Below are 72,089 nucleotides of genomic sequence, written 5' to 3'. Positions count from 1 at the left end.
TTCTTGTTCTCGCTACCCGCGGGCGGCCAGAGCCAGCCAGAGGTCATGCGTTCTTCAAATGTTGCCCTGACAACCTCGCGGCACACTTCGCTCTGCCTTCGTTTTTCTCTGGCCGACTGGATGTTGCCCTCGCAGAGCTTTGGTCGCTTTCTAGCTAGCAGAAGAGGAAAAGAAACAATTGTCGCTCGCGGCCATCACAGTGTTGACTGAACGGATTGCAAAACGTTCGCTTGAGCGCAACCTGTCCGGAAAATCTTGTCTCGCTAGTGTAGGATGCCGAGCAGCATGCGTACGGGAAAATAGTTTTTCCGACAAGCCGACGCGACGTGAAGGCGTCCAGAGAAGGACAAGAGAATCAGGTGAAAAATGGCAGTCTCGCTGCCGAAGGTCGTAGCGTCGCTTTTGAGAAGCTTTCGAGACTATGAGGCGATGACGGGTGACTTCTCGGGCCTGGGCGGCTAAGTCAATAGCATCGCGAGCATAAACAGTGCTGGGTGATTGTACTGCGGAAGGTAGCAAAGTGTCAAAGGGCAACGTGGAGTCGCGGCCATAGAACAGGTAAAATGGTGAAAATCCGGCAGCGTCGTGACGGGACGAGTTGTATGCGAAAGTGATGTATGGTAAAGCGACGTCCCAGTCGCGGTGATCGTCGGAAACGCACATGGCCAGCATTTCAGTTAGCGTGTGGTTGAGTCGCTCGGTGAGGCCGTTCGTTTGAGGGTGGTACGCGGTAGCAATCTGGTTTTCTGTAGAACAGGAGCGGAGCAGATCATCGACCACCTTCGACAGAAAGTAGCGGCCGCGACCCGTCAGCAACTGGCTAGGGGTGCCGTGGTGCAGGATGATATCGTATGGTAAGAAGTCGGCGACATCTGTAGCGCAGCTGGTTGGTAGCGCTCGCGCGATGGCATATCTCGTGGCTTAATCGGTTGCTACAGCAATCCATTTGTTTCCTTTGATGGAAATTGGAAACGGGCCAAGGAGGCCTAGGCCCACACAAAAGAAGGGCTCTGTAGGGATATCAATTGGTTGCCCCAAACCAGCGGGAGGCATAGCAGGCGTCTTCCGACGCTGACACAGGTCGCAAGAAGTGACCTAACGGCGCACTGAGCGATAAATGCCGGGCCAGAAGAAGCGGCGCCACAGGTGGTACGAGTGACGCCCAGATGTCCAGCAGTAGGTGCGTCGTGAAGTTGCTGGTGCACGGCGAGTCGAAGGTGCTTTGGAACGACTAGGAGGAGCTCCGGGCCGTCCGGACGAACGCTACGACGGTGTAAAGTTCCATCGCGCAAGGTGAACATCCGGACGGACGGGTCATTGGGCGAGGAACTTAGGAGTTCCATAAGTGTTCGAAGAACAGCATCGTTGCGCTGCTCGTCACCAATATGGAGGAAGCCGGAGAGGGATAGAACACTCATGTCCGAGTCTGCATCGGTATCGTCCGGTTGATCCACGGAATTACCGGACAGGCAGTCAGCGTCTTTATGCAGTCGCCCTGACTTATACATAATAGAAAACGTATATTCTCGTAGACGCAATGCCCAACGTGCAAGTCGTCCAGTTACGACACAGAAGCTCCGACTGAAAAGGTACGGCCGAAATTTCGCGACCGCCCATATGAGCGCGAGACATTCTCTCTCTGTAATGGAGTAATTTCGCTCGGGCATGCAAAGAAAGCGGTTAGTGTAAGCGATGACACAGTCGTGGCCCTGTTGACGCTGAGCGAGGACAGCGCCGATGACATGACCACTCGCGTCAGTTCGTACTTCAGTGGGCGCAGAAGGGTCAAAGTGTGACAGAATTGGGGAAGTTGTAAACCGCTCAATCAGGGTAGAGAAGGCTTTATCCTGCAGTGGTCCCCAAGAGAAAGAGACGTCTTTCTTAAGAAAGTCAGTGAGAGGGTGAGCGATGTAGGCAAAATTTTCACAAATCGCCGAAAATAGGAGCATAAGCTTGAAAAACTACGGACATCGTTTGTTCAACAAGGTAGAGGAAAATTTCGCACGGTGTGAACTTTCTGTGGATCAGGTTGGATTCCGGTGGCGTTAACGAGATGGTAGAGTATGTTTTTCAAGGCGACCGAAATGGCACTTGGAGGAGTTTAGCTGAAGGCCAGCCCTGGGAAACACGGAGAGTATGGATGTGAGGCGCCGCAGATGGCTCTCAAAATTCGGCGAAAACACAATAACATCGTCGGCATATAGACCACTTCAAGCCGCGCAAGAGAGAATCCATCATGTGCTCGAATGTAGCTGGCGCATTGCATAATCCAAAGGGCATGACTTTAAATTGGTACAGACCATCCGGTGTGACGAAGGCGGTTTTCTCGTGGTCCATCTCATCGACGCTAATCTGCCAATAGCCGGAGCGGAGGTCAATTAATGAAAAGTATTGGGATCCGTGAATGCAGTCAAGAGCGTCATCAATGCGAGGCAGGGGATAAACATCCTTCTTTGTTATCCTGTCGAGGTGACGGTAGTCAACGCAGAAGCGCCACGAGTAGTCTTTTTTCTTTACTAAGACAACCGGTGATGCCCACGGGCTACTGGAAGGTTCAATGATGTCCTTGTCCATTATCCTGTCTACCTTTTTCTGTATGATGGCCCTTTCTGTTGCGGAGACACGACATGGCCGCTTACGAATGGGGCTGGCGTCACCGGTGTTGATGCGGTGCGCGACAACAGATGTCTGACCAAATGGATGGTCGTCCAAATCAAACATGTCCCGATAAGAGGACAGGAGGTGACGAAGAGCTGATGTTTGCTCGGAAGGAAGGTCAGGGGCGATCATCTTAGAAACATCGTCCGCAGGCGTCGAGTACGGAGGAGTGGGTGACAAAGGTCCGTTGGTACTGAGGAAGGATTCAGAGGTCGAAGAAGAAACCTCAAATTCTTCCAAAGGAGTGATATGCGCTATCGCGATACCGTGTGGGAGCACATGCGAAGAAAATCTAAAATTGAGGATGGGCACGCGAGTGCAGCTATCGCGGATTCGGATTAAGGTGCTCGGCAGGCCAATATTGCGCGACAAAACCACGTCAGTAAGCGGCGACACGACGTACTCGCATTCAGGTACGGGAGGACAGGGCGTCAGGAGGACATTTGTAGCCGCCTGTGGAGACAGCCTTGCAAATTCAGCAGAACATAAGCGGTGTGAAGCACAAGTAGTTACGTCGGCAGGAAGCGGCAGATCCAACTGTACAACACCTGCGGAGCAGTCAATTTGGGTAGAGTGTTTCGAAAGGAAGTTGAGGCCGAGAATTAGGTCGTGCGGACAGTGTTCAAGGACGATAAATAGAACAACGGTATAATGGCCCCCAATGGTTACATGTGCTGTGCACATTCCAAGGACAGGTGAAGTACTTTTTTTTTTTATTGCGACAGCGTGCCTTCTGGCATAAAGAAATATTTAAACATGTAGATACACTCCGGATTCGCGGAGCAACTCCAGCAATGTCCGGTGGTGGGGCCCCAAGATCCAACTTTCTACATCTGGCGGTCGACCTGGGGGTGGTCGACATCGAAGCAGGTGTTTCTGGCGGAGGGCATGTAGAGAAGGGCAAGTCCAGAGGAGGTGCCCAGTGTCCACCTCGCAGACAGGAGCGGGACAGAAGGGTAAGGAATCGCTGATGGAGGCACGGTACTGTGCCGACCACGACCAGGTTATCACAGGGGTGAGGGCGACACGGAGGCGTAACCTTAGTAACAAGACCTCTTCCCAGCGCGCTAGGCCGCCATGGAGGTCGGTGCCACACGGTGGGAGAAGTGCTTGCGTGGCGCGCCGAAGGTGTTCTTTTTCTGCGAAGAGCCTTGTCTCCGGAGAGGTGGGGGCCTGTTGAAGTGGACGCGAAGGTTTGTTATGGCTCGCTGCATCCACTAAGGCTTGTGTGCGATGCGCATTGCGAGGTATCCATTGTACGCGTACTGTAATGGATAATTTCTCCCCTGTGTCCTGAATGTCCTGTGCCAAAACGTCGGAATTCAGAACACGCCGCAGACAACGGATGGCAGCGGAGGAATCGGTGAAGATAACAATGTGTCTACTAGACGGCGGAAGCAGCGGACAGAGGATGGATATTGCGTCTCGGATTGCCAAGAGCTCCGCCTGCGTCGATGGCCAGGCAGGGGAGCAAGCATACGAGCAGGTTGCGATTTCTGACAATACTTCAGGACAAGCGATAGCCGTGGTGACGTGATCGTCACTCACACTAGCGTCGACATACGCTACATGTCTGCACGAAGAGCTTGCACTCGTAGCTGATGAACTATTTGCTATTATACTCGACTCTCTAAGGTGGCCAATGGAGCGTGTGTGTATGCGATTCAGAGGCCGATTGTCCGTAACTTGCTGATAAAGCCATGGTGGTCGTGGCGAGCAGGAATCGCAGGGCATCACTGAACCGTCAGCCATATACTTCTCAAGAGCTGCAGTTTCAGGGATAGTATGGCACTTTGCGGAACGAGCTTGACGACGCTGGTGGACCAGTTGTCTTGCGTATTTAATTGCGCTTCGCCCTGGAGTGCGTGATTGGGCGTAATTTGTGGGAGGCCCGTAATAACCCGCATTGCTGCTCGATTGATAGATTCCAAGCGGTCCCACTCTGCTCGTGTCATGTGGTGAAACTGGGCTTGGTATATCAATCTTGGCTGTAGCACAGTACATATGAGGAGGCGGGCAAGGGTGGTTGTGGCACCACCTGACTTTTGAGAAATCCTACGGATGAGGTGCAGCATTTGGGATGTCCTCTGATGTGCTGTGCGAATCCAGGGGCTGGCGGAGCCGGAATCGTACAAATCCAGGCCGAGGACTCGGAGTGAGTTGACGATTGGAATTCTGTTTCCGTGCAAGAGAAGGACGATAGGGGTGGTGTTAAACGCACGGCGGCCGCGCGCATTCGCGACCGGAAGCAGAGCCGTCTTTTGAGGCGACAACGTGAGTCCCAGAAAAGAGCACCATTGATCTGTAATTGTAAGAGCGAGCTGCAACCTTGTGGCCTGAATTTGGAGAGACGGGTGGACAGTCCAGACTGTGATGTCATCCGCATAAATGAGTGCGTGCAGGTCAGCAATGTCGCCCAATCGCCATGCCAAGGGTAGGAGGCTAATTTTGAAAATTATGGGGGCCAGCACTGACCCTTGCGGTACACCGCGATGTGGCCGAAAGGATCCCACATTCTCCTTGTTGATGCGTATGCGAATTCACGAGATGTAAGAAAGGTGTGAATAAACTTGCATATTTGGGCGGGTAAGTGAATCCAGCGTAGCACTTCAACGAGGGCAGCGTGGCTGACGTGGTCGTATGCTTTGTGCACATCCATGCCGAGCACGGACCTCACTCGGGTCGATCGGCCACCAATCAAAACCATAGAGGACAAGTGACCTAGGCCGTCTTCTGCTCCAAGGTGGGGGCGGAAGCCAACTTGCGACGGATGATACCTGTGATGCACGTCTAGCCACCACTGGAGACGGTTAGCCACCATGCGTTCCAACGATTTCCATAATGTACACATAAGAGAAATTGGTCGAAGATTTGATATGTTGTCATGAGGTTTGCCGGGCTTTGGAATGGCGATTATAGCTGCTTGCAGCCAGTGCTCCGGTACTTCTCCTGACAGCCATGCAGCGTTTAACGAGCTAAGAACATCTTTCAAGGTGGCTCCTTCTAGGTTTTTACACGCCTCATAGGTGACGCCGTCAGGACCCGGGGCAGTCTTCAATTTGGCTTGGTCTATTGCAGCGAGAAATTCAGCCACCGTGAATGGAAACTGCATCCCAGCGATAGCGTGAGCTGATGGGAGTGCCCCTGCACTCGGCGTAAGCGTAAATGGGGTGGATACCACAGGTGGCTGCGTATCATAACTGGGAAATAATGTCTGCGCTATGTCAAATGCAATGGCGTCTGCGGTTTTGCCAGACGCGAAGCACGCGCTGGAACCCGGGTCAGGAGAGCGTCCACCAACTTCCATTGCTCGGAAAGTTCTCCAAATTGAGGCGGCGCTGGTGGTTGGACCTAGCGAAGAACACCAGGCCAACCAGCGTTGACGTGAGAGGCGGCGTTCGTGGCGTCTAGCTGCAGCTGTCAGCTGACGGTGGCGGAGTTGCGCCTCCGCGGAATCTGGGTGTCGGCTGGCATGAACCTCTGCTTGGCGACGCTGTGCCCAAAGCTGTAGGAGTCGAAGATCTGGCGCCGGACGAGATTCCTCGACCCATGACGTTAAAGTGGCTGTTTTGACCGCCGATTGTAACATTGGGATGGGGTCACATAGAGGTGCAAGAGCGTCCCTTTATAACGAAGCACGAAACGTGTCCCATTCGATCACCCTACATTGGCAACGGAGGCGGTCGGTTTTCTGAGGGGCTAAGCCGAGCCGAATGGGATGGTGATCACTCCCCCAGCAGTCCGGTTCCCGATGCCAGGTAACTGTCTGATGACCCAACCACCAGGCCAGGTCCGGTGAATATGGTGGCATTCGTGGGTGGGTGCAACGTCGTGTAGGCATGGATACGTCATTGATCAGACTAAAGTTGTTCTGTGTGAGAGTATCAAGAATGAGACGTCCACGTTCACTAGACCCATAATAATAATAATAATAATAATAATACTTTATTGACACAGAATAAAGTATTATTACTTTATTCATAGTACCCATAGTACTATGAATAGTACCCCCACTCACGGTGAGGAGCATTGAAATCACCGACGATGAGAATAGGACAGCCAGGATGATGCCGACGAAGCCAGGCGATCCACCCTAGACGAAGACGGGGTGCCTGTCTTAGCACGCACATAACACGACACAAGCACAAAAGCACACTGAGAGAGTTGCACCTTTACAGCCACGACCTCTTGCCACGCAGTGTACCATGTCACCATAGGTATAGCTGTCTGAACGAGGGAGGTACGAACATATATAGCTGCTTTGCCTGGTTTATCACCTGACAGGCACGCACGGCGATCTGGGATGGAAGGTGTTGCGTAGCTAGTAAACTCCAAGATTCGAGGAAGAGAGTTTTGCTCCTGCAGGAGGAACGCCCAAGCTCGAAGTGAGCCCAAGCGTATGCGTTCTCGGAGCTCGCCAAACTTGTTAGCGAGACCCCGACAGTTCCATTGAATTACATATGAAGGCGGGTTGGGGGCCATTGTGGCAGCCATCATAATAAGTGCTCCGCAAGAGTGGCAGTTAGGGCCTGTAACTGTTGCACAACATAACGCAGAAGCGATGCCGGGTCGGAGGCGAGTTTAGGCGCAGGTTCACGCACAGACGCAATACCTGACGCCGGCACTGGTGAATGACATTTATGAGGCGTTTGTGCCGCCGATGACCTATTTGTTGTCGACGAAGTGTTCGCAGTGACAAGGCGGTTGCGGCGAGAGTTGAGTTTGGATAGTTCCGTTTGCAATTTTTCGATGTTACGATCGATGTCACCCAATTCCTTTTGAAGTTCCTCCTTGGCCGCTGTAGACGCACGATGCCTGTGACGAGTCCGGCTAGTAACATCGCTGTGTGTTGCCTGAGGAGTAGATACCCCCTTAGATGATGAATGGTCGTCTTCCTCGATGGCTTCATCCTCTTCTGTTAGCAAAGCGAAGCGGTTGGGAGACACCAACAGGTCCTGGGTATGTGGAGTAGGGCGAAAAGTGCGAACGCCGCGTTTACTTTTCTGAGCCTTACGTTTCGTTGGGCAAGCGCGATCCGTTATTGAATGGTCATTGGATTTGCATAGACCACATCGGAATGCTTGGGAGGTGATTGGCTCATTTGTCTGCACCGGAGCCGGGTTAGGGCACGATGCACGCATGTGGCCTTGTTGTAGGCACTGCTAACAGTATACTACGCTTGGGCGGTATCAACGAGGTCGAAGAACGCACCCATTGTAGATAAACCATTTGGGTGGGGTAGCGGGTCCTGAAACTGTTACCAGGCATGTGCGACCACGTCCTAGGTAGCGGGCTAGCAGCACATGATGGGTGTCACAAGTCAACGTATCACGTAGACTCGCACAGTGCACGGTACGACGGGTGTCAGAACCTTTTGGAGCCTTCGGCGGAGAGCAGCGCTTATAACTGAAAGCTGCGCTACTGTATCAAGGAGAGATCTAACAGGAACGCCATCAACTTCAATGTCCAGTAGGTTTCCACATGTAGGCAGGGTCAACAGAGGATTTATGGGCCGGGCCGGAGTTGCGGCTTCACCTCCGGGAGCTGCACCGCCTAGTTTCCCGAAGCGAAGCGACCGGTTGCAGAACGGGATGAAGAGCGGTGAACGAGAGGCGAACGGGATCTACGACCTTGCGGAGACGGGGAGCGGCTGGATCTTGGTAGAGCTCTATCGGCGTTGATGTTCCTAGTCGTCGTGTAGGGTGAGAAAGTACGATTGTCTGGTACTTGGTGGTAGTGACTCGGAGACGACCACCGAGGAGGCGACGACCAGTGGTTGCGGCAATGAAGGGCGATGTGTCCAATACCGGAACAATTAAAACAGATGGGTTTATCATCCGCTGTGCGCCAGTCAGCTGGGTTGCGACGGAGTGGCGGAAAGCTTTGCGTCTGGGAGCGAGCGCCCGGAGAAATCTGGTAGGTGTTTGTATGGCGGAGCGAGCAGAGAGATGGAATGCCCGAACTTGCTATTTCCTCCCGAATGACCGCTTGAATAAGGAAGATAGCGGGCACGGTTGCCCGACAGTCGGGACTAACTGGAGCTGGAGCCATGACCTCAAGCTGACGGCGAACGATGCACGTGATATGTTCTTGTCCTGTGGGCTGAAAGAACCGCGGAGGGTCTTCGCAAGAAGATGTCGCGGTGGTATTGGGCAATCGGTCGAAAGTTTGAGCGACGCGGCGGCCCTTCGCTTGTTCGAAGCGCCGGCACTCCTTTATAGTTGCATCCACAGTGGCACAATCCTTTCACATCAGACGATTGAAGTCATCGCCTGCAATACCTTTCAGTGTGTGACCAATCCTGTCTGACTCGGTCATGTTGTCATCAGCCTTGAGACAGAGGGCCAGCACATCCTGTATTTACATGACATAGGATTCTGTGAACGTCTGAGCACGGCACGTAAGTTCTTTTATTGCTGCCGGCTGACGACCGCCAGGTCTGCCAAAATGGTGTCGGATTTTTTCATTGCAGATATCCCAGCTCGTTAGGTCAGCTTCGTGTGTGCCGTACCATTGCTTCGCAGTTCCTCTTCGATAAAATATCGTGTTTGCTAGCATCATCGTCGGATCCTACCTGTTTTTGTCGCACACTCGCTCGTACATCGTAAGCCAGTCCTCAACGTCGGCGTTGTCCGTGCTACAAAACGTCCCTGGGTCCCGCGGATGAGTGAGGATGACCGTTGGCACGGGCTGCTGAGGCGTTGTCGCTGGTGTCGTTTGATTTGCCATTGTGGCAGCAGGTAGATGACGTCCGCTGCGAAATTCCGTGATTGTACCCCGCACCTTCCACCAAAATGTTGCAGGAAGAAAGCAGGCCCACGAGTGTAAAATAATGTATATTTACAACTGAGGTATATGGCGTTCAGGCAACTGCCAGACTTCGTCTTCCTCTAGTCCAATCAACCTCCTCCTTCCTTTCACGGTAACAATATCATTACCATAGCAATTATAATGACACTCAAGGCGCATTACTGACATCGCCGTCATGTTCCGTATGAAGTCCAAGGGTGATAACATCTTTACTGCGCGCCGCTTGCTGTATGTGCGAGTGAAAGCGTAGGGGGGGAGGGAGGGGGCGATGGGGTGAGCTGACGATGGTGGGGCAGTTTATTGCGCAAACGGACAAAAGCGGGGAGGAAGTGCGCCGTCTTCCGTAGGAAAATCCGCCTTCCGTTTTCCTAGGAAGCGCCGCCTTCTTAGGAAAATCCCGCCACCAATATCCGTGGTCTTTTAACATTTGGTGTGGAATATACGACAGCACAGTCACTGGCCCAGTGTTTTTAACAACACTCTGACCAGCAAGAGGTATGTAACTAAGTTTCCCGAAGGGCCGGTTGAAGACTTCTGCTGCAACATGCCACTAGCCCGCCTTGACGCAATGTGCTATCAGCAAGATGGGGCACCAGCCCACAGCTGCAGTCAAGCACGAGCATGGCTTGATGTCACCCTCCCAGGGAAATAAATACGCAGAAATGGGCCTGTCCTGTGGCCGGCAAGGTCACCCAACCTCATCCCTCTTTACTTTTCTTGTGGGGCTATATTCAGGATCACGTATACACGACGGAAACGACGACTCCAGAAGCCTTACAGGAGAAGATAACTGAAGTCTTCCACAGCATTTCAACGGCAGTGCTCAAGGCGACGACAGCAAGCCTTCTCAGAAGATCCCAGTGTAGTATCGATGCAGATGGTGATCTCTTCGAGCACTTGCTGTGAAGGAGCATGAAAAATAAACGCAAATTTAGTGAAATACTGCATTTTGCCATTTAGGATACTGTTATTGTACCAGTTTAAGCCTTCCGAAAACTGAGTTTTTTTCATTTAGGGATGTTCAATTTACCTACAGCTATCGCGAAATGACGGAACTGTTAATTTGCTTCCGGAAGCACAAGCGATAACCGCTCCATCTGCTTATCGCTATAACGAACTTTCGCGAGGGGAGCACATCGCTGGCGTAAACGGCACAGCCAATGCCTATGTCGCTGCCATGTGGCATTTTAGGCGGCTGCGCGCCTATGGCTGTTTGTGCGCGCTGCCGCTTAAAAGATGGATAGAAATAGATACACAGACAGAAACTGTTTGCTCCGACGTTTTGCGAACCACTATGCAACTTTTTAATTGGAATTTATAGCTTCGTTACTTCAGAATTCAATTAATTAATCTTGACTAAATATCTGATTAAGGAAAACACATAAAATAGCGTGACACATTACATGCAAAAGTGAGCAACATGCAACATGGTCGCGTTGTCTTGAGTGCATCGCCATATTTTTAAACTATGGAAAAAGTTAGCAGAACCACAGTGTATACCAGTGGCTATACAGTTGCTTAGATACGTAGATTTACTGCAGGCTCCTACGCATATTTCAATATCTTGGTGCGAGATTCTGGGGATACATGCAGTGAACTTTGTTTCCAGCGACATTATCTTTCCCTTTATCAAGCTTTATCTTCGCATTTGTGCATTCTATTGTATCTTCACATTTCTAGTGTATATTTTGCAGAACTCCTGATTTTTACATGCTATAGCTGATGCGACAATAATTTCGGTGCAGTTACAATAGACGACTAGTGACAGCTGCTCCTGCGCAATACATTGGAGCGAAGGACAGCGTCATTGTGATTTTTTCTCTAGCCGTTGCATATGTACAAAAATATAAACAAGGTTCTTGAATCACAAAGCTTCATTAAAGTATTTGTCCTCAGCTTGTTCATTTCACGGTCTTTGCATTTATCGTATCAGTGGCATAAACTGCTTGGCTGGTTTCGAACTGATATAATTCGAACTATATATATAGTGTCAGCGTGGTTCGACGAAGGAGCTTCTCTCAGCCGTGGACGGTACAGGACACCAAGGTCAGATGGTAGGGCCTTCTGATGACGCGTCGCAATACAGGCGCATATTCGTTTGGTGAAACGCCAAGACACTCCAGTGCGCTAACGCGCAAAGTAATCTCATCACAGAGATGTCGAAGCTTGTGGACATCTGCTGAACTACGAATAGGTGCTGCTGCGAGTAGCTGGTCCAGATGGTCATCGACCAGCATATCATGACGGCGGAACTGGTCAGACAGCACCTTCATGGCGGCATCATAGTTGGACTCGGAGAGTCGGATACTCTGAATTGCCGTCTTAGCTGACCCGGATAGGTACGTCAGCCGATACTTAAATTTGTCTATCTTGGACACCGAGTCATTGCCGTTAATGGTTGTCTGGTACCCATCGCAAAAGCTTTGCCAGTCGCGCCGCTCTCCAGAAACGATCGGGATGCGCAGCTTTGGCAGGGCAACACGAGAGAACGACGCCGCGGGCGACACCCCGGGCGACGCGCAAGGGGCCGCTGCATGCGTTGGCGAGGCAAGTTGCACTATAGAGCTCGCTGTGGATTCGAGGGGGCCGGTCAGGACAGGTGGCCGCGGTTCGTTAGCGAGAGGCATGCCTGTCTTGGTAAAGCTGACCTTTTGTTCATACTCAAAAGCTGTGGTCAGGCCCGCTTCCAAGTGGGCATCAGTGAGTGTACCTTGGTTGGCGCGGTCGAACTTGACGAGCTCCGGCTGTTTCGTTAAAAGGAGCTCCAGGTGCTGGTGCAGCACCTGCGCGTAGCGGTGGCCTGATCTGTCAGCACGGCGTCGATTGTAGCAGTGGCCTTGGTGATGGCCCTCAGGAAGAAGCAGCGCTTGATACTGGGTTGCTCTTTACCGGAACTCGAGGGCCCGACGAAAGGGTTGGTTTCCGCACCACAATAAATTGTAGGAAACGATGACAGGTATTAGACCCGGACCCGGACTCCTTCGTCATCTGGCAGCAAATGCACAAGTAGCGCCCGTGGCCGCCACTCGAGCACGGCGCACCTTCTTCTGCTTTATTTGCAACAAACCCTTCATAGCCGTTTCTGAATTCAGCGCAAGAGTTTTCGTCCAGTCGGCAACAGTCTTACGGTGCTCCGTACCTGCTGTGCACTAGTCAGGTCAACTTGACGGCTTGAAAAAGCCGTGTACAGTGGCCTGATATCACGAAATGAATAATTTGAAGCGTGGACGACGCTAAGTGCAGTCACTAAAACGCGTCGTATTAGCAAGAGCAGGATTTACGTCGCTCGAATTACGCTACCTTGTGCGCTCGCCCGGCGGCGCACAGTTCCATCACTTAATTCATTGTGTTTGGATGAAGCTACGAGGCTTGTGTGCTATTAGCGGTCTAAGTGCAGATCATATGCATTGTACTCAAAGACTGAACGAGCTTCACATCAAGTCCGTGGTGCTAGCTGCTTACGGCTGATGACTCAATAATTATTTAATTGATGTGTGACTTTCACATGTATGTTCAGCGGCAGCGCACGTACTCGGAACTTTTCAGTCTTCACCTTCACATAAGTGATAGTTCCGCCTTCACATATGTTACTTATCCGCAAGAAAAGTGGCAAAATACTTATGGAGAAAACGGTCAGGCAAGCAGACAATATTTTTAATTATATTCATTGCATGCTTAGCCAAAGCATTCAAGCTATTTGATTAAAAAGGATTCAGGGCGATGATCTACGGCGAATATCTCGAGAACCTCCAGCTTACTCACGACGTTGTCCTGTTCACCAACACTGGGGACACATTACAACAATTGATTGAGGACCTTAACCGAGAAACTGTGGGAGTAGGAATAATATGCAGAAGGAAAGGGTAATGTATAGCCGGTCAAGTGAACAAGATTTCATGATAGGCAGTCAGCCTCTAGAGACGCTACAGGAGTTAGATTCCCTAGGTCAAATAATCACAGCGAACCCCAACCTTGAGACGGGAATTTACAGAACAACAAAAGTGGCTCTGTGTGCATGCGGCCACCATTAGGAAATTGTGACTGGGAGGTCACCGCTTCCCGTGTCTTCCTCTTTCTGCAACTTTTCACGAACTGTATTTCGTGGCACAATCAACTATACCTAGGAAAGCTACGTCAAGCCACAAGGGTGCCTGAAATGGAAGGCCACTTGACGCCTTGACACTCCTTAATTCGCAAACGTGCAACTTGCTTGCCTCAAGGGTTGATCGCCACACTACCCAAATCAACTTTAATTCAGCATACATCGACAAGCTTCAACATACCATCTATGGAATTGCTAGCACAAGGAGTATTCGCAGCTTCTGCGCTCTGTACACGAGGCGACACCGATGCTGCCTCCACGACTTGAAGTTGGAGACGTCGTCCTGTTTCACGACGATGGTTTGCCGCCTATCCTGTGGAAGCTGGCCCAGGTGACGGAGCTGTCTCCTGGCCGCGACTGCATCGCTCATACATGCTCCCTGAAGTTGGCGTCCAGCTCCGTGATAAGGCGTCCCGTGCAAAAGTTTACTTTCTTGAAGCCAGCAGCTTTTACTGATTGGTTGGCTGCCCTAGCGTGTTGCAAACAAAGAAGAAGGTGCGCCGCTCATGAGCGGCGGCCACGAGCGTTGCTCGCGCAGTTGCTGCCAGATGACGAACGAGTCAGACGTCCGAGTCTGGGCCTAATCCCTGTCATTGTTTGCTAGTGGGTTTTGTTTTTTTTTTAAATGAGAGAACTAAACTATAGAAAGAACATCGCACAAGCCCATTAAAAGACGTGGATGACGTCAATTGGCCCGGTACTGATGCTAGTATGTGGTTTAGAATAAACAGCTTCAGCCAGTCACAAGACGACGAATGCCGTCGTTTGCTGTCGCTTTTCTTTTCTCTGTCGTCTAGCGTTCCCACGGCCTCTTCCCTGTTACTGCTTTTGTGCACGCAAAACGAAAACTTAGTGGTGTCTTTATGAGCTTTATGCTGCGCATTTTTTACCAAAAACGAATTGTTTCCAAAGATACTCTTTAGTCTGCTTATATAAATATAGATCTGTCTATCTCTCTCTCCCTTCATTGTGTGTGTGTGTGTGCGTGTGCGTGCATGCGTGTGTGTGTGCGTGGAAATTGGTGACCTGATGGGCTGTCATGTCATTCGAAATGCAGAGACGAGCGCGCCAGTTTAGAGGTTAATGCTTTTACGACTGCATCGATATGAAAGCGCTGCTGTCAGTCACGACAGCAAAGCGATGGACAATTACGTGTGGTCAAATTGTTCAACTGCCCACACGACAGGAAGACTCTCCAGCTCCGACAAATACTGGCGCCACTTGACGTACGTCCCAGGTACAAGAAAACACGCGTTGTTCCCCAATAGGATCTTGTTCCAACACAATTGCACCGAGTTCATCCTGAGTGGCATCTGTGTTCCCGACAATGGCTGCGTTTCTATCAAAATTAGCTATGCTTGGTTTTGGCAGCAATGCTTTTTTAAGGCGACAAACGTGGCTTCACGGTTGGTTCTGCAGTAGCAAGCAGCATTCTATTTCAGCAGGAATGTCAATGGTGAGCTTCGTTTAGCAGAGTCTTTGATAAAGCGCCGGAAGTATGACAAAAAGACGAATAAAGCTTTGAGGCTTATTTGCTGCGGAGTGCGCTTCGTAATTAAAAGAGCCGTTAGCTACTGGTAAGCGCACTAGTTCGGTCAGATAGCGTGTTTGTCGACATATCCCAAATAAGAGGCCTACTTGTTGCCGAGAAAGCATTCCTTGAGTGTGAGGAGAAGTGCGGTGCTGACAAAGCCTCTGAGACCCTTCAACAGCATTGTTATTGGTCGTTGAACCTAGCAGAATAACAATAACATCATCGAAGTATGGAAAAGCCATGGTCCATTTAAGATGTCCTAGGACCCTGTTCATTAGTTGCCGAAGTGTAGCGCGGACATTGCGGAGCCCGAATGGCATACAGGTAAATTAATAAAAAGAAAATATATATATATATATATATATATATATATATATATATATATATATATATATATATATATATATATATATATATATATATATATATATATATATACACACGCACACACACACAAGAAATATACGTCCTTTGTGCTGATCGGGTTCCTCTTAGTGTATTCTGGTGCCAAAGGCGCTAGCCAATGCCCATATATAATATAGGGAGGGGGTGCGTTCTTCAGACGGTGAGACACAACGTGGAGGCATGACAAAAAGGCACATGTCGTAGCTGTGGTGCTGGTGAGGTTTCAGCAATAGCAACAAAAACGAATGGGGCCACTTTTTTTCACAGGACGACAATCGGCGATGACCCAGGACTGCACTACGTGGTTGGATGCCGTGTTGTAGAAATTCCAGTGCTGGAGAATCTTGCCTTCCATTGGTGCGACATGGTTGGGCTGGTGACGAACAGGCGCATGAATTTTGTGTTGAAGTATCGCTCTACCTACTTTGTCTACCCTAGCTCAGCCTGCGAAACAGCAACGCACTGAGAGTATTGCAGCAGCAGTGCCTTACTGACTCCAATTCAGTCGAGGATAGTTTATTATTTATTTACAAAATACTGCAAAGCCATGCAGGAGTGGCAAAATTACAAAAAATAATCGTACATACATTCAGAAGAAAACTAACAAAACGCTGCCATCTCTGTTGCGAAGATGTCAGATCTAAAATTGATCAGATCAATTGAGTCAGTGCTGCTAAAGAATTATAATTGTAGTGTGTTCCATTCTTCTATAGTACGGGGGATAAGGACATTTCAAGGCATTAGTTTTTGTTTGATAGGGAGCTACGGATTCAGAGCGGTGATGTTGGGTTTGTGTTGTGGTTAATGGTCGGGCCTATGGAGCAGGATGGATCGGAAATTTCTTATTTTAGAGTAGAAAAAGAAATTGAATCCTTAGAATTTAAAAATTATGGGGTTTTACGTGCCAAAACCACTTTCTGATTATGAGGCACGCCGTAGTGGAGGACTCCGGAAATATCGACTACCTGGGGTTCTTTAACGTGCACCTAAATCTAAGCACACGGGTGTTTTCGCATTTCGCCCCCATCGAAATGCGGCCGCCGTGGCCGGGATTCGATCCCGCGACCTCGTGCTCAGCAGCCCAACACCATAGCCACTGAGCATCCACGGCGGGTTGCTTAGAATTTTCCGCCGTAGTTGCAATGTATGTATACCATGAGCGTGCATGATAGTTTTCGGGGAGTCAGTATACGGTACTTGGAAAAATTAAATGAACCTGTTTTCCCCTGAATGATTTCCAGTCCATTATTATTCTATTATGTGGATCCCATACGGTGCGTGCGTATTCTATTGTCGGCCTGATGAGTTATCTGTATGCAGGAAGTTTAGTTTCTTGGGACGCTTGTTTTAGTGTATGACGAAGAATACAGTGTTTACGAAATGATGCAGCACATACGTTTCAGACATGAGAATTCCAATTTAGGTTTTTAGTAAGACGTCTCTCGCTATCCAGGGATTTGATTTTTTTAATTTCTAAAGTTCTTTGGTAAGAAATTTTGAGATAGTAAGTGCATATCTGTTTAAATTGATTCCAAAGTATAAAACACCTGAGCCTTGAAATCGGCTGAATATTAGTTTAAGGCGATCCAGGACACTCTCATCCCTTGCACGAGAATAATATTTTACAGAAACTATTTCAGAGGGAGCAATGCAAGGTATGTCTAGGCTACATGACAAGAATACCATTGCATGATCGGAAATACCGGGATTCACAGAGACAGTATATTCTTCAATTGTGCTAGGAAGAAAAACAAAATCTAGGATTGAAGAGGGTGAACCACAAACTCATGTAGGCTCGGTTACTACTTGCTGCGCAGCCAGGTTAAGCATAATATCAAGCAAGGATCCAACATCTGAACATTGATCTGTATTTTAAAATGGATAATGGCAATCAACAGACGGTAAATTCAAATCGCCAACAATGATTATTTCTTTGCATGAAAATGACCCTAAATGGTCACGTAGATCTTTCACAAATCGTGGTGGAGCATCCGGTGCTCTATAAATCGCGGACAATAACAAAGCGCGCCCTGAACAGAACAATTTCGAAATAACACTTTCGTGATTATCTATCTCACGTAGCGGTGATGTTCGAATGCCACATTTCATCAAGACAGCAACGCCGCCTGCTCTAGTAGGACGGTTACGGCGAAAAACCTGATATGAGGGTGGACAAACATCAACGTCATCAATGCCGTCGTGAAGCCAAGTCTCCGTGATAACAACATGGGGAATGTATTCTAAGATGGGTCTAGTTCGTTTGATTTAATTACCACGCTACGCGCATTTATGCTAATAATTTTAAGTTCAATATTACAATTAGCACAAAATTTGCATAATTAGCCATTTATAATTACCATAAAAGAAAGGAACCTTTATTCTGGTTTGGGTGTCTTCGTCGCACGCTATGAGACCCCCTTTACTCGCAGGTTGTCGTTAATGAGTGAAACATTCTTTCCTTGTTGTTTTTCATCCTTAGCACTTGCCCATAACAGTTTTCTTTTCTGCAGTGTCTCACGCGAGGAATAATTCTGTATGGATATTTTCGTCCCTCTAAGCTTGTGTGCATTCTTAAACACTGCTTGCTTCTTATTATAGTCTTGAAAATGAAATATAATTGGTCCAGGATTGCCACGTCTGCCTAAGCGATGAATTCTACCAATAGATATGCATGATAACTGTAGTTTTGACGCAAATAACTCGTTTCGAACTTTTCGCTTTGAATCCGAGTCTTCCCGCAGTGGCGGCACAAAATTAAATGCTTCCCACGACAATTCTCGAGACTCGGAGGGAGAGCTCGCGTCATTTATTGGAGACGCGACTAGAACTACTTCAGGTGCTGACATATCCGATGCTTCAATCATACGTATCCTGCTGTCGACCACGGCTGGTTGAAGGTTCGAGTTGACAATGAAAATGTCAGTCATGTCACTGAGAGAAAGGACGATGCCTCGCTGGGACACTATCTCATCTTAAGGAGCGTAGTGGATGAATCCGTCCAATTAGAAACCTGCCATGGTGTTGGCGTTCTCAAAAAAAGCAGGCATCTACGGTAGTGAACAGAAACTTCTGATACTTTGCATTTGGGCCCTGTGTGCTACATTATTCAGGATGTTGGTGCTGCGTTATGACAGGCCGCTAGCCTAAGGCAATAGTCTCTTTAACAAACACTGACGCCGTAGTTTATTCCCACCGCGTAGACCGTCAGCCATGTACGTGATTTGCATATTCCAAGTATTTTCTATCACAAGAAAATTGTACTATCCACCACTAGGCAAACTACGTTCGCAATGGTGGAAAGGAAGTTTTTATATGTAGGGAAGTTAGCCGAGGAAATTGTTTGTCGTGTTACTGCAGGTTTATTATGTAACACTAGATCAGAGGGAAAGAGAAAAGAGAGGACGCAGACCCATCGACTGGCACAAGAACTCGGAAGCGGGCAACAGTGAGCGCAATGAAACAAACAAAGTAGAAAGTCGAGCTCTATGACACCGCCCATAACGAAAATGTTATCCATCTTTCTTCTTTTCGCTCCACGACAGAGATAGATAACATTATTTTTTAGATGGAGTTATAAAGCCTTATTTTCCATTTTGTTCACTTCATGGTGCGAACTGCTGCCTGTTTCCAAGTTTTTGTGCGGGTATATTGATCCGTGTTCTTTCTTCTCCCTCGTTCTTTGGTCTGTTGTCATATATTAAACCTGTAGTAGCATGGCAAACATTTTGTTTGGCAAATCTTCCTATCCATCAGTAAACTTTTTCTTGCAAGTGCGAACGTATTTTCCCGCGTGGTTACTTTGCTATGCATTCTTGGAATGCGCAAATTATGTACATGGTGGGTGGGCTATGCGGGGCGAATAAAGTACGATTTCAGTGCGTGTTCGAGAGACTATTGCCTTAAGCTAGCAGTCTGGCATAACGCAGCACCTCAATTCTGAACAGTTTACTTCACAGGACCCAAACGCAAAATATCATATCTTTTCTTGCGCTGATGTTGTGGCAACAAGGGGCTCCAAGACACGTGCACAGCACGGTTACTGTTGTAGTGCTTACTGTTGTACGCGTTCTTTGATACTTCTGACAGCCATATACAGATGGCAGCCCGGAAGTGGTAAAGGGGGTGGCTATAACGGCCAGGACACGACTAGCGTGGAACTGGTGTTTGTAGCCAGTGGGGCTTGGAACAAGACGTCAGCTTTTTGCACCATCCGCGTCCCAGTACTTGAGGCCAAATCAAACTATCTGCAGATGCTAAGTCCACAGTGAATGTATACCAAGTGCGCTTATCTTGATTCAGGCACGGCCGGTCTGACGATTATCTGTAACAGTGATAGATTACAGGCGTGTTGCTCGAACATGCAATCATGCAAGTTGGGCGAACATGCAATCATCCAGTCGGCTAGGAAGAACGCTCTGTAGTAGCTCAGCCACAAGGCCCACAACTTTGAAATACGGGGTTCGCACAGCCGTGACGTAGCGCTTGGTGTTTGCAATGGAAACTAGATTCAACTTCATGCCGTTCGCCTTCCGCGAGATTTAGCCATCAACTCTCAGCGGGCGGCATCACTGCGCCCGGCTTGCTGCCGGGGCCGATTCTCGGCCATGGACACGAGCAGCACCATGCGGTTCGGCAGGCTTGCGTATGCACCAGTCATGAAACTGGGATGAAACCGGGATGCAACGAAACCGGGATGCAACAAGGGCTTACTTATGTCAATACGCTTGCCTCGAAATAGTGGTAAAGCGTGGAGGTACTTAGCAAGAGCAAGCAGTGACGGAGAATCATATCAGCCGAAATAACAAATACCAAGCTTCATACTTTAGTAGTTGAATCTGCACGATCTTCTGAGCCATGACAGCCTCCAGCTTGTCGAACTAGCCCTGGAAGTCATGCTGCTCTAGCCTGGGAAGCTAGGAAATGAATAGACGTGGGTCCTATGGCACGATAAAAAAAGAAAAAAGAAAGAAAGAAAAACCTACAATACGTATTCTGCTTATATCGCCTTATTCAGAGTTTATTTCGGGCGTTCTGCAATTGTTTACACAAGCGTATATTACGATTAACTTGCTTTCAAGTCCACCTGCTCGTTTATTTTTTGTGCTCTTTCTTCTGCTACTCTATTTCGTTTTTTTTCTACCATATTTGCCATTTCTGTGCGTTGTGTATTAGGTGTTAGTGTTTAAGTGCGCCAGTAGATTTTTGTAGGTGCTACTACTCAGCCTTGCTGCAAAACTCGTCGGTGGAGGCAAATGGAGATGGACAGTGCATAAAAGCAGGCGCTTCCAGTCCAGTGCTCTCACGGGATGTTGTACAAATGCTGAGCAGCTTAGCCTAGGTCGAGAAGATGAAAGCAGGCCGCCCTCTGAAGTCGCAATCACCATAAATTAACTGCTCATCTAGAGAGATTGTGCGGACCGTGGTTACACGTCGCATCTTTGACTTCATTCCGTCCTGATAAGTACCTTACCGCATAAACCTTACTAAACTCAGTTAGGTCATTATTACTGGATCCAGCGCACAATTGACTGCAGGCAACTCACAAGCTGCTGTGTTCTTGACCGTCACTACTATGCCACAATAGTTAGAGCAAACTAATACGTTTAACGCAGTCCATTAAGTTAAGCAGGAATGGATGCTACCTTGCATGTGTTTCCTCCTCCTGCAACGTGTCCAATACTTGCCACAAATATTTCGCCAACATCACGTTACTCACTGCAATGCTGAAATGATATAATCGGCAGATGTTAACGAAACCACATCAGCTTCCTCAAAAACTACTGGCTTAGTTCCATAAAAAAGTATTCTGGGTTTTCAAGCGACATTGTTCTTACACTTAATTAACTATTTTCCTCCGTGACCGGCACTAAGGCCTCTACATTAACATGCAGAGCGTCACTACTTTTCTTGAATTCGCGGAAGCACTTATTAACGTAGCCCATCAAGGCTTGCTATTAAAACGTAAATTGTCATCTGTGCTTGCAAACGATGCACAAAATTCAATTAAAAAGTTGTCTGCTAATAAGTCACGATATCTGCACGCAATTAACATGGTTTCTAACTGTGCCCCTTTGTTCTCCTGACTGTAGGAGAACAAGCGCATTAGAAGTACCAGCGAAGGCTGCGTCATGCGTATTTTCTCACTTCGACATTGTTTTAAATATCCACTGTAAACACCATGCACATATACAATACATGTAAATATGTACATAAGACAAAGTTGATTATATCTTTAAAGAGAAGGAAGCAGCCAAGTAATAATTATTTCTAAAGGTATGTATAGGCCATGCCTAGAGAAGGAATACGTTGCTGTATGTTCATCATCATCATCATCATCATCATCATCATCATCATCATCATGAGCCTGGCTACGCGCACTGCAGGGCAAACGCCTCTCCCATACTTCTCCAACTATCCCGGTCATGTATTAATTATGGCCATGTTGTCCCTGCAAACTTCTTAATGTCATCCGTACACCTTACTTTCGCCGCCCCCTGCTACGCTTCCCTTCCCTGAAATCCAGTCCGTAACCCTTAATGACCACGGGTTATCTTCCCGGCTCATTACATGTCCTGCCCATGCCCATTTCTTTTTCTTGATTTCAACAAACATGCCATTAACTCGCGTTTGTTCCCTCAGCCAATTTGCTCTCTTCTTATCCCTTAACGTTACACCCATCATTCTTCTTTCCATAGCTCGCTGCGTCGTCCTCAAATTAAGTAGGACCCTTTTCGTAAACCTCCAGGTTTCTGCCCCGTACGTGAGTACTGGTAAGACACAGCTGTTATACACTTTTCTCTTGAGGGATAATGGCAACCTGCTGTTCATAATGTGAGAATGTCTGCCAAACACACCCCAGCCAATTCTTATTCTTCTGATTATTTCAGTCTCATGATCCGCATCCGCTACTGTTTAAGCTACTATCCGCTACTGTGTAAGCTACTGTTTTCGTCCGAGACTGTTAAACATTACTTTTCTGCAGATTAATTTTTAGACCCATCCTTCTGCTTTGCCTTTCCAGGTCACTGAGCATGCATTGCAATTGGTCCCCTGAGTTACTAAGCAAGGCAATATCATCAGCGAATCACAAGTTACTAAGGTATTCTGCACTAACTCTTATCCTCAATTCTTCCCAATCGAGGTCTCTGGATATCCACTGTAAGCACGCTGTGAGTAGCATTGGAGAGATCGTATTGCCCTGCCTGAGGCGTTTTCTTTAATGGAATTTTGTTGCTTTCGGACTACGGTGGCTGTGGAGCCGCTATAGATATGTTTCAGTATTTTTACATACGGCTCATCTACACCCTGATTCCGCAATACCTGCATGACTGCTGAAGTTTTGACTGAATCAAGCGCTTTCTCGTAATCAATGAAAGCTACATATAAGGGTTCGTTATATTCCGCACATTTTCCTATCACCTGATTGATAGTGTGAATATGGTCTATTGTTGAGTAGCCTTTACGGAATCCTGCCTGGTCCTTTGGTTGACAGAAGTCTAAGGTGTTCCTGACCCTAGTTGCGATTACCTTAGTAAATACTTTGTAGGCAACGGACAGTAAGCTGATCGGTCTATAATTTTTCAAGTATTTGGCATCCCCTTTCTTATAGATTAGGATTATGTTAGCGTTTTCCAAGATTCGGGCACGCTCGAGGTCATGAGCGTACCAAACAGGGTGGTCAGTTTTTATAGAACAATCGGTCCACTATCCTTCAACAAATCTGGTAACATACAAGGCTTCGTTAAGGCTTTCGACTTCCTTGTCATCATTACTGCATGTAGGGGTGTAGAACTGTACGATTTTCAATTTGTACATCTAACTAAGTTTCACAAGACCTGCCACCCTGTCGTTCATCAATAGAGTTCCTGTATGTTACCAGCTATATATGTATTAATCAGGAATCCGACTCCTAGCTCTCGTCTCTCCGCTAAGCCGCGGCAGCACAGGACGTGCCCGCTTTTTAGCACTGTATATAGTTGCTTTGTCCTCTTAGCCTCACTGAGACCTATTATATCCCATTTACTGCCCTCTAATTCCTCCAATAGCACTGCTAGACTCGCCTCACTGGGTAATGTTCTAGCGTTAAACGTTGCCAGGTTCAGATTCCAATGGCGGCCTATGCGGAACCATAGATTCTTAGCACACTCTACTGCGTCTCAGGTCTGACCGCCGCCGTGGTGAGTGTCTTCGCAGCTGCTGCGGACTGAGGGGCCGGGATTTGATTGTTGTAGTATATAGGTGGTTGTGACCAAGTACTGCAACAGGGTGGCCAATCCTGGTCTGGTGAGGGAGTACTGTACCGGTTCTGGTCACCGGGATCAGGCCGCACTCCAGGCCGGTTTATGCAATTTTGTCTACAGGCGGATTTTTTTTTAATCTGGTGGAAAATTGCGCGGCACCGGTATTCGAACCACGGTCCTCTTGCACGCGAGGCAGATGCTCTACCTCTACGCTACCGCTGCAACTCGCTGTATGTTCACGTCGCTTCAAAATGGTTTGCGTGCTGTTTGAACTTGGAAAAAAGCTGCTACTTTAGTTAACCCTCCCCCCCCCCCCCCCCCCTACAGAGTCGTTTGTCAACGGCGTGTGAAATGCACATGAATGATACGTGTCTCAGTATCACTTATCTTCCAGTGAGTAAAGCTAACAACTCATTAAAAAACCCTTCAGAAAACTTACATTTATTACTGATGGAAACATAGTCATTCGCTTGCTGAGGTGAGAGATAGGTCCCAATTAATTATCATGCACCAAGATTTACAAAAAGGCATTGCGTTACTCGAAGAAGGCATAGTGCATATTGCATCCAGTACAGTAGAGTAGCTCCCAGTAATGTTTTCCTTGCTGATATTTAATTAGGTATTGTAATTAATTAGCAAACACGAGACGTACTATCATTATTATCAAATTGTGAATGAGGCATTTGTAGGCACATCTAAGGAACATCTAACTGCGTTTATTTTAGCGACATACTAATTGCGTACTATTTTTCTCCGACTGATAAAGAAACCCTGCCAAATATGGCGAATACTACGTGACTGCGCTCCCGCTCGCATCATAAAGAAGCGCCCTCAAACAGACTCCTTTTGTGTTATCAAGAAAAAAATGAAGGAAATAAAGAAAGAAATCACCGCCCAAGTACTCCGTACTTACCCGGTGAAGCTGAAATGTGCGACCCCGGTGTTTAGTACTGGGTGAATCCCGACGGTTCACTAAACGAGGGCTGGGTAGGCTGCCGTATCCTCGGTTCGCAGTTGCTGCTTGCGCTCGGCTGCACGAACATGTTGTTGTGTCCGGGCTGTAGCATCGGGACGGCGTAGACGAGCTCGTTCCCGGTTCTACTCGCGGCATTGCTGATCAAAAGCTGCTTGCTGCTCAGGAGTACGTATGACGCGCGGCCTGCCCATTTCGGAACCGCAGAGAAACTGCTCACCACCCATTCCGCTCGACGGAGAGCAACGACGTCACTACTGACGTAGCCAATCGCGTGTCTCTCTTTAGCTTGTTTCTTTCGTGCCTTTACATGGGGTTGCGCCGGAGCAGTTTTCGGCGTACAGGCGACAGACGGGTGGACGGACGAATCGGCTGGCCCTATACAGCTTCGCTGCACAAGATCGTGATCGAGCTAGTGCCTTATCTCCCCTGCCTCGGCCAAACTAATACGTCGCGCGGGTGGTTAGTCTGAAACAAACTGCGATACCTGCTGTCTTAGCACAAGTAAAGTGCACGGATGGTCCTGTTTCTTTTCTGCAACAAAACCTATCACCACAAAAGCGAATTGACAAGGTCAGCGCAAATGGTCAAAGGTGCGGTTTCTTTCGTCCAAGTCGCCATGTCTTTCTCTAATGAGCAGAAGGTAAAAATGATCGTTGCCTTGGGAGCTGCAAATGACAAGAGGAAGGCCGCAAATATATATCTGTCATAGAAGTGTGGCGCTAGACCAATCGCGTTGACTATTATCAAAAATCATGAAAACCTGAGACAAACCGGCAGCTTCAAGACACAGCGGCGTAGGACTTCATCTTTGAGTCTTAGCCTACATATGGATATCCTAGCCTTTATAACCTCAAACCCTCATGCTAGCGTGAGGGATGTCGCTGCTCCGGTACCAATTTCCAAATCATAAGTTTGGAGGATTCTAACCGACGGCCTTTCACCCGTACCGCCTTAACCTGCACCAATTCATGGAACATAGGGACATGTAGAATCATCCAGATTTGTCGAATTGGGTCCTCACAAAAGCCTATTAGTCACCGGACTTTTTGAGGAACATCATCTTCACAGATGAAGCCAATTTTCACAGAAACGTCCAGGTAAATTTGCGTAATGCACACTATTGGAGTACTTACAATGAACACTAGGTAAAGCGCAAATAGCGGAAATGGTGCGGAATTTACGCCGGTGCTAGAATCAGTCCTATCTTCTTCAATAAAACACTGACTTGACAGCGTTACGTGGGCGAAATTTTTGAAGAAGTGGTGGATTGGTTTCTCAGCAAAGTCCCAATGCCCGTCTTCCCCTTCTGTGGTATCAGCAAGGTGGAAGACCTGTACACAACAGCGGCGTGGCAAGAAACTGGCTGGATGCGATTTTTTTGTGCGCAGTAGATTGGAAGACACGGGTGTGTAATTTGGCCGGCTAGGTCACCTCACCTCTCTCTCCTCAATTTCTTTCTTTGGGGTTATGTGAAAGATCGTGCTTCCATGATCGACACAGAGGTACAATTAACTCTAGACAAGGATAACGGATGTTTGCCGTAGAATTCCAGCGTCGGTCATCAAGAAAGCCACTGAAGATGTGATAAAGGGGACTCAATACTTCGTAGCTGCAGAAGGATACCTATTCGAACACGTCCTCTAAACGACGGCTGGTGTTCGACGGCGCCTACGAATTCATAGATAATAACGGCGCACTGAAATGGGAAGTTTTTTTTTTTCGTGCAGGCGTCCCGATTGTTAATTCGGCTCATTTAGAAGCATTACGTTTTCTCAACAGATGCGTTGCTTCCCGGTATATTTATTTGCCACGAACCTGTTTTTGCAGCACGCATACACTCTCACGAAAGCTAAAACCGTCACTTTAATTTGGCTTTGGTCTGAAGCAAGTTTCCGGCGCGAAATACAGCTTCGCGTGTACTCTGTCGATGTGAGCAAAGCGGTGCCCATTAAGGTGCACATCCAGGTGCATTTAGGTGCACATTAAAGACCCCAGGTTGTCAAAATTTCCGGAGTCCTCCACTACGGCATGCCTCTTAATCAGGAAGAGGTTCTGGCACGTAAAACTCCATAATTAAATTTTTTAGCGGGCTTTTGTTATCAATGCGATCAGTCGGGCTTGAGAGACGAATAATAAGAATGAAGTAGAGGGGAATGAATAGCTAACCGCAAAGCCGCGAAACCTGCAGTTGGTGCTCCTTCCGTACATTATCACGGTGGTGCGTTGTCTATTCGGATTCGCGACAGGCAATGCGGTTGCTTTGAATCTGCCTAATTGAGGACGCTTCTTTATGATGCGGTGGGAGCGCAGTCACGTGGTATTTTTCATATTTTGTGAGGTTTGTTTGCCAATCGGAAACAAATGCACGCAATTAGTACGTCGCTGAAAACACAGCAGTTATATGTCATTTGGGGGTGCCTGGGGGTGCCTACAAATGCCTCATTCACACTTATAATTAGGACAGCACTTCTCGAATTAGATAACCAATTGCAATTGTCAAAATAAGTTTCAGGAACAAAAGAATTACTTCCGGCTGCTCCACTGTGCTGGAAACAGTATGCGCCAGGCTTTCTTCGAGTAACGCAACTGTTTTTTCATTAGGTCTTGATAGATGATAGTTGGGGCACCCTGCATATTTACACTCACTAACCGAAATGAGGTAAAGCTGTATTTGCTCGAAATCAGAATCAACAGCAGTCACGCGCAGGAGCGCTGATACTCGGACTCGCAGACAAAATAAAGCGAGAGAGAGAGAGTTTCGCCAGAAAGGCGAAACCGCATTAGTGAGAGCGAAGTGTACGACCATTACACGAAGGAAGATTACACCACCGAGAGACGCTAGATTCGCGGTGGTGGGAGAGGGCTCACGCTGTGAAAGTGAACTGATTCCTACTATGAGGTCTTGTAAATTCTCCTATAAGGCAATCCCTTTACTGAACAATTCTTCGAGGTCGCACGAACTTTCTTCAAGTGCAAGAAACACACACACACACACACATATATATATATATATATATATATATATATGTATTGTTACGGGAAGGAAGCAGCGTGCGTCTATTTACAGCTGGTTTTTAATGGCTGGGCCAACAAGCGTAGAGCAGCGATAAAAAAAACTACCCTCTTTCTCGTCGTCTCTCAGGCCACCATCATAGTCCTCTTCTTTACACATTACCGACTGTGACATCACCCCCGTCGGAAAAAGCACCATATTGGTGCGGCTCATCTGTCCGAGAAAGGTAAGGCTTGAGACGGCTGACGTGGATGATGTCAAAGAGAGGTGAAGGCACCGTGGCATCCAGCGGAGACACTTCATATGTGACAGGGGTCACCTGGCGAAGGATGCGGTAAGGGCCGTAGTATCGCGAGAGGAATTTCTCCGAAAGACCGACACGCCGAGTTGGATACCAGACTAGCACAAGAGCACCTGGTTCGTAATGCACGTCGTGATGGCGCTGGTCATAACGGCACTTCTGGCGTGTCTGTGAAGCAGAAAGACGAATGCGGGCAATCTGGCGTGCTTGGGTCGCAGTGCTTATGACATCCCGAGTGCACTCTGTCGGCGAGTCGAGCGTGGTCGACAGGATTGTCTCGAAAGGCAAAGTGGGCTCACGGCCGAAGAGGAGATAGAAGGGGGAATAGCCAGCTGTGTCGTGGCGCGAGGACTTGTAGGCGAACGTGACAAATGGTAGAGCAATGTCCCAGTCGCGATGATCGGAAGAAACATACATTGCTAGCATGTCAGTTAATGTGCGGTTCAGGCGTACGGTAAGACCGTTAGTTTGAGGATGTTAAGCTGCAGTAAGTTTGTGTTTAGTAGCACAGGATCAAAGTAGGTCGTCTATGACTTTAGAAAGAAAGTATCTGCCGCGATCGGTCAGACGTTGACGAGGTGCACCGTGGTGCAAGATAACGTCGTGAAGCAAGAAATCAGCGACGTCTGTAGCGCAGCTGGTCGGTAGGGCTCTAGTAATGGCATAGCGAGTTGTATAGTCTGTAGCGACGGCAATCCACCTATTTCCGTCATTAGATATAGGGAATGGTCCGAGAAGATCAACGCCAACGCGAAAAGAAGGGTCGGCCGGTATATCCAAAGGCTGCAGCAGTCCGGCAGGAGGCACAGCTGGTCTTTTCCGGCGTTGACACGACTCACACGCGGCAACATAGCGCTGAACGGAGCGGTTGAGACGGGGCCAGAGAAACCGTCGCCGAATTCGGTCATAGGTCCGACTAACGCCAAGGTGTCCAGCGGTGGGAACGTCGTGCAGTGGCTGCAGTAAAGTCTGTCGCAGATGAGACGGAATGACGGTTAGGAGCTCGGGCCCGTCGGGGTGCATGTTGCGGCGATACAGGATGCCATTTTGTAGTAGGCACATGTGAAGGGATGGGTGAGACAGATCAGAGAGCAGGTGTTCGATAATGGGGCGTAACGACTCATCGCGTCATTGTTCAGCGCCAATGTCTTGCAAGGCCGAGAGCGAAAGAACGCAGATCGGTGCGACATCCACTAAGCCGTCCGGTACATCGACGGGATGACGAGACAGGCAGTCGGCGTCCTGATGTAGACGACCCGACTTGTAGACCACAGTGTATGTGTATTCCTGCAGCCGTAGGGCCCAGCGACCGAGGCGTCTGGTGGGATCCTTAAGGGAGGAAAGCCAACAAAGGGCATGGTGGTCGGTTGTGACTGTAAATGGTCGACCATATATGTAGGGTCTGAACTTGCCCACCGCCCAAATGAGGGCGAGACACTCGCGCTCAGTAATCGAGTAATTGCTCTCTGCGGGAGAGAGGAGGCGCCTGGCGTAGGCGATGACGCGGTCGTGCCTACATTGGCGTTGAGCTAAAGCTGCGCCGATGCCGTAGCCACTAGCGCGAGTGCGGATTTCTGTCGGAGCGGAGGCGTCAAAATGGGCAAGAACAGGTGGTGTGGTGAGCAGCGTCATGAGCTGCGAGAAAGCAGACCCTTGTTCAGAGCCCCAACAGAAAGGAACGTCTTTCTTCAGGAGGTCAGTCAGGGGATGGGCAACATGGGCGAAATTTTCCACAAACCTGCGGAAGTACGAGCAAAGGCCAATAAAGCTGCGGACATCTTTGGCACAAGTTGGTACGGGGAAATCCTGCACAGCATGAACTTCAGCGGGGTCGGGGCAAATGCCTGACGAATTGAGGAGGTGTCCGAGCATGGCTATTTGGTGGTGACCGAAGTGGCACTTGGATGAGTTGAGATGCAAACCAGCGTTGCGAAAAACAGAAAGAACAGATTAAAGTCTTTCAAGATGAGTCGCAAAAGTTGAAGAGAATACGATGACGTCACCCAAGGAGCGCGAACAGATGGACCATTTCAAACCACGCAAGAGCATGTCCATCATCCGTTCAAAGGTCGCCGGGGCATCGCACAAGCCAAAAGGCATTGCCCGAAACTGATATAGGCCGTCTGGTGTGACGAATGCGGTCTTTTCACGGTCCATTTCATCCACGGCAATTTGCCAATATCTAGAGCGAAGGTCTATAGATGAAAAATAAGTGGCACCGTGGAGACAATCCAGAGCACCGTCAATGCGGCGAAGTGGATATACATCTTTCTTGGTGATCGTGTTTAGATGACGATAGTCAACGCAGAATCGCCAGCTGTTATCCTTCTTTTTGATGAGAACAACAGGCGACGCCCACGGGCTGGAAGAGTGTTCAATAGTCCCTTTGGTAAGCATCTTGTCAACCTCGCTCTGGATAACGTGTCGCTCAGAAGGCGACACCCGGTATGGGCGTCGGCGAACAGGTGATGCATCGCCGGTATTTATACGATGCTTCACGACTGTAGTTTGGCACAAATGGCGATCGTTCAGGTCGAAAATGTCGGAGTAGGACTCGAGGAGGCAACGGAGCTCTGCGGCTTGTTGGGTTGAGAGTTCCGGTGCAATCATCTTTGTAAAGTCGTCGGTCGGGGCTGATGTAGAAGGCGGAGAATGAACATTGGTCGAAGACGGCGCAACAGATAGAGCGGAAATGTGGCACTCGTGCGTCGGTGTCAACGTGGCAAGAGACATGCCTCGAGGAACTACTTGTGGACACTGTCCGAAATTTAGGATGGGAAGACATGTCTGATTGTCCGCAACAGAAACGATGGTGTGTGGAAAGGAGACCTTGTGAGAAAGCAGGAATGAAGTCGCGCGAGTAAGGACGTAGTCTTCGTCAGGTACAGGTGGGCAGGCTAAGACAGGGATACAGGTTGCTGCAAGAGATGGCAGGCGTATAAAATCCGCGGAACAAAGCTGAGTTGGAGCTTGAGCAGGAAGGTCAACGGGAACAGCTAGGGGTAGGTCAAGTTGTACAACGCTGGCGGAACAGTCAATCTGAGCAGAATGGGCGGCCAGAAAGTCGAGTCCGAGGATCCCATTGTGAGGGCAAAGTTCGAGCACACTAAACAAAACGGACGTGTGGCGACCGGCGACACTGACACGAGCAGTACACATTCCAAGCACAACCGGAGTTTCACCGTCGGCGACCTGGAGCAGTCGAGTTGGAGCAGGAGTCAGTGATTTCTTCAAGCGCGTTCGAAGCTCCGCACTCATGATTGAAATTTGGGCTCCAGTGCCGATGAGTGCTCTAACGGGCAAACCATCCACGTCCACGTCCAGAAGGTTCCGATTAGTAGGCAGGGTCAACAGAGTAATTTCAGGCCGGGGTTCTAGAGCAGCGTCACCTCCAGGAGCTGCCCCAGTTAGTTTCCCGTCGGAGAGCGGCGACGGTAAGCTAGGGATGGAGAGTGACGATGCTGGGGCGAACGGGAGCGGCGACTATGTGGCGATGGCGAGCGGCTGGTCACGGTGGCTCGAACGTTGTCAGGAGCGTCTTCAACCTCGGCGGAGAGTGATGGAGGGCGAGGATTCAGTGGGGCGCGGCGGTAGGCGGGAAAGCTTGGTCGAGGGTGGGCTGGCCAGGAACTTCGACAGTGGCGAGAGATGTGTACCACACGTCCACAGTAAAAGCAGATGGGTCTATCGTCATGTGTGCGCCATTCGGCCGGGTTGCGATAGCCCGGATAAGGACCGTATTGCCTCCAGTGAACAGGGCAGAGGCAGCAGACGAATCAAAGTCAGGACGGCTAGCGGAGCAGATGGACGGAAGACCAACATTGGCCAGTTCTTGGCGAATTACCGACTGAATGAGATACACAAGCGGCCTGGAATCGTCAAAGCACTGCGTCACTGGCGTGGCAGGTAACGCTACTTCGATTTCTCACCGAACGATACGTACGACGTTTTCGCAGGAGGTGGGTTCACGCGGTGGACAAATGTCTTCGCACGTCGATGAAGCTGCGGTATTGGGTAGCCGCGTAACCTGTTGAACTATGCGGCGACTCTTCGCATCTTCAAAGCGGCGACATTCGTTAATGATCTCATTGGCCGCTGTTATGTTCTTGTAAACAAGCATGTTAAACGCGTCGTCCGCGATGCCTTTTAAAACGTGGCTGACCTTGTCTGCCTCTGCCATATTGTTATCCACTTTGCGGCAAAGGGCGAGGACGTCCTGGATATACGCAACGTAAGATTTAGTGGACGGCTTTACACGGGTCCCAAGGTGCTTCTTCGCAGCACGTTGGTGGCCGACGGGCTTGCCGAGCAAATCTCTAAGCTTCTGCTTGCACTGGTCCCAACTCGTAATCTCTTCTTCGTGTGTTCCGAACCAGACCCGCGCCGTTTTCTTGAGGTAGAATATTATATTGGTCAGCATAAGCGTGTTGTCCCACCTGTTTTCTGCGCTGACCCGTTCGTAATTCTACAAACAGTCATCGACATCAACGTTGTCGATCCCGGCAAACACGCCAAGGTCGCGAGGCTGGGCCACGATGACCGCCGGTGGCGACGACCGGGCCGTGGTTGAACTCTATTCTTCGGATGATATGGTGGCCAGGTTACGTCCGCTGCGGAGCTCCGTCTTGCGCAAGTGATTACCCCGCACGTCCACCAATGATGTTACGGGAAGGAAGAAGCGTGCGTCTATTTACAGATGGTTTTTAATGGCTGGGCCAACAAGCGTAGAGCAGCGATAAAAAAACTGCCCTCTTCCTCGTCGTCTCTCAGGCCACCATCATAGTCCTCTTCTTCACACATTACCGACTGTGACAATATATATATATTTATATGTATATATATATATATATATATATATATATATATATATATATATATATTTATATATATATATATATATACAGAAATAAACAAACGATAGATTAATTGAAATTAAAGTTGATGAAAAAAACAACTTACCGCAGGTGGGATCCGAACCCCATTACCTTCGCATTTCGCGTGCGATGCTCAACCAATTGCGGTACAGCGGCGCCGTTTTCCCATCCACTTTCTTGGGTATTTATGTGCCCTAGTAGTTTTTCATCCATTTTAATTCCCATTAATATATCGTTTCTTTATTTCATATATTAAGCACAAGTAATTTCCCCTATGTTGTTATTGGTGTCAGTGTTTGTTGGCTTCTTCTGATATGACAATATATATATATATAGTCATACCATGCGAAGCCAACAAACACTGACACCAAGAATAACATGGGGAAATTGCATGTGCTTATTAAATGAAATGAAGTAACGATAAATTAATGGAAATTAATGGAAATTAAAGTGGATGAAAAAACAACTTGCCGCAGGTGGGAACCGAACCCACAACCTTCGCATGTCGCGTGCGATGCTCTACCAATTGAGCTACCGCGGCGACGTTTCCCCATCCACTTTCTTGGGTATTTATGTGTACTAGTAGGACCCTGGGAGTGTTAGCCAGCGCCACCACTCACAGACCTTGGCGGCGGACGTGGAACATCTTTTTTGCCGCAGACGTCACGAGAACGTGATCTTTTCGGGTGAAGGCAACTGGTCAATAAACCCACATATGCTACCTGAAGGCATCAATGTCAATGATGTTCCTGATTCTATTTGCAATTACCTTAGTAAATACTCTGTAGGCCATGGACAGTAACCTGATCGGTCTATAATTTTTCAAGTCTTTGGCCTGCCCTGTCTTATGGATGAGGGTTATTTTAGCGTTTTTCCAAGATTCCGGTACGCTTGAAGTTGCAGCAGCGCGGAGAAGACCACGACACCCCCAAGTCCCATGCCAGACCGGATCACGGTGATAGAGGAGGAGCCAGCGGAAACGATCTTCAGCGGACGTCAGAGCTGCAGCTCGCATCGCGGAGATGGTTATGCACCAGGTCAGGCAGGCGTCGCTACTGGCTATGGAACGGGCGCCGCCCGCCTTCCCCACGAGCATGGTCCGTCCAGGAACGCAGCCTGGGCCACACGTTGGGCAGTAATGTGGGAACGACACGGACCCTCAGTCCACGCCAGCAGGTCCCAGTTCTGGCCGGCCGCCCCCAGGAGCGCCCAGCCGAGCCTCGAACGAACCACCGCTATCGCTCCCGTGTCACTTTGTCCTCCACTTCCTCGACTGCTGGGTCCCATCCGGAGTTCCGATGACGATGGATTTCTCATAATATATATATATATATATATATATATATATATATATATATATATATATATATATATATATATATATATGAAAGGTTCGGGAAGGTGATCGGGCCCGAGACCCCCCCCCCCCTCGCCCGGCTCCCCCTGTAAAAATGAAAACCTTCCGCCTATGCCCGAGGAACTCAACTGAGTTCCTTCATATTTTCTGCTTTACGCCACGATTTACCATTGCGAGCGTGTTGCCATATTGTGATGTTGTCAGACGATGGTATTTTTCCCAAAATGTCGCTAGCATTAGCGTCCTGATCATGCCGAACAACTTAACAACGGCATATCGGGTTTACTTACGCTTGTACGCCTAGATAATGGTCCTAATTGCTGGATATTGGCGCAACTTTCCAAAAAATTGTATATTGTCCACTTTTCATCGCAGTCTCTTCTTCGTCCACGGCGTAATCGCAACTAGCCTGTCAAAGCATCTACCCCTTTGAATGCATAAGTGTACCAACTTATCTATAATTTGATTTGTTTACGCACGTTTATAGGGTGATCTCATCCGAGAAAAAAAAAAGTCGCAGTTTCGCTCGAAAGGCGAAGCATCGATTGCGACATCAAATTATTTCGACCTATGAGGACAAATTAATGGACAGGTATACGAAGTAAGGATAGTAGTTTTGGAAACGTTCACTTACTTAACTGATTTAACAACTATGATGTCAGCGCGCACAAGCAAACATGAACACATCACACTAGATGAGCGCGGACAGTCGCTGTCCATAGGCTGGTGTGAGCAACCGCGGAAGCAGCAGCTAGCGAAGTGACCATGCGGTCTCTCGCTTCAACACAGGATCGCTTAGAATACAGCACGCACAAAGGGATGAGCCGTCTGCATATCTATTTCAACATACGGCGCACGCGAACGAGCGCGGCCGTGCAAACTACGCACTTGTTGTGGACTCGAACCCGCCACCCTGCTGCGCTGCCTTCCAGCTTTCTTGCATACTACATGGCACGCGAGATAGAGCCGCGATCGTCAGTTGCGCCGCGATCGCCGGCTCACACTCACACGCTTTCACCAGGGTTGTCAGATTGGGCTATTGATAGCCATATTGGGCTGCTTTTCGTGCCGGTTGGCGGTGAAAATTCCGAGTTGGCTACACGGATATATTTGGGATACTTTTGTTTTAACGACTTCAGAGTCCAGAGGACCACGTGAACATTGACCGAATTTAGGAACGCCGGTTTGCGAAAACCCAAAGGTCATTGCTGCTAAAAAAGTATGTAGGCAATCTCTAAGGCTGCATCTTTAGGTAAGGCTGCCGCTTGGAGGAAGGCGTTATGTCATGGCTGCCATGTTCACCAGTCAAATTTTGCTTTGATTTCCACGCCATCTGCGGTCGGTTCACGCGTGGATCAATAAGAAAAACGGTGGTGCTCACAGCTGTCGAGTAAGTGTTCCCTCTCGGCTGCTGTTGAGCAAACTATTACAAGGACTTGCACAACAGCTCAAGTATTTGAACGCATCTCGTGGCGCGTCATTTTCACCCGTTGTTCTTCAATGCTTAACGAGGGTCCTTCGAAGTCTAGTGCTTGGTTTTCCCACAAACCACCGCGTTAGTTATGTACCTAATAACATTACCAAAAAATGTGGAAGTCGCAATAAACGAGAAATGTTCCCCCAGCTGTCAGAGCTTGCTTTGTCCCTAATTGCACTGCCTCTTTCGAGCGCAGCCGTCGAACATTTGTTGAGCCAGGTTTCGTTGACAAAAAATGATTTGAGAAACCTTATGCCGAAGAGACACTGCAAATCCTGCTTCACGTTAAGTTTAGTCTGGCAGAGAGCGGGGACGGCTGCAAATATTTTGAGCCGGATGAACGATTCCTGTCGTGTTTCAACTCGGCTGTTCTATATGGTCCAAGTGGCCATTACCTTTGACAATATTTTGTCCGACTCTTTCAGAAAAATGCCTCGAGAAAAGCGAGGCGTGAACTAGAGTTAATTCAGAATGTGGCTCAATAAATGCCAATAACGTCACGAGTAAGTCGGAAAAGAAATCCTTCAGCCCATTGTAGCAATAAGTGGTGTATAAATCCACGTCTCAGTGGCAGCTCTCACTAGAATTATTTACGCACATCTAGCGGCCAGTCCTTTGCTGGTTGTATGCGCCGGAGGTAATTTTCGAGCCGGAAATATTCAGTGCTATTTGGACATCATAAATAAGACATCTGCATATCACCATCAAAGGGTTTGGCTATGTTTTGGCTTCTTTTAACTCATGAAAAATTTTGGTCTGTCTGTGGGCTACATTTTGAGATCATCTGGATATTTTCTCTTGGGGCCATCTGACCACCCTGGCTTTCACTCGCACATAGAGGACATCATCGCGGGCGCCGCGCGGTGATGATTCTATCGCCCTTGGACGGAACGTCACGGCGACGGCAGAAATGCTCGTGCAGTGTCCACATAAATGCTACCGCAATAAAGCTTTAGTATTTTCAAGTACGAAATTCCTCTGCCTATGTTAAACTACATCCAAACAAGTCTCCCATTTTGTCAAAACTTTGATATGTGTCCGCCACGTGGAACCCTCTCCAAGTTCCTCTTCTATACAAAGTTTTATGTTTGCTATTTAAGCCACACACACACACATACACACACACATACACACACACACACACACACACACACACACCGGAATTCTGGTTAAGCGACAGGGTCAGTCAAAGAGGACATGATCACAGAACTATGATCCCGAATGGCATCTAGTTTCCTTTCATTTATTACACCTCAAAGACCCCAGTTCGGGCATTACCCGAGGGATGGGTTTTAATTTATTTTTATTTATTTATTTATTTATTTATTTATTTATTTGTCCATACTGTGAGCCCTTTTCGGGCTGTTACAGGGTGGGAAATACAATCTTACAACAAAACAGTGATATGCGCAAAAATAATTAATCAGTAATTATATACAGGGCATATATACACTTACGATTAGTAAAACAACGTTTCCAAATTTCTTTCAAAGGAAACCACACAGTCAACATTTTTCAAAAAACCTCAGAGTAAAGTTCGTTCCAGTCAACAATTGTCTTAACCAAAAAATAATGCTTAAAGACATCAACTCTGGAGGAATAAGGCATGAAAGCATAGCTGTGATTAACGCTTGGTGATATTCTGCAGGAGGTCGCATTTACAGGCTGGGATCCACGTTTAGGCTTCGCGTTTGTAATTGGAACATGAATTTTAATCTAGCAACTTTCCGGCGCTCAACAAGTGTCGGAAGGTTAGTCCTATCAAGCAACTCTGTAACTGATAGTGTTCTATTGTAGCAGGAAAAGATAAACCTGGCAGCAAGACGCTGTTTACCATAAACAATTACAAATAATAAATTTACAAATTACAAATAAAACAATTTATAATACTTGCTTACTTTTTGTAGTTTATTAATGAGGTATTGCTGATATGGGTCCGAGACTATACTTGCCTACTCTAGAATAGGGCGAACAATCGCCCGGTATGCGCTTATTTTTACATCAGAACTCGCAAACCTCAGTTTCCGATTTAACAAGCCGAGCTTTTGCTGTGCGGATCCAAAAGTGATCGCTACATGACGGTTCCATTGTAGATCATGTGTTATAATTATTCCAAGATATTTTAGTTCTCTTGTACGTTTTATGATATCACCGCCAATAGCATAATAAAAAAGCGAGGGTAGTTTCTTTTTGATACAGTCATGCAAGCAGACTTCTTAAAATTAACTTGCATATCCCCGTAAGGTACACCAGTCATTAATAATCCGCAATGACTCATACAATAAAATTTTGTCACTGGTGCTTTTTATCCGGCAGAACACCAAACAGTCATCTGCAAATAGTCGCACTTCAATCAGTGGGTTAATGTTCATGGCTATATCATTAATGTATATCAGAAATAGTACCAGCCCCAAGATCGACCCGTGAGGAACGCCGGACGTAACCGGCAATGTTGACGACCGCTCATTAGAAATTTCTACGAACTATTGTCGATTCTTTCTGTCTGAAGCCATCATATTATTTTTGGACTAAGACCAGCGTCATAAAGCTTGCGCACAAGTTCTGCGTGGCAAACCCTTTCAAATGCCTTAGAAAAATCTAAGGCTATGCCATCTATGTCTTCTTTATTGTCTATGGCTGACGCAAAGTATTGAACTGTCTCGAACAGCTGAGTAACGGTGGAGAGGCGCCTACGAAATGGATGTTGCTTAACATAAGACATTTTTTTTCGTTTCCATGCAATCTGTTATATACTTGCAGAGGATGTGTTCCAACAATTTACAAACAGTGCATACAATAGAAATAGCACGGTAACTGTTCCAGTTCAATCTGTCTCCTCTGAAGATCGGCACTACCCTGCCCATTAGCCAGTTATCAGGTAAAGTACTGGTGTCTAATGATGCCCTAAAACTTGTACTAGGAATTATGCAATCCAGCCCCTATAGCGTTTCAGAAATTCATTTGGTATGTCGTCTGGCCCCGATCACTTCTTAAAATTTAGTTTCAATAGGAGCTCTAATACCCCTCCCTTGGAAAGTTGAATTTCGTCTCCGCTGGTGTCGCCTGATTCCCGTATCGGGGGGTCGATTTGACTAGGCGAGAACAATGAGCCAGGGACACGATAAATAACACCAATTAATAAAAGGAATCTATCCATGAATGATTTGCACCATATGCTCTCGTAATCCTCAATGACGGGAAGTGGTTCGTACTTAATTGAGTTCTTGATTAACAAGGCAACGCCACAGCCCCTTCTTGTCCTGTTCATTACGTATGACATGAAAAGAATTCGGGAAAACTTCTTCATTTTTAATGTCGCGTTGTAACCACGTCTCCGTGGTGCCAACCACATTAGGATCTTGTATTAAAGTCAGGCATTCGAATGGCTCGTGCTTATTAACAATGATTCGCGTATTTATATTTAGTAGCCTTATTTCTTGGGGCTTCTGTGGTCACGACCACTCATGCGGCTTAGATTGGCGATTAGTGCGTGATTCGGCCCGTTTATTTGCCGTTTCGAGCCGGTTATTTGCTGCAATAATCTGATAGTGCACTCAAGATCGCCACATTGCGTTCAAATGCAAGTAGCTTAGTGCATGATTGCGCCACCGTGTCCAGTTTTTCTTTGAAACGTGTAAGTCTGTCATCCATCAGTGCGTGCTTTTCCAAGATAAGCTGAAGCATATCCTCAGTTGAGGGGCCAGGATTACTCTCTATATCTCCCTCCATCAAAAGTAGCAAGCAACACCACAACTTGCACAAAATTTCAGAGAATTTCATTGGGAGCGGCAGCACAATTAGACAAGGACTATTAGAACGGAAACCATCAACAGGAGAATAGTAACCAACCTGCAAAGGAAGCCAGCAATGTCTTAGCGACATGGCCGCTTTTGTGCTGCCGCTCCCACTGAAGAGAAACGGACGCAGGGAAGGCTTTATGTACTCCGGGAATCCCGTAGGCGTGCCACCGATTGGTGGGCTCTAGTTGTCGGTCAATGTGACGTCATGAGAAGCAATCGGTGATGAAAATTCCAAAACATAACACATGCTGTCTGTAGTGCTTGACACTGCGCTTTGGGGCATCAGCGGCGGAATCTGCGAATCAAGCTGGCAGTGTCTTAGCGACATGGTCGCTTCAGTACTGCCGCTCCCATTGCTACTCCCATTACAGTGAAAGTGCGACTTCAGTGCCGCCTTGAATTGATGTGGGTCAGTGGTGCACGGCAATTGCAGGTAGATGGTTCCAGTCCCGTGCGGTCATCACAAAAGTTGCCAGACTACATGCACTCCTATGCAAGTACTGCGTAATAAGGACATAGCCACTCATCAGCCTGACGCCTAAACATTAGCCTTTTAAAAGACATGTTGTTTGCCGCAATTGAACACTCACAAAAGGAAGACACATAAAGACAACACAGGCAGCACTTCCAACCGATTTATTTTGGGCTGTGACCCAAGAATATATATATACATACACGCGTGCGCTGGCTGTTCACAGATCTACGTTACCCAGCGATTAAACAATCAAGTTTCTGATTTATAGAGCATGATAGATGTATCACCAATGCAATTTGTTCCTTTCTTTTTTATATAGTAGGCTTCCATCAGCTCACGTGGTGTTTGAAATCTACTTCTGCCAAGAATCCTAATCTCAGAAAACCGTGGTTTGCAAATGCAGGCCTTGCAGTGCGCAGGGAAATGTGGCACGCCATCTTTTATTAGATTTAGTTCGTGTTCCCTGGCTCGTTCATTTATGCAGCGTCCAGTCTGTCCTATATAGGACTTGCCGCACTCACGGGGAATTTCGTACACCACGCCTGCAGCACATCTCCCGTAGGACGTGCTATGCTTCTAGCCACAGCCTTGCGAACCGGTCTCCTCGCGTGTGATTTTCGAACAGAGTCGACCCAGTATGGCGGGGCCAGAAAAGGCAATGGGTACGCCATACCGGCCTGCCACCTTCTTGAGGTCATGGCAAACCTTATGAACATAAGGAATACTTCTGTTGCAACATACTTCTGTTGCAACATATATCAGGCTTTTAATTTGTTCATATGCGTCCATTTACCGAGATACAAAACGGAGAAGAAGAGAAGAAGGACGAGTCGCGGCCCTGGCCCTTGAAATCGTCGTGCTGGAGCCACTGTGCTCTACGAACTAAACAAGTTGATGCACCTTACGCATCCCATGAAGCAAATACGGTTGCGTATTTCACATCTACCTAGTCATTTCTTCTAGTCAACATTACCTACCTACATTACCTACCTACCATTTCTACCTAGTCAACATTACGTAGGTGCTGCACACCGACGTAATGTTGCAAATAAAGTGTCATGTTGTTTTTATTATAGATACACGTACCAGTAATTCTCGTATATTCACATCACTGTATGGCGTTGTGCCTTTACCAGACTGCCTCTATAAAACCTTGTTCTTTTCTATAAAGGATGAATGTATGTATGAATGTATGGAGGCGAGAGTGTCTAAGAGCAGGATCTGCACTTATTGATCAATTCTCAGCATCAACAAAATGAGTTAGCTATTGATTGGATACAAAAAACAAACAATTTCAACCGAAAGATTTACAACCGGAAGAGATCTGGGTGTACATTTCAACGAAAGAGATACAAGAATGCCTTGCGAAACTAAATAATTGATTATGGGATTTTACGTGCCAAAACCACTTTATGATTATGAGGTACGTCGTAGCTGAGGACTCCGGAAATTTTGACCAGCTGGGGTTCTTTCACGTGCACCTAAATCTACGTACACGGGTGTTTTCGCATTTGGCCCCCATCGAAATGCGCCCGCCGTGGCCGGGATTTGATCCCGCGACCTCGTGATCAGCAGCCTAACACCATAGCCGCTGAGCAACCACTGCGTGTTGCCCTGGCAAAAGTAAAAGCCGCCGAATTTAGGGAAAGCAAAACAAAAATAACACATATCCTACGCACAGTTTGGAAGGCACGTACACGCATGCCAAAGCATGAGGTTGACGTCGTCGGCCACCCACGCCTTGTCGCGCCAGGACAGCTCAGCGCCAACGCACCTAGAGGGCCTGTCTTATTGTTGTCCCATTATTAGATAGCTTTAGCTTTGTGAAGCGCGATGGGTTACAGCGATACGTGATCATTAAATCATCTGCGCACGCACGTCGTATACCGCTGACTGCCATGACGACTACCACCAATTACCGTGATTCAGTAACAATATGGCTGCGGCCAGACAAACCAGTGCGCCCCCTTTGAACAGAATCATTGTTTCCACTCTGTCTTGCTAGCAAGGAATAAATTACAAAGTCAGGTACCGTTTAATCTCATCGGGCAACCTTTGTCGTAGCATTGTCAGCCCAGTTGGCTCCTGGCTACACGCGATTTCGTGCGAATCGAGGAGGCCCTTGCCTAATGCGTAGAGAGAGAATACACTTTATTGACAGGAAAGAGAGACAGGTCGACCTGAGCTAGTGCGCTCTAGTCTTCGCACTACTGCCATCTTTGCACGAATGGTCGGTAACAAACACCGCATATAGTGCAAAATGAGGTGCCAGATTATCTGGTACCGGACATAGTGCAGACAAACAACGGATGTTATGCGAAACAACGCGGCCCATGGTACCGACATAGTGCGAACATCATCATCATCATCAGCCTGGTTACGCCCACTGCAGGGCAAAGGCCTCTCCCCCACTTCTCCAACAACCCCGGTCATGCACTAATTGTGGCCATGTCGTCCCTGGAAACTTCTAAAAAAACCTCATCTCCCCACCTAACTTTCTGCTGCCCCTTGCTACGCTTCCCTTCCCTTGGAATCCAGTCCGTAACCCTTAATGACCATCGGTCATCTTCCCTCCTCATTACATGTCCGGCCCATGCCCATTTCTTTTTCTTGATTTCAACTAAGATGTCAATACCTCGCGTTTGTTCCCGCACCCAATCTTCTCTTTTCTTATCCCTTAACGTTACACCCATCGTTCTTCTTTCCATTGCTCGTTGCGTCGTCCTCAATTTAAGTAGAACCCTTTTCGTAAGCCTCCAGGTTTCTGCCCCGTAGGTGAGTACTGCTAAGACACAGCTGTTATACACTTTTCTCTTGAGGGATAATGGCAACCGGCTATTCGTGATCTGAGAATGCCTGCTAAACGCACCACAGCCCATTCTTATTCTTCTGATTATTTCCGTCTCATGATCCGGATCCGCCGTCACTGCCTGCCCTAAGTAGATGTATTCCCTTACCACTTCCAATGCCTCGCTACCTATTGTAAATTGCTGTTCTCTTCCGAGACTGTTAAACATTACTTTAGTTTTCTGCAGATTAATTTTTGGACCCACCCTTCTGCTTTGCCTCACCATGTCAGTGAGCATGCTTTGCAATTGGTCCCCTGAGTTACTAAGCAAGGCAATATCATCAGCGAATCGCAAGTTACTAAGGTATTCTTCATTAACGTTTATCCCCAATTCGTCCCAATCCAGGTCTCTGAATACCTCCTGTAAACACGCTGTGAATAGTATTGGAGAGATCGTATCTCTCTGCCTGACGCCTTCCTTTATAGGGATTTTGTTGCTTTCTTTATGGAGGACTACGGTGGCTGTGGAGCCGCTATAGATATCTCTCAGTATTTTTACATACGGCTCGTCTACACCCTGATTCCATAATGCCTCCATGATTGCTGAGGCTCCGACAGAATCAAACGCTTTCTCGTAATCAACGAAAGCTACATATAAGGGTTGGTGACATTCCGCACATTTCTCTGTCACCTGATTGATAGTGTGAATATGGTCTATTGTTGAGTAGCCATTACGGAATCCCGCATGGTTCTTTGTTTAGCAGAAGTCTAAGGTGCTCGTGATTCTAATTGCGATTACCTTAGTAAACAGTTTGTAGGCAACTGACAGTAAGGTGATCGGTCTATAATTTTTAAAGTCCTTCGCGTCCCCTTATGGATTATGATTATGTTAGCGTTCTTCCAAGATTCCGGTACGCTCGAGCACATGAGGCATTGCGTATACAGGGTGGCCAGTTTCTCTATAACAATCTGTCCACCATGCTTCTACGAATCTGCTGTTACCTGATCATCCCCAGCTACCTTCCCCGTTTGCATAGCTCCCAAGGCTTTCTTCTTCCGGCGTTACCTGTGGGATTTCGAATTCCTCTAGACTATTCTCTCTTCCATTATCGCGGTGGGTGCCAATGGAACTGTACAAATCTCTATAGAACTCCTCAGCCACTTGAACTATCTCATCCATATTAGTAATAATATTGCCGGCTTTGTTTCTTAACGCATACATCTCATTCTTGCCAATTCCTAGTTTCTTCTTCATTGCTTTTAGGCTTCCTCCGTTCCAGAGAACATGTTCAATTCTGTCCATATTATACTTTCTTATGTCAGCTATCTTACGCTTGTTGATTAGATTCGAAAGTTCTGCTAGTTCTATTCTAGCTGTAGTGTTAGAGGCTTCCATACATTGGCGTTTCTTGATCAGATCTTTCGTCTCCTGCCATAGCTTGCTGGTATCCTGTCTAACGGAGTCACCACGGACTTCTAATGCACACTCCTTAATGATGCCCACAAGATTGTCGTTCGTTGCTTCAACACTAAGGTCCTCTTCCTGAGTTAAAGCAGAATACCTGTTCTGTAGATTGATCTGGAATTCCTCTATTATCCTTCTCACCGCTAAGTGATTGATCGGCTTCTTAGGTACCAGTTTCTTCCGTTCCCTCCTCAGGTCTAGGCTAATTGGAGTTCTTACTATCCTATGGTCGCAGCAGCGCACCTTGCTGAGCACGTCCACATCTTGCATGATGCCAGGGTTAGCGCAGAGTATGAGGTCTATTTCATTTCTAGTCTCGCCGATCGGGCTCCTCCACATCCACTTTCGGCTATCCTGCTTGCGGAAGAAGGTATTCATTATCCGCATATTATTCTGTTCCCCAAATTCTACCAATAACTCTCCCCTGCTATTCCTAGTGCCTATGCCATATTCCCCGACTGCCTTGTCTCCAGCCTGCTTCTTGCCTACGTTGGCATTGAAGTTGCCCATCTGTATAGTGTATTTTGTTTTCACTCTACCCATCGCCGATTCCACATCTTCATAGAAGCTTCCGACTTCCTGGTCATCATGACTGGATGTAGTGGCGTAGACCTGTACAAGCTTCATTTTGTACCTCTTATTAAGTACAAGACCTGCCACCCTCTTGTTAAAGCTCTAAAATCCTTGTATGTTGACAGCTATATTTTTACTGCTACGGAACGCTATGTGCGATCACGAAAAGGCGATCAGTGTGAAGACGACGACGACAATTAGAAGCTAGCTCAGGCTGTTGCCTCTTGGCCAAGCGCAGCGTATGTTCTTGTTAATATACTTGTACATAGCTTTTCGTCCGCGTCTTCCTACGTAACATATCTGGTGGAGGTGGACGTTCCCTGTACCTCGTCACGGAGCTTCGCAGTGGACGGTACGTCAAGCTTTCCTTCATGGCTCCTGGAGACGACAACCCGACTTCGCCTTCTCCGACACCTACCGCCACTTCGACGACCTACATCACTCTCCCCGCTCCCCGTTATCCTGGCGTATTTTCGGGCAAAGGTGGGCAGGACGTCGATAACTGGATCAGCCTGTATGAACACGTCAGCCGCAATAACCGGTGGGACCCTACTATTATGCTCGCCAACGCAGTCTTTTACCTCGGTGGCACACCTAGAGTTTCGTATCGCACGCACGAAGTTGAGCTCACCAGTTGGGATTCAATTGAGACACAGCTTCGAGACTTGTTCGGCAACCCCTTCGGTCACCAACTTGCCGCGCAGAAGGCGCTTTCCGGCCGTGTGCCGACGTCAACAGAGCCCTATGTCACGTACATTCAGGACGTCTTTGCTCTGTGCCGCAAAGTTGACACCCACATGACTGAGTCAGACAAGGTTGCCCACATCCTCAAAGGCATTGCCGATGACGCCTTCAACTTGCTCGTTTGCAACAACGTAGCGACAGTGGATGCTGTTACCCGGATCGTCCGGCGTGAGATCGAGGCCGCCTATCTGGCTGCCTTCGACTCCAGTCACACCAACACATCTGCAGTCACGGTCTCACTGATCTAGGCAGTTGTCCGCAGAGAGTTCGAAAACATGGGTCTTCACACCATCTGCTCGGCCCATCGTCCTGCAACCCGCCCGGCTTCTTCGATTCCGCCCCGTCCCGCATCTTCTTAACCACCACGTTTCCGCAACCCCTCTGAATGGCGCACTGCAGACGACAAGCCAATTTGTTTTCACTGCCATCGAATTGGGCACATTTCTCGGCACTGTCGCAGTCGCTGGAGTTCCCCGAACCAGTCTACATATACTGCCTACTCTCGCCCCCCAGGTGGCCCTTCTCGTCTCTATGCCACACGCTCCGATAACGCCGCCGCCTGCGTCTCCTTGGCCGATCGCTCAACAATCGTGCTATTCACAGTCATCGCCCACTGTCCCCACGACATCATCCTCGGCTTAGACTACCTCTCCGCACATTCTGCTCTCATCGATTGTTCCGCCAGTACTCTCCGCCTTGACCTGCCTGTTCTGGATCCTGCTGAACCACACACCCCAGTCGCCTCAGTTCCGCCGACTTCGTTCGCTTGCCACCTTCGGCACTGACCTACGTTGACCTAGTGTCATCCCCACCAGTCTCCGACGGTCACTACATCGCTGCTCCTATGCAGGACGTCCTCCTTACACACGGGATAACAGTACCACATACAGTTTCATCTATTACGGCGAATTGCGTCTGCCTGCCAGTGGTTATCTTTGGCATGACGACACAAGTGCTGCCACGCGGGATGTCTCTGGCCCAGCTTTGCCCATTCGAGGATCAGTCAGTAGCATCCATTGCAGTAGACGACACTTCATCCGATACTCCTCTACCATCGCAGTCGGCAAATTGTACCATCACTGATTTACAGAAAATGATTGCGCCCGACTTGCCGTCCGAGCACGTTCGTGAACTCTACCGCGTTCTGTTTTCCTACCACGATATTTTTGACTTTAATGATCGCCCTTTGGCCCAAACTACAGCTGTCAAACATAGCATGAATACCGGCGATGACCCTCCTTTTCATCGCCGCCCGTATCGATTGTGACCAGCTGAGCGTCAAGTTATTCACGCAGAAGTTCGCAAAATGCTTGCCAAGAACATTATTGAACCATCATATAGTCCATGGGCGTCACCTGTTGTACTGGTCAAAAAGAAGGATGGCTCATGGCGCTTTTGCGTGGACTATCGGCACCTTAACAGGGTTACCAAAAAGGACGGGTATCCCCTACTTCGGATTGATGACACCCTTGACTGCCTCCACGGTGCTCGCTATTTCTCCTCTATTGACCTTCGCTCCGGCTACTGGAAGATTGCCGTGGACGATCTCGACCGCGAGAAGGCTGCTTTTGTAACACCCGAGGGTCTTTATCAATTCAAAGTGATGGCGTTCGGTCTATGTAACGCCCCTGCCACTTTTGAACGCATGATGGACTCCCTTCTTCACGGTTTCAAATGGTCCCCATGCCTGTGCTACTTCGACGACGTCATAGTATTCCCCACAACGTTCGCTACGCAGCTCGAGGGCCTCTCAGCTGTCCTGGACGTTTTTCGTCAAGCCGGTCTTCAACTCAACGCATCGAAGTGTCAATACGGCCGTCGCCAGATTACCGTCCTTGGACATCTCGTTGACGCGAACGGAGTGCAACCGGACCCAAGCAAGATGCATGCTGTTGCGCACATCTCTGTTCCGAAGTGTGTCAACGATGTGCGCAGCTTCATCGGCCTTTGTTCGTACTTCCGCCATTTTGTGAGAAATTTCGGCGCCATACCACGACCACTAACCGAGCTTTTGAAAAAAGACGCCGCTTTCGAGTGGGGCGATAACGAGGCCTCTGCATTCTCGCTTCTAATCGACCTCCTCACAACGCCTCCCGTTCTGGCCCATTTCGGTCCTTCTGCGCCTACCGAAATCCGTACTGATGCCAGCGGTCACAGAATTGGCGCAGTACTGGTACAACGTCAGCGTGGCCACGACCGTGTTATCGCTTACGCCAGCAGGCTCCTCTCACCCGCAGAGCGCAACTATTCCATCACTGAGCGTGAGTGTCTGGCCCTAGTTTGGGCGGTTGCGAAATTCTGCCCATACTTATATGGCCGACCCTTTTCCGTTGTCACAGACCATCACGCGCTTTGCTGGTTATGCTCAATGAAAGATCCTACAGGAAGACTTGGTCGCTGGGCCTTCCGCCTCCAAGAATATTCGTATACTGTCACCTATAAATCCTATAAATCTGGCCGACTACACAAGGACGCTGACTGCCTGTCTCGCTGCCCGGTCGAGAAGCCTGACGACGCCGACAGCAGTAGCATAGAGAAAGGGATAGAACAAGAGCGGACACTCGGCGAAAATTGGAAACAGGAAACACGTCACGCTATAGTATTAACATCGACGAATTGGGGCCCCGAGCATCGAAAAAAAGAAGAATGTGCAATGAGATTAACAGAAATTGTTTTATTTTTTTATTTTTTGCTGGAAAAATTAAAACTATCTGCGTATAAATTAAATTAAAATTTGCGGCTTACTTCCGTTGCCTAGCGACAGGCGAACCGGCGAATGACGAGCCAGATGTTTGCGTCATTCGTCAGACACAACGCCGAAGCGAGAGACACCGGCCGCGCATCTGAGCGTTGGACTGCTCGGGCACCCGTATGCCTGTTTCTCTATTTTGGGATTTAGCCTGGTTTGGTGGCCTCCCGGCGAATTATTGCGTTTATTCGGAACTTCGACATGGCAGCATTGCACTGTTGGACTACGGCAAGGCGAGAAACTTTGTTCGACAGTCTGCGACGTACTTCAAGCACTTAGGCTTACTGCCCGGCACCTAGGCTAGACTTGTGAAGCAGTTAACGAAAAACAGCGTGGCCGTCGTGGAGCAGTTAATTTGAATTAAAGAATCGTACTGGGAGATGTTTGCGACGCTTCCTATAAGCGCCAATATTATTTTAACTAATTTCGGTAGTTTTTGGGCACGCTGGTCGCACAGGGTGCTGTGACGCAGTTTCGCGTGTACTGAATTTTACTGCGACAAGTTTTGGCGCTTTCTCTGACTGCCAACATTATTGAAACTAATTTCATTACTTTTTGAGCTACCTTTCGAGCGCAGTGGGCGCGCCTGGCATTGTGACTCGGTTAGCGAAAATCAGCTCGGCCGTGGTGCACGGTTTGGCGCTTTAATGAACTGACAAGTTGATGGCGCTTTTTCTCTGACGCCCAACATTGTTGAAAATTATTTTCGATACTTTTATGTTATGAGGCCCGCTCGCCGCGCCTGTTGTGACGCAGTGAAAAGCAGCTCGGCCGTGGTGACAGTTAGTTTGGCGCGTACTGAATCTTACTGCGACTAGTTTGTGGCAATTTTTATGTCCCCGCAACAATTTAAGCCTTCTTTCGGTACCCACGCTTGTCGAAAACGCGACGAGCAATCGTCAAAAGTAGATAACACGGGAGTGCGTTGCTTGCGCCTGCAGAACGCACAAGAGATAAGCCAAGGAGCTCAAACTCCAGGAACTAGTAATTCGAAAATTCTGTCTTCTGAACGGCACCCACGTATTTTGTCTTGAGTGCGAGTAGAAGGAATTCTGCGAGCGTCCCGCATGCTCTGGTTCATAGCCTGTGCTGTGGCCACCTCTGTGTACTCGTAGCGTACTGTCGCGTCGGTTGTAGCCAAGTTCGCGAGACGCGCCGTTGCCCGCGCATTCGTGCTAGCAAAGTGCAGGGGAATGCTTGGAATTAGAATGTGTTTGTGGTATGTACGGTATTGCTTGGGATGAGTCGGGTATTTTCTACGCTGCGTGTGTAAATACGAGCTGATTTTGTTTGTAATGCGGCCCACTCACCACTTTCGCACGCTTCGCCTCTACAGGCATTATTCTTACATGTTAATACCAAAATAACGCTTGTAATTTTTTCAGCTCACGTCCTCTGGTGGAGCTTTCTGCGGAAACTACTGCTGCTTACCTGGTGCCACAACGCTGGATGAATGCACGAAAAGTCCGCGACGAGCATTTACAAAGAATAAAATAAATGTTAATTTTTCCTCATTTCAGAAGGTGTCTTGCGTCTTTATGAAATTGCTCGTGGCACATATTCAATGGAGGCTTGTGAAGATCAGTCGGAATCAATTTTACCTAATAAAATGATTTGCAAATAAATATTTAATAAATAAAAATAAATATATAAATATATATTTGCTGCAAAAGCAAAAAAAGAATAGCGGAGCCGGCATGACGCGCACCAGCTAATATTCAAAACGCGCGCGCACGAAACCGAAACCGGAAGTGTGCTTCAGGTTTTAACATCCACGGCTTGGTGCGCTGCAGTCAATTCGGCCGCTGGGCTCTATGGGAGTGTCCGCTCTTGTTGTATTCCTTTCTCTATGGTAGTAGCGCCACTGGCATTTTCTCTGTGTCTGCCTTCGCTAACATCGCCGATGAGCAGTATCGAGACCTATCGCTGCGAGCACTTATCGAGCGTCAAGGCTCTACACCTACCGACGCATCCGTTCGCCGATAAGTCCTCTAGGGCGGCATTCTCTATCAAAGGAACTTCCTCCCTGACGGCTCTGATCTTCTTCTTGTCGTGCCAAAACAGCTACGACAGACTGTGCTCGTTGAGATGCATGACGCACCCACTGCAGGACATCCGCACGTACGACCGCGTCCGCCGCCGCTTCTATTGGCCTGGTCTCGCTCGCTCCGTTCGACGCTGTGTTGCTGCCAGCAACACAGCTGCCAGCTTTGGAAATCACCCTTTGGAAATCCCTGCCAGCTTTGGAAAACACCTCAGGTGCTACCTGCCGGTCATCTCCAGCCGATCACCGTCCATGTGGAACCGTTCTTTCGTGTTGGATTAGACCTGCTCGGTTCCTTTCCCACGTCATCCTCTGGGAACAAATGGGTAGCCGTCGCGACTGATAACACCACCCGATACGCTATCACTCGGGCTCTCCCTACCAGTTACGCCACTGACGTCACGGACTTTCTCTTGCGTGACATTATCTTGCTTTATGGCGCCCCGCGACAGCTGCTTACTGACCCTGGTCGAAACTTCCCCTCGAAAGTTATCGCTGACATTGTGCGTTCCTGCTCCATTCAACACAAACTGACTACCTCATACCATCCTCAAACCAATCGCCTGACAGAGAGGTTAAAACGTACTCTTACCGATATGCTGTCCAAGTACGTTTCAAAAGACCACCACGACTGGGACATTGCCCATCCTTACGTAACATTTGCGTACAATTCTTCCCGGCACGACACTGCCGGATTTTCTGCATTTTATCTACTGTACGGTCGCGAACCTACCTTGCCCCTAGACACGGCACTTCCTCCTGCTGTGATCTCAACAAGCGAGTATGCGCGCGACACCACCGCCCTCGCCGACCATGCACGCCAGCTTGCCCGTGCTCGACTGACGGCCTCACAAACCACTCAGCAGTGTCAGTACAACGCCCGCCATCGTGACGTACAGTTTTCACCTGGTGCGCTCGTGCTCCTGTGGTCGCCCTCCCGTCACATAGGACTTTCAGAGAAGCTCCTTTCGCGATACACAGGGCCCTACCGCGTGCTGCGCCAGGTGACGCCTGTGACTTACGAAATTGCTCCTGTGGGTTCAACCTCGTCCTCTCCTCTGGCATCTAGTGATGTCGTGAATGTCAGTAGGCTCAAGGCCTAGTAAACTGCTTCCGAGTGCTATCTTTAGTCGCTCCGGGACGGCGCTTTTGCAGCCGGGGGTAGTGCTACGGAACAATATGTGCGATCACGAAAAGGCGAGCAGTGTGAAGACAACGATGACGATTAGAAGCTAGCGCGGGCTGTTGACGCTTGGCCAAGCGCAGCGTATTTTCTTGTAAATATACTTGTACATAGCTTTTCGTCTGCGTCTTCCTACGTAACATTATTAATCAGGAATCCGACTCCTAGTTCTCGTCTCTCCGCTAAGCCCCGGTAGCAGAGGACGTGCCCGCTTTTTAGCACTGTATATGCTTCCTTTGGCCTCCTAACTGCACTGAGCCCTATTATATCCCATTTACTGTCTTCTAGTTCCTCGAATAACACTGCTAGACTCGCCTCACTAGATAACGTTCTATCGTTAAACTTTGCCAGGTTCATATTCCAATAGCGGCCTGTCCGGAGCCAGGGATTCTTAGCACCCTCTGCTGTGTCGCAGGTCTGACCGCCGCCGTGGTCAGTTGCTTTGCAGCTGCTGGGGACTGAGGGCCTGGGTTTGGTTGTTGTATTCATAGGAGGTTGTGGCCAAGTACTGCAGCAGGGTGGCCAATCCTGCTCTGGTGAGGGAGTGCGTTACGAGTTCTGGTCATTGGGATCAGGCCACACTCCAGGCCTGCTTATGCAATTTTATCAACACGCGGTATATTTTTTAATCCGGTGGAAAATTGCGCGGCACCGGGATTCCAACCACGGACCTCTTGCACGCGAGGCGGCTGTTCTACCTCTACGCCACCGCTGCACAAACCTAGTGCAATATCTAGTGCAAACAATCACTAGATATTGCATGAATTAGGGTGGCATGATAGGCAGGTACCGGACAGAGCAAGCAAACATCGGATATAGTGTGAATTAGCGTACCCGGATTGACCGGTACCGGATAAATTTCAAACACGCACTGGATATAACTTGAATTAAGGCAGCCTCCTGCGGCAAGTGATGCACTTGACGTGAACTCCAACACCAACACGCCGTCGTTTACATGCCGTCGTCGTCCTTCCACCATCATTATGCTATTGTGATTAACCCTTCGCTGTCGCTGTCATTGCGTTGTCATAAGCACATCACGCCACCAATTTCGAGTCGTCGTCACCTTTCCATTGTTTTCATGCCATTGTCCTCATGCGATTATCTTTATCGCATCATCTCAGGGTTGCCGTCATGCCGTCTTGGCCATTCTATGGTCGTTAATTCCTTGTGGTGATTCCACTGTCCTCATACCATTGTTATCATGCCATCTTCATCCCAGTTCAGTCATTCCTTTAGTCACACTATCACCATCATGTCGTTGTCGTCATATTATCAGCATCATTCCAGCATTGACATTAGGTTATTGTCACGGAGTTGCTGTCATTCATCGTGGTCATATCATCGTTGTCAGTCCAGCGTCTTCATCACATTGTCAGAGCACCATTGTCGCCACATCAACCTATTCACGCCATTGTCGCCACCCCATCGTTGACATCCATGGTCGCCACGTAGTCATCACACCATCACCGTCATGTTATTGTATTCGCACCAACGTCTTCATCACGTGGTGTTGCCGGCATCGTCACACCGTCGCCACACCGGCGTTGTCATCCCATGGTCGGCGCACTGTCGTCGTCACACCATCGTCGATACACCACCGTCGTTACTCGAGCGTCATCATCCCGTGATCTTCACGGCGTCACCATCACACCATCGTTATCATAAAATCGTCGACTATCCAGCGTCATGTCTTGGTCGTTACGTTGTCCTTGTTGCACCAAAGTCCTCACTTCACCGTCGTCATACCATGCTCTTCATGCAGTCGTCATAACGCCGGTGTGGTCATTCCATCGTGATAATCTTGTCGTAGTGATTTTAGTGTCTTTATGAGATTTTATTCATGCCTTCGTGTTCATTTTACCGTTGTAAGTGCACCATCATACCATCATATTCATTACATCGTGGCCGTTTCGTCGTGGTCATTCCGCCATCGTAATGCGTGTCATTCGAATAATCGAGCGCAGCATGTCTATGTTGACCGAAGCGGTTCCTAACGTAAATGTCCATTTGGGTCGTTCGGTATCACTTTGTAAATGATCGCTAAGCAGAGACACCGTTCTTCGCGAACACTAGCAAAGGCTATCACAGCACGTGGGATCCGCAGATTTCTTTTAGGTAGCGATATTGTGAAATGCCGGCCACGTTCCACCGCCTCTTAAGGCGTATAGTCCAAGACTGGTGCAAGATGTACCTTAGAGGTAGCATTGCTAGGTGCGCGCCTACTAAAGGCTCGGGTGGTATAGATATAGGGGCCCGGCTTAGTCACAAGCCAGCCAATATTGCACGGAGTAAGATCTTAAAGCACTCAGTCTAAACTAACCGTTAGTGCATTAATGCTGTTTGACCCGTCCACATTTTCCCTATTATTGCCATTCTAATGATGCCACAATGCACATTTCATAAAGTAAAGAAGTGTTACTGACGGAAAACGAACAATAAGAACTGTAACATTAGCAATGGAGCGAAATAAATTGGCTTTGAGCCATCATGTCGGTCATACATTATGGTCCTAGCAGGTTTTCCAATTGCCGGTTGGAGGGCATCGGCACTGATCTTTCTCCTTCGGTTGTGATGTAACCAACAGTCCGCGCAATTTCATCCCGTGAAAAACTTCTTTATCTGAGAATGAGGTGCTGAAACATATCATAGCAACCAATCTAATGCACTACCTCAAATCAATTAACTTCTTCTATTCCTACCAGCATTGTTTTATAATACTATTATCCTGCAAAACTAAGCTCTCTGAATTCACTGATAAAATCTTGCAACACATGGACGATCACCTATAAATTGACGCCATCTTCTTAGACTTTTCCATCGTCTTCGTCCGCATCCCCCACAATCGCCTACTTGCCAATTATCTACTCTTGGAATACCCCCATCACTGTATACTTGGATCGAACATTTCTTAAAAGGACCCGTATAATACACAGCCGCTAACTCTCATGACTCACACCTTTCTGAGGTTACATACGGAATCTCCCATAGAGCAGGCTTATCCCCCCTGTTATTTTTAATCTATATCAATGACCTGCCATGTAACACAAGAACCAGACTTCGACTTTTTGCTGATGACTGCGTTATCTACAACGCAATCCATAACGCTGGTGATTCCATTGACCTACAAAAAGACATAGACACTATCGTTTCATGATGTGAAAAATCGTTCACGGCTCCCAGCCTTAATAAGTGCCAATGTATGTCCTTTTCCCGTAAGCGCAGCATCACAAATTACATGTACCACATAAGCTCAACTAAAATACCACGAACAGACTACTATAAGTATCTAGGTGTTCACTTCGAATCGTCATTATCAAGGGTTACTCACATTGAAACAGTATACGCAAACGCCTCGCGCACACTTGCTTGTTTGCGTCGGAATCTGAAAACTGCATCGCCCGCTATTAAAAAACTTGCATATCAGACATACGTTCGGCCGAAACTGGAGTACCCATCATCTATCTGGCACCCCTCACAAGCATACCTCACCTACGAATTAGAAGCCATTCAGAATCGTGCTATACGCTTTATCATGTCAAACTACTCAAGGAAAATAAGCATAACTGAACTAAAATGCACTCTCGATCTTCCCAGTCCCCAATCATGTCGTTTAATCTCGGGTCTGTGCATGCTGCACTCTTTCTACTATCATCCAATATCCAGACACCCTCCACTGCAACCCCCGCCTAGAATCGCTCCCCGCCTCAACTACAGCTGTTTAATCGCGCACATTCAGGGCCGCACGTCTTCAACGAAGGATTCTTTCTTTTTCCCAGATGATCTTTACGACTTTCCTTGAGAAACTAACAATCCACCTCACATATAATTTTTTGTAAAAATGCATTTGCTACTTGACCCCTTTTAAGTCACTAATTGTTGGTGATTCTTTCTCACGCATAGTATGTATTTAGTAGTATTTATGTAGTATGTATCTTGCTGCATTTAGAAGTTTTTTATAGTAATTTTGATGATACTGCCGCTTGCTCGGTTTCCTCCTTAGCGTTGTTTCCTTTCCTATTCTTCGTCTATCTTTTCTTCCTCTTTTCCCTCCCTTGCGTGATGAAGAGCTCCTCACACTTTGTTTGCCCCACCTTATGTAATGCCTCCGGGCCTTTAAGGCTTCAATAAATGAAACGAAGTGAAACGCCGTGCGTCTGCTGGTGGCACGAAGGAGCAGGGCGGCGTGATCACAATGCTACTATCACGGGTCCACCGCTTGAGTAGGCATAATTATGCATGAATGGGAGCCTATGCGCACACCAACTTACAACAAGGTAGCTGCAGGTGCAACAACCAAGACCGACGACCTCTTCCAAAAGGGCCACGAGAGTGGAGCAGTTCGTCCCCATGTTTTCTAATAAAGTGTGCCGTGTCAGCTGTCACAGCTTGTCGACAAACGCAAACTGGGGCCGCCCTCGTCCAATAAAAATAGAGAACGCATTGGTAAAAAAGAAGCCCGAGAGCGCTGAACACCCAGTGGAGAAGGGGAGCGGGCTGTCGAGAAACATTTGTTGGGCGCTTGATCGGAACTCATGTCCTGCAGTGTTACTAGCTCACATTTCTTGGGCTCTTCCTTTTCACGTAAACTTGGGGGTTGTTTATTCTTGCAGTCTGTACAATAGAAAGAATACCATCAGCGTTTTCTGGACCGAGAGAACACGAAGCGAGCGACTGTGTGGAGGGCCGAAATGAAAAATAATAAAAAGTGTGAACAGAGAGAAGGAAAACGAAATCAATGGAGTCTCGCACATCAAGAGTACCTCAGCGCGGGGGAGGGGCGAGTGTCCACATGTTCGTTCTCGCCGGCGTTCCTTATCATCCGGCAGATTCGAGCAGAATTCTGATGGGGGGGGGGGGGGGGGACGGCGGGTGGCGTCTGTGACAAAGAAAAACCGAGAGCTTCTGATCGATGTTCTCTCGCTGAGCGCGAAAGGAGAAAGCGGAGTAGCGAGGGGCGGAGGCCCAAAAGTGAAGCGAACGCTTGTGTAAAGGAAAATGAGAGACTCTGCGGCGCGCAGCGATCAATGAAACGAGCGGGCGTCATATCGACGGCGTGGATGGCGGGCGGGCTCTGCAGGGTTTCCCCTCGGCTGGTTCTTCGGCCAACGCACTCAGCCCCACCGCGATGTCACCGTGAGGCCCCGATCTAATGCGCACTGGGCACACGCTTCGAGGAGGTTGCGCACTAGTACGACGTGCATCTTGCTACGCATCACATGCCGATTGTACCTTGACGGTATTTGAATATATATGTATTGTTACGAAAAGTTGTGAAAAAATGATTTTATTTACAGAAGATGGACGATGATCGTAGCGTGATCGTAGCGCTGCCCGGCCTCTCAAATACCTCGTTCTCTTCGTCTTCTCTTCTTTCTTCTTGCACTTGCCTCTTGTATCCGTTACATTTCCCGGCAAGCAGACGAAGCCCGTGGGGCGAGTCAGGATGGACAAGCAGGGTAGAAAGGTTTCAGGCGAGCAATATGAGTTAGCTGAGTTATGCTTGATCGCCGGCCACTGCACAGGAGGCGAGCTATGACGTGAGTTCGCTCAGGCGGTCCACAAATATAAATGGACCTGAATATTGTGACAAGAAATTTTGGCACAATCAACGCTTGCGTTGCGGTGTCCAAAGACGGACCAAGTCAAATATTCGAACGATACATGTACGTGGGGGTCGTCGTATCGCTCTTTCGAACGACTTCTCAAGGCCAGATTACGAAGACGAGCTATTCGACGGGCTTCTTCGGCTAGACACAAAGCTTCGAGGCAGAATCGTCACTGTGCAGAACGAAGGGTAAGAAAGTGTCCAGAGGGCTTCGTGGTAACCTTGCATACAGGAGATAAAATAGGCTATAGTTCGTGGTTTCGCGTTTCGCCGTGTTGTATGCGTAAGTGATGAAGGGCAGCATATCGCCCCAGTTCTTATTATTGGAGGAGACGTACATGGCAAGCATGTTGGTCAGCGTTGTGTTTGTCCTTTCAACGAGGCCATTGGTCTGTGGATGATACGGCGTGGAATGACAGAACTGTGAAGTGCACAAACGAGGTAACTCTTCAATGGCATCAGCAGTGAACTGGCGACCGCGGTCGCTGATGATGACACGTGGTGGGCCATGACGAAGGACCACGGAATGCAGCAGGAAAACCGCCACGCAAGCAGCAGTGAAAGACGGAATGGCTGCAGTTTCTGCATGCCATGTAAGATGGTCTACGCAGACAATTATCCAACGGTTCTTGTTGTTAGATAACGGGAATGGACCCGAAAGGTCGATGCCTACTTGCTCGAACGGCGTACTGGGCGGTGTCAATGGCCGAAGGGGACACGAGGCTGCGGTGGTCGGTCGCTTGTGCCGTTGGTATGTTTCACAACTAGCGACATAGCGCTTGGTTGTTTCGTACATCTTGGGCCAGTCAAGCGCTTTTGCGTGAGGTGTAGCGTTCGTACGAAGCCGAAATGGCCGAATGTCACATCGTCATGCATGGCGCGTAGAACGTCGGAGCGGAGACTCTCGGGGGCAACAAGTAGAAAACGCGCTCGATGCCCGGAGTAATTAGTTTTGTAGAGCAACTTATCACGGACGGTAAAGCGACCACTGCCTTTATAAGTACGGGCGGCGACAAAAAGCGGATCGAGGGTAAGGTCATTCTGTTGTTCTGGCTGAAAGTCTGTCGCGTCAGGGAAAGTAGAAGTAACAACAGCGAGACAGTCGTCAAAATTCTCAGCTTCGCAGTCGGTAGTCCCAATAGGAATCCGAGAGAGGCAGTCTGCGTCAGCGTAATGACGGCCACTCTTGTACGATACCACAAAGTCGTATTCCTGGAGGCGCCGCGCCCAACGTGCGAGGCGACCAGAGGGATCACGCAAACTAACCAGCCAGCATAAAGAATGATGGTCGATGATAATCTTGAATGGTCTACCGTAAAGATAACACGGAAACTTCTGTATGGCGAAAACGGCTGCCAGGCATTCCTGTTCCGTAACCGTATAATTGATCTCAGATTTGCTCAGGCAACGGCTGGCATATGCGAAAACATATGCTGCGCCACTGTGACGTTGTACAAGCACCGCTCCTATCCCGATTCCACTAGCATCAGTGTCAACTTCAGTCGGGCAAGATGGATCGAAGTGACGCAAGAGGAGTGCTGACGTTAGTGTAAACTTCAGTTGAGAGAATGATTTTTTACACTGTGGTGTCTATTTGAAGGACGCATTTTGTCGCAAAATACTTGTCAACGGGTAAACGATGTCGGCAAACCGGGGAACAAAACGACGAAGATACGAACATAGGCCAATGAATGAGCGGAGTTCTCGTGCTGACTGCGGTGGCTTGAAGGAGCTCACCGCTTCAATCTTACGAGGATCGGGTATGACGCCATCCTTGTCGACTAAATGTCCCAGGACCAGTGTTTGACGTTCACCAAGCCGACATTTTTTTTAGTTTAGAACCAGTCCAGCTTTCTTGATGCAGTCGAGAACAAGGATAAGGCGTTCGTTATGTTCATCAAACGTGCGGCCAAAGATTACAACATCATCGAAATAACACATGCATATCTCCCACATTAGAACACGTAGTAATGTGTCAATGAATCTTTCGAAGGTGGCAGGAGCATTGCAAAGGCCAAAATGCATAACATTAAATTTGAATAGACCACCTGGAGTCACGAAAGCAGTCTTTTCCTTGTCGGCAGCGTCCATAGGTATTTGCCAATACCCCGATCGCAAATCAAGTGTTGAGAAGTAAGAAGCAGCGTGTAAGCAATTAATGACGTCATCAATTCGCGGTAGCGGATAGACATCCTTCTTCGTCACCGCGTTTAGATGTCTGTACTTCACGTAGAATTTCCAGGAGCCATCTTTCTTTCGCACCAGGAATACTGGGGCTGCCCATAGACTAGACGATTCTGGAACGACACCTTTGTTCATCATCTCCTTGACTTGCTCTGCAATAACTTTGCGCTCGGAGGATGACATTAGGTAGGGCTTCTGGTGGATGGGGTGTGCTGAGCCGGTATCTATTCTGTGACGAGCGCGGGACGACGGTAAATAAAGGGGTGCATCTCCATGTTTGAAGTCGGATGCAGCCTCATGCCTGGCAAGGACATGTACCAGTGCTTGCCGTTCCGCCGTACCGAGAGCCTTGCTGATCATGCAAAACATTAGCTCTTCAATATGTCCATTATCGCAAGGAGAGCAAGCTGTAGAGACGTCCGTAGTTAGAGCCGCCATTGAGTTACATGCGACTTCATCGAAGAGAGCGATTTTCATACCGCGAGGAAGGACAACCGGCGTGGTGGTTCAGCGCCCAGAATATGGCGACTCCTTTCGTCATGCACACGACACAGCAGAGCACAAGTATATCTTTTTTAGCCCAGTTTATGCGGAGAGGCCTAACTGCAAGGTAAACACAACCAGCGTCCACAGTAGTTGTAGAAACACGAACGGGCGTCAGGCACCACGATGGTGCAATCACTTCATCAAGAACACTGAGTGTGTCTGTGTCCCTGTCTTCGCCACGCGAGCTTTGTTCGGAACGTGCTGATATAAATAACTTGTTCAATGATATTTCGCCACAACCACAGTTACCGGAAGCGCCGCACAGTTCAAGAAAATGGATACCAAGAATAACATCGTGCGAACAACGAGAAAGAACAAGGAATTCCGAGACAGACACTTTCCCAGCCAACAAAACACTCACAGCACACACACCAAGGGGATGAAGCCACTCGCCGCCTACTGCACGAAAGGTAATACCGTCTTTCCTAGAAAACATAACTTGTTGAAAGCATATTTAGCGCTAGCAAACAAGGACGGAAGGGAGACGACACGACCTGAAAATCAAGTTGTTGAAGATAGCGCATTGTGGTGTCTTCCTTCCGTCCTTGTTTGCTGGCACTAAATATCAGTTTACCAACACGCCCAACAAATGGCAATGCTGAAATAACTTTGTGGCCTAGACGGTTTTAGAAAGCGAGGCTCATCACAGACCATAGTCGCCCCACTTTTAACTAACGCCATGGTCGGTATTCCGTCAATCGACACACTCACTTTGTTTTTGAGCATCACTACAGGCAGAAGTGTTTCTTGTAAAGACCGTCAGGCAGCCTCAACTCCATTCGCGGCGGATGGTGGTTTCCCGGCGGTGGTGAGGATGAACGGCGCCGAGGGGCTGGAGCGCGGCGGGGACAATTATTTGGTGGCGTCAAACTCCGCTCAGATCCTGGCGAATCGCTGCGTCTTGACTCATGTGAGATGTCTTCCATCGGAAGCAAATCGGTCGTCCGCAAATCATATGAAGTACGGGTTCCGGGTGGCGAGAACATCGGTGGTGTCCTTCGTGATTGACTGCCTTGGCGACAATACCGAGCTGTATGGCCGGTGGAGCCACAGTTGTAGCACACGGGAGGGTCGCGGTTCATAGCATCTTCTTCGAAACGAGTGTTAGGCTGCTGCGGACGGCGAGAAAGTTCGTTGTCATGTAGGTAGCGTGTCTCTGCGGCTCGCTGAAATCCCTTTTATCGTTCATAAGTCACGTCGTGGTAGTAGGGTCGCTGCAGTCCTTCTCGCGGCCTGACAGAAGTCACAGGGCCTCGGTAGTAAAAACGCGGCTGCTCTGGCCGAGCGTCATAAGTCGGGCCTCTGTCGTAGAGACGTGGATACTGTCCGGGCGCGAGTTCATAATCCTCAGCGCCCCTCGCCGCAGGATACGGGGAGAAGGATGCTACGTTTGGCTCGAAATCTGGTGGTAGGCGAAAGCTATGAGTGCCTGGATGTGTCACTTGCACGTGCAAGCTGAGCTCCTTCCGAACTATTTGTCGGATCGTTGATGCAAGATCGAGGGGCTGGTTGCTCTCGAAGCTTGCAACTGTCGTCACATTGGCTAGCCTGCCAAAACTTCGGCGTGATGCGCCTCATCTTCAGTTGCTCGAAAGTGCGACATTGCCGAATGATGTCAGCGACGGAAACGAGGTTGTCTTTTGCGATGACGAAATTGTAAACATCTTCGGCGATTCCTTTTAGGATGTGCCCGACTTTGTCTTCCTCAGACATTCCAGAGTCCACCATCCTACACAATTTTATTACTGTCTCAATGTAGGTCGAGGAGGTTTCGCCTGGCACTTGCGCACGCTGCTGTAGCGTCTGTGGTGCCCTTTTCTTTTTCGTCGCGGAGTCGCCGAATCGCTATTTGATTTCGGAAACAAATCTCCCCATGTTGTGAACGGTTGCTCGTGATTGTCCAACCCCCCCAACGCAGTATCCGTCAGAAAGAACACGACGTTCGAAAGGTGAGAAGCGCTGTTCTACTTGTTGGCGGCACTCACCCGGTTATAATGGATGAGCCATTACCCGACGTGTTCGTCCGATCTTCCGGCGAAGGGACGCGCATCTCTCAGTTGTAGAACAAAACTTGTCGGCGCAGCAGTTGGAATGGGCCGTTGTTCGTCTGCGTCGTGGGACATATTCAACTCCGGTGGATTCGGTGGGAGTCCAGCAAGGCGACGCCTCCGTCGAAGAACTTGTGGTTCAGCCTCCGTCTTCGGGTGTCGATTACCCCTCACCTTCCACCACAACTGTTACGAAGAGTTGCGAGGAAAAGAGTTTATTAACAGGAGATGGACGATGATCGTAGCGTGATCGTAGCGCTGCCCGGCCTCTCAAATTCGTCGTTCTCGTCTTTCTTCTTAGCATCTGCCTCTCGTATACGTTACAATTTATATATATATATATATGCTATGACGCACTGTGAAAATCAGTCAAATGTTGGGCGGGTGACTGGCTATCTAAGGCATGACGAGTTTGCAACCCAAATGGTGGTATTTTCTTGGGAATGCGCCACAAATTAGCGGCGTTTACCCAAGTTGTCGTGAAAGAGGTTTACTGAAGAGGGGCACACATCCGATTAACCAAGTTTAGCGGAAAGAGGTCTGTTCAAGAGCGGCACATACCCATTGAATCAATTTGGTCTGACAGCTGGTTTAAAAATCTGTTCCTTCCAGGCAGTATCCCAGCGTTGTAACCATTACACATACCTGCCAACTGTTTAGAATATTTCATAAATTTTACGAATTTCGATTGATTCTACGATTTTACAAATGTTGCGCCATATATACACAAAGCGTTTTTCGAGCAAAAGCGTTCCTCGATGGTCTCCTATGACATTTTTGCAAATTTTGTCACAGTGCAAGGAATCGAACTGAATGCTTGTGTCTTACGTGCCAGAACCACGATTTCATTATGAGGCACGCTGTGGTAGAGGAATCCGAATTAATTTTTACTATCAGGAAATCCTTAGCGTGCACCCAATGCACGGAACGCAGCGTCTTGCATTTCGCCCCCATCAAAATGCGGCCGCCGCGGCTGGATTGGATCCCGCGACCTTGTACTTAGCAGCGCTACACCGTAGCCGCTAAGCCAACTTGGTTGGTGGTGGTGGTGAAATGACACTAAAGAGATACTTGCTTCGAGGAATTTATATAGACAAGTTACAAATTCTGATAAGCAACAAAGTCGCTGCAAATATTGTTAACGGAAGAATTTAGCCCCTGTACTGTGCCCTCTTTTATCCGTTAAGAATGTTTTCGCCCAAGGAACTATCTTAGCGGGAAATACACTGTTAGCTTCAAAAGAATGTGCTGCTTGCCAGTCTCTGCTCTTCCAAGTTTGCTACTGTTTGTGCATTGCGTTTAAATCAAAATTATATTTATTAGGTCCGGCTGTATCCCGCAAAAGGAGTGTGTTCAACACAAAATCAATAAACAATTCCTAGAAACTTACCCCCCTCCCGAATCTCGCGAGCGCCTGCAGAACGTATGCCATTAAATCATCGACTACCAAGTGACCCAAGCTGGCGGAACACGGATACATATTGTTGTATCGGCAGCTGTGTCATAGTGCGGGCTACACACTGCGCAAGCGTGAAGTTTTCTTTCTAACTCGCTATGTCCCCTTTCCATTCCTCCTCTCTCCTGGATTACTATATAACCACCCTACTATTGACAATAAAGGCTGGTTTTTTACCTGTCTCGTTCCCAGGCGTCTTCGTACGTTCCGTTCCTGCCATGGCCAAACGGCCGCGACAGTGGCGACGAGTCAAGACGACACCCACGCAGTCAAGGCAGACCCAGACACACCGGCCCTGAAGACAGCCGCGCCAGCGATTTCCATGGCTTTCCAGATGCTCCCGAGCTTCGACGAAAGCACAGATAAGTGGAAGCCGTACTTGATCAAAGTCGAGGCGTATTTCGAAGCAAATGGCATCGTTGAGTCAAGTAAGAAGAGAGCACTTCTTGTGGCTGCACTGAGCACGCAGACTATTTAAAGCCTTGCCGGAAGGGTGGCTCCCCGCGCGCCAACCTCATTGAGTTATGACGAAGTTATCAAAGCCTTGAATGAATACTATGACCCTAAACGGAACGAAATTTCGGAGAGTTACAAATTCTTCAGTCGTTACCAACTGGAAGGAGAATCTATTCAGGCTTTCCTCGTCGAGATCCGCCGCATCGGAGACAACTGCAACTTCGGCAGTTGCCTTTACAGGATGAATTCGAGACAGGATTGTCTTCGGTGTACGCTCAAGTGCAGTACGGAAACAACTCTTGGCAAAGAAAGAGCTCTAGCTAGAAGAAGCCGAAGCGACAGCAATAGCGGCTGAAGCCACGGAAAACGATGCGCTAAAGATTTCCCCAGAAGTAACGCCACTATTGAAAGTGCGATCGCGACGCCGGCCAACACCGAGAGAAAGCGCCAAGAATGCAGCGTGTCGGCAATGCAGTAGGTGTGGAAGCTTGAAACATGACGCTAACAGCTGCAGCTGGGCCAAAGCGCGCTGTTATCACTGTGGTCAACGTGGACATCTCGCAAAAATGTGTCCCAATCGCCGCGACAAGCAACTCGGGGCTGCTGCACCTGCGCCTCGTGGCCAAACATTAACAGTGCAAGAAACCACATCGGAAGATTGCTATGAAAATACTCATATCTGGATTTTGCTGTCGGCGCGAACGAAGTGTCTCGAGCCGCCAATTCGCCGCACATTGAATTGGGGCGGCGTAGAACTGGCAATGGAAGTAGACACAGGATCACCAGTATGCGTTAGCGTGGCAGGTTTTCGATAAGCATTGCAAGCACTGGCCAAATTTGAAGCCTTCACATCTGAAACTTTCGTGCTACGCTGGAAGGCTGCCTGTGTTAGGCGAGCTTCGGCTGGCTGTTGCGCACCAAGGTGTGTCAGTTGAATGCACGCTCATAATAAAATTATGGGGTATTACGTGTCAAACCACTTTCTGATTATGAGGCACGCCGTAGTGGAGGACTCCGGAAATTTCGACCACCTGGGGTTCTTTAACGTGCACCTAAATCTAAGTACATGGGTGTTTTCGCATTTCGCCCCCATCGAAATGCGGCCGCCGTGGCCGGGATTCGATTCCGCGACCTCGTGCTCAGCAGCCTAACACCATGGCCACTGAGCAACCACGGCGGGTAATGCACGCTAATAATACTAGACTGCACCGGACCATGCCTGTGCGGTCGAGACCTGTTAACCCTGCTGGATAGGGCTGGAGTTCCAGTACTGCAAGTCACTAAAAGAAAAGTGTCGGTGACGGGAGAAGCCATCAGCCACATCAACGCCTTACGCAGTAACTACGAAGATGTCTTCTCGAAGGAATTGGGCCTGATGAAGGGACCCCCAGCCAGCTTGGTGCTCAAGGACGGTGCGGTAAACAAGTTTTGCAAGGCGAGACTTTCCGTTTCCGTACACGCTCCGCGACAAGGTGGCAAAAGAGCTGGATCGGCTAGTGTCGCTAGGCATAATATCGCCCTTAAGATATTCGGACAGGGCGACCCCCATGGTACCAGTGCTTAAAAAAGATGGTACAGTCCGGTTTTGCGGGGATTTTAAGGCTACCTTGAATCATGCTTGTGCACTTGAGCAGTATCTCCTTCCGGTGATTGAAGACAAGTTCGCGTCTTTAAGCGGTGGTGAAGCTTTTAGTACACTCGACTTGAAAGATGCCTACAACCAGGTGCCACTAGACGAAGCTTCACGCAAGCTGTGCGTCATTAATACGCACCAAGGCCTATTCTGTTACAACAGGCTGCCGTTCGGCATTTCCGCTGCTCCTGCTATATTTCGAAGGAAGATGGATACCATTCTAGCGGGCCTGCCTGGAGTTGAAGCATACTTAGATGATGTGCTTGTGTCTGAAAAGGCGGCGGACAACGGAGCTCGGCTGAAAACAGCGTTGCAGCGGTTTCGAGAGCATGGCGTAATGCTGCGATACGACAAATGCAATTTCAGCCAGCTATCGGTTACTTATCTGGGACACCGTATCGATCGTATCGGTCTTCCCCCGACGGAAAAGAACGTGGTGGCTGTCATGAAAGCACCGAGCCCTCTTAACGTGAGCGAGCTGCGTTCGTTTGTCGGAATGCTAACATTTTATTCAAGCTTTTGCCGAACATGTCAAGCGTGTTGTCCCCGTTGTATCAGTTACTAGAAAAGAATGCGCGATGGCAGTGGAACCAGCCCCAGGAAACTGCGTTCGCCAAGGCCAAACAGTGTCTCAAGAATGCCGAAGTGCTTGCCCGTTTTGACCCGTTAAAGGAGCTGAAACTGGAGTGCGATGCTTCCCCACACGGCACTGGCGCAGCACTGTTTCACACAGTAGGCAGCGTCCACAGACCGATCGGATTCCGTTCAAGGACTCTCACGAAAGCCGAACGGAATTACTCGCAGCTGGAGCGTGAGGCACTGGCACTCGTTTTGGGGTCACGAGATTCCGAGACTATCTGTTGGGCCGTGAATTCACCTTGGTTACAGACCACCAGCCTCTCCTCGGATTGCTAAGGGCCGACCGCCCAACACCTTCTATGGCTGCAGCCCGCATTCAGCGTTGGGCCCACTATCTCGGAGGATATTGCTACATACTTCAGTACACTCCCGGAAGGCAACTGCTGAACTCGGACACCCTCAGCAGGCTTGCGTTGCAATCACCCGGTCCCAGTATGGAGCCCCAAGAGACGCAAGAGTACGTTTTCTCTTTGGAAATCCTAGAGGAAGGCACAGTCACGACACGAGAGCTGAAGGACCTTACAGCCGTCGACTCGACACCAGATCGCGTCAAGCATTACGTGCTACGTGGTTGGCCTAGAAGCTCGAAAGGCCTTGAGCCGTGCCTGGCTGTATTTTTTGACCGTCGACTGGAGTTGTGGCACATGGGTTAATTTATTGGGGCCATCGAGTGGTTATACCAGCCGGTGCGCGAAAGCGATTGCTGCAGCTGCTGCATGAAACCCATCACGGGTATTCGCCAATGAAATCGATTGCGCGATCGTTGTTCTGGTGGCCAGGCCTAGACCGAGAGATTGAGGAAATGTCGGCTCAGTGCAAGAGTTGCATCGACAATTTGCCCATGCTGCCAGCCGCAAACGTTTGAGAAGTGGTCGCGTATCCATGTGGATTTTGCCGGACCGATAGAAGGCAAGATGGTGCTTGCGCTAATCGATTCGCACACCAAGTAGATAGAAGCGCTTCCTCTGAAGCAAGCTACCATGACAGCTACAATCCACTTGTTTGCGGGACATATTCAGCAGATTTGGCGTGCCCAGAACGATAGTTTCCGATAACGGAACACCATTCACTAGTCATGAATTTGCAACATTTGTCGAGAACAGCAACATGTCGCACGTTAGGACCGCCCCCTTCCACCCGCCATATAATGAGGCTGCCGAAAGAGCTGTCCGAACCGTGAAAGATGGTCTTCGGAAGTTGAAGGAAGGAACATTGGAGCACAAACTAATGCGGCTACTGCTCAATTACAGAAGGACGCCCCAGAAGAGCGGGAAGTCGCCATCGCAGATGCTTCTCGGATACCAGATTAGATCGCGCCTGGATACGTGTTTCCCGAAGGGTAGTGGAGACGCACCATTTGATAACCAGGAGTGGCTGCCCCAACTAGAGAGCCGTGTGCACGTTCGCAACTATGGGGCAGGAGATAAATGGATACCAGGACATGTGAAATCTACATCTGGGACCCGAATGGTTACAGTAGAAACACCTGGAGCGATTGTCCGGCGGCACGTGGACCAGGTGCGTCGTCGGCCTACAGAAACGCAGTCACCCGACACTGCGGGAGACGCGTGCCCGGACGGCGCTACATTCAGGCCAGAGGAATCCGTGCCACAGCTCGATGTGAGACTGGAAGCATCTGCCTTGCCGCCTGCAGTTGGAGAGCATCATGCTGACCGCGCCTTCCCGGCACTTCCGTCATCCGGAGCAGTAGTGCCAAGCGAACCCGCTCAAGTCCTACGACGTTCGATGAGGACGAAGAGACCGGTTGACCGATTTTAGGAGGGAGAACTGTTGTATCGGCCGCTGTGTCATAGTGCGGGCTACACACTGCGCAAGCGTGAAGTTTTCTTTCTAACTCGCTATGTCCCCTTTCCATTCCCCCTCTCTCCTGGATTACTATATAACCACCCTGCTGTTGACAATAAAGGCTAATTTTTTACCTGTCTCGCTCCCAAGCGTGTACGTACGTTCCGTTCCTGCCGTGGCCTAACGGACGCGACTATGTTACACATATAAACACACAAACATCGCGGCACGTGCTTGAAATATTCCAAGAATGCCAAGCGCAACAAAATCCGCTGCCTATATCTTTGTCTTGTAGACGCTTTAGGAAAGACGAGACCAAATGGCCACGGACGAACAAAGAAAATATGGCAAGGTTAGCGTTCATAAACGTGTAATATTAAACATTAAGAGAGTAACCAGCTCAAGACAGGAAGCAATAGCAGCAGAATGCTTAACCGAAAGCAAATAGCAGAAAACGGAAAACAGAGATGAAAATAGAGACACTTTGTACAACGGCCTTGGCTTACGAGGATCTGGAAATTGTCATACAGCTGGAGATGCAAAAAGACGGCTCAGAAATTGTTGGAGCGGAAAGGTTTCACCAGGTACGTGGTGAAAGAAGAAAAGAGGGAAACTTGCCCAAGCCACATTATCCGTGTCTTAGGCCGTCGAAATTCGCATCTTCTCAGCCGCATGTGCTCTCGCACAGCCCTGCTACCTAATGTGACTCAAGCGGCGATCAGGTATAACAGAGTTAGTTGGCATGATTGTAGCCTAATGGTTCGAGCAGCATAGGGCTGCTGGGCGGTGGACCGAAGGGCTGTCCTGCCATCACGCCTGTACTTCAATATTTTTACGTATAAGCTATTCGGTGAGGCAGCAGCAGCACCCCAGCATCGCCCAGCAACCATAACCAGGGAAGGCTGGGATGGTTCACGATGAAAGCTTGGCTGAAAAAAAAAATTCAGATCGGTGGCCTTAAGGCAGGACGAACTTTATCTGTAAAGGAAAACGTGGCAAGAAAAGGACATGCTCGTGCAGACCAGTTGCAGTACCACCAGTGACACAGGGTGGCAACGCAAACCATAAGATGAGAGCTGCCGTGTGGGTGCACCAAAATGCTACCTCAGGTCAACAGCACAATATTTCAAACGAGGCACACACGTAGAGGATAACGCCTTCGTACTAAGAAAATAGGAGTCCTAATGAGTCTGTGCAGAATGTGTGGATGAACACATGTAGATCTTTGCCACTAGAACTGATGGAGATGGAGATTATGTGTTACCTTTCCCATTCGGCTTTCTTTTCTCAGTAATACGCGCGCAGTGATGCACTAATGTTTCCGTCAGGGACTCTAGCAAATAACTGCATTTCACACATAGCCGGATACGGATAAGATGTCGCTCTCACAGATTTGCCTATAGAAAGCATTCCGTGGCTGACGAAGGTCTTGTTCCCGCAGATCGCTGGCACATTTTCCCTGAATTCGCCGATCTTTGGAGAACTAGACAGTGCCATATGTTGCAAACGAGTCGCTTGCCTTTTCGGCTGCTTAATATCACCGGCGTTACGACTATCGTAATGACACAGATTAGTCCTCGTTGTGTGAAACGAAAGACGCAAACTAAGCAGTTCGTGTACTGGCGTAGTGCACCAGCTCTCAATGCACAGTTTTATTCCTCAGAAGAAACGTCAGCCGAGGCCCTTAGTGGTTTTCGAAGGAGTAGTGCTGTTTGCTGAGAAAAATTAGTGTAGGCTGTATCAGGAGCGCAGCCGCATTGGGATTTTGCGCGTGCTGCAGACAATGGTACAGAAGGTACAGAAATCGTATATTCTAATGCACAAATTACGTTTATTGAAGCATTCGAAAGCTGACACGACGAACTTGTTTTACAGCAGTGGGGCTTTTACGGTCCCATTTTGCAATCGCGCTCGCTCCGTATTCTTAGCGGTGCTTCGACTGAGGGTCCTAGGATGTGTTATATCCTTTTCTCGTAGACAAGCAAGGGAACGTGGGGCTGGGCCCGATATGCAGGACGTTTCACACAGAAGGTTATATTCCATATTTACAATAGTTTTCAAAATAGTACATAAAATTAAGTTCATGAATAAGTTTAAGCAGCTGATCACTACAGGCACCCGTCGCTCTTTTTATCCCCTGCATGTTCATTGTTCAGTCGCCTCTACCAATACGGCGTGAGAAGACAGATGACATCAGGTCCCACCTATCCGGAGGTTTGTTGCCCTTTCCCTCCCAACGGAGCTTTGTCGGAAACGCAGGCAAATAACTGGGCACAAACAGGGGATGGGGAATAGCACACTGACCCCGTCTCCGGCACGGACGAGCCAGTTGGGCGGATGACAGGGGAAGGACCGTATCCTCGCTAATGGTCCAAACCTCTCCCGACAGAGGTACTCCTCTGGTGGACATAAATCGACCCCCTTGAGAACAACTTTGACGAGGACGTCGGCCCGTTCCCCAGCATCTGTCTCGAACAGCGTCTGTCTCGCACACAGCGCCTGTCTCAACAGTACGAAGCAGCAACCTAGATCAAATTCAACCAATTTCAGCACGAATATATGCACATAAATACTCATTTTTCCCCAGAAGAATAGAGGAATGGAAAGTGTTACCATATGAATTACTAACACTAGACAGTGTAAATAAATTTGAAACCACAATATCATTTTTTTTACCTCGGCTAGAAGTACATAGCTGCTACTTTATTAATGGTAATTTTTCTTACTTATGTTCCTGGTTGCAACACACATGATTAATCCAGCGACGTTGGTACATTTAATAGCACCCTATTGTAATTTGTCTTTTGCTTCTTCTTGCTTTACATTGTGCCTTTTCCTGTGTGCATGCCTGATTTGGTCTGTTCTAGACTGCGGCAGCAGTGCTATCTTGTTTCGTTTGTCTTGCAACCACCCTGTAACGGCCGTCGGCCAACAGTATAGATAAATAAATAAATAAATAAATAAATAAATAAATAAATAAATAAATAAATAAATAAATCATCGCGGTATCCGTAACCGGCGGTTGTCGCGGCGTAAATGGCCGATCGTCGCAGTGGGCCAGTTTGTTTAGCGGTGACTGTTTGGGCACTAGGGTAAAGAAATGCCCTCGTACTGGCAGCGTCTGAGACTGCCCAGCATCGCTTGAGCCCGGAGCACTCGTACTCGGTGGGGGATCATGCACTTGCCTGAACCTTCTGCATATGCGCGCCGTATTGAGACGGAGACGATCCGCCGCAGTCAAAGAGGGTGGACATTTTTCTGTATTGATGCCCGAGTCTCTATCACCAGATTTCTAGACCGCACGTGTCAAATGCACGTGGAACATTCTGCAGCTAACAGTATACATTTACACTTTATAAGTCCCGATGGGTACCAGTCTTCGTTTGGTAAATTACACCTACTGTGACGTACTGAGCACTCAAACGCGACTATTCGCTTTCGGATAGAAAAACCTATTGCGAAGCCACGCCTCTCTAAACATCAGGCGTGTGATTAAATTTAACTCCTACCGTGTAATGGCGTGACGCGACAAAGGTTCCATCTACGGACGCGACATGTGCATGATAGTGTATTGCCTTCACTTATCTGCACAACGATATCAAAGCAGAGCTCGTGACCACAATTCACGCATTAGAAGTCTTACATCGTCAACTTATGTGTGTGTGTATGTGTGGTATTTAGTGGCGCAAGGAGCAGGTATGACCAAAGAGCGCCATGCCAGTGGTGATGAATTTTATGAAGTTGTGGTGACGTGGCTGTAAAAGGGCTTAAAATAGTTGCGGTAAATTGCGTAAAATATACGGGCAAAAAGATTATGGCAATAACTAATGACGTGTAATATGATCATTATTATGCACTGCGAAAGAATGACGCGGTATACAAAATATTTCAGATGCTACAGTTGGCTAGAGCACTGCTGCCTCGCCAGAGCCCTTGAAACACAAGGGCCTAGAGGCATGTGCCATACAGAACAACTATCACAGCGGCATCCCCTCCAGCGAGGATGCGCTATAAATATAATGGGCTTATAAAATGTAGGGCAACATCATTAAAAAATTCGAGGACTCCTTTAGTTTTAAAAAGTAGTTCTTTACCAAGAAACATAGCCGGATGAAGACGGACAGAAGAGTGGTAAGTAAAAGGAA

The sequence above is a fragment of the Dermacentor andersoni genome, chromosome 3, assembly GCF_023375885.2.
Source record: "Dermacentor andersoni chromosome 3, qqDerAnde1_hic_scaffold, whole genome shotgun sequence".
Taxonomy (NCBI): domain Eukaryota; kingdom Metazoa; phylum Arthropoda; class Arachnida; order Ixodida; family Ixodidae; genus Dermacentor; species Dermacentor andersoni.
The sequence above is the reverse complement of the archived record's forward strand: the minus strand, read 5'-3'. Positions refer to the sequence as shown.